Below are 65015 nucleotides of genomic sequence, written 5' to 3' on the forward strand. Positions count from 1 at the left end.
CTGAGTTCCCGGGTCTGTACACCCGCTGTGCCCATTATGATGGGTTCCCACCATCCCTGTGCTGAGTTCCTGCGTCTGTACACCCGCTGTGCCCATTATGAGGGGTTCCCACCATCCCTGTGCCGAGTTCCCGGGTCTGTACACCCGCTGTGCCCATTATGAGGGGTTCCCACCATCGCTGTGCTGAGTTCCCGGGTCTGTACACCCGCTGTGCCCATTATGATGGGTTCCCACCATCCCTGTGCTGAGTTCCCGGGTCTGTACACCCGCTGTGCCCATTATGAAGGGTTCCCACCATCCCTGTGCTGAGTTCCCGGGTCTGTACACCCGCTGTGCCCATTATGAGGGGTTCCCACCATCGCTGTGCTGAGTTCCCGGGTCTGTACACCCGCTGTGCCCATTATGAGGGGTTCCCACCATCCCTGTGCTGAGTTCCCGGGTCTGTACATCCGCTGTGCCCATTATGAGGGGTTCCCACCATCCCTGTGCTGAGTTCCCGGGTCTATACAACCGCTGTGCCCATTATGAGGGGTTCCCACCATCCCTGTGCTGAGTTCCCAGGTCTGTACACCCGCTGTGCCCATTATGAGGGGTTCCCACCATCCCTGTGCTGAGTTCCCGGGTCTGTACACCCGCTGTGCCCATTATGAGGGGTTCCCACCATCCCTGTGCTGAGTTCCCAGGTTTGTACACCCGCTGTGCCCATTATGAGGAGTTCCCACCATCCCTGTGCTGAGTTCCCGGGTCTATACAACCGCTGTGCCCATTATGAGGGGTTCCCACCATCCCTGTGCTGAGTTCCCGGGTCTGTACACCCGCTGTGCCCATTATGAGGAGTTCCCATCATCCCTGTGCTGAGTTCCCGGGTCTGTACACCTGCTGTGCCCATTATGAGGGGTTCCCACCATCCCTGTGCTGAGTTCCCGGGTCTGTATACCAGCTGTGCCCATTATGAGGGGTTCCCACCATCCCTGTGCTGAGTTCCCGGGTCTGTACACCCGCTGTGCCCATTATGAGGGGTTCCCACCATCCCTGTGCTGAGTTCCCGGGTCTGTACACCCGCTGTGCCCATTATGAGGGGTTCCCACCATCCCTGTGCTGAGTTCCCGGGTCTGTATACCAGCTGTGCCCATTATGAGGGGTTCCCACCATCCCTGTGCTGAGTTCCCGGGTCTGTACACCCGCTGTGTCCATTATGAGGGGTTCCCACCTTCCCTGTACTGAGTTCCCGGGTCTGCACACCCACTGTGCCCATTATTCTTTGTGATAGCAATATAATATATATATATATATATATATATATATATATATATATATATATATATATATATATTATATGTTTATTTTTTTTTTATTTTTTTAAAGGACAATGTAAAAAAAAAAAAATGAATAAATAAAAAATCAATTTTTTTTAACCGCTTGCCTCACAGAGATATACTGCGGCAGAATGGCACGTACAGGCAAACTAACGTACCTGTATGTTGCCCTTTAAGAAGAGGCCTGTGGGCGAGCGCGCCCGTGCAAGCCCCGCGATCGTCTCACGGGGAGGAAGAACGGGAAGATGCTAATGTAAACAATGCATCTCCCCGTTCTGCCTAGTGACAGGACACTGATCTCTGCTCCCTGTGATCGGGAGCTCTGATCAGTGACGTGTCGCACACAGCCACGCCCCCCCCACAGTTAGAAACACTCCCCAGGGCACACTTAACCCCTACACTGCCCCCTAGTGGTTAATTCCTTCACTGCCAGTGTCATTTACACAGCAATCAGTGCATTTGTATAGCACTGATTGCTGTATAAATGACAATTGTCCCAAAAAATGTGTCAAAATTGTCCGATGTGTCCGCCATAATGTCGCAGTCACGATAAAAATTGCAGATCGCCGCCATTACTAGTAAATAAAAAACTAATAATAAAAATGTCATAAAACTATCCCCTATTTTGTAGACGCTATAACTTTTGCGCAAACCAATCAATAAATGCTTATTGCAATTTTTTTTTTACCAAAAATATATAGAAGAATACATATCGGCCTAAACTGAGGAAAAAAATATTTTTTAATATATTTTTTGGGGGATATTTATTATAGCAAAATGTAAAAAATAATGTGTTTTTTTTCAAAATTGTCGCTCTTTTTTTGTTTATAGCGTAAAAAATAAAAATCGCAGAGGTGATCAAATACCACCAAAAGAAAGCTCTATTTGTGGGGAAAAAAGAATGTCAATTTTGTTTGGGAGCCACGTCGCACGTCCGCGCAATTGTCAGTTAAAATGACGCAGTGCAGAATAGCAAAAAAGTGCTGTGGTCAGGAAGGGGGTAAAATCTGAAGTGGTTAAAGCACCCCCGTTCCTCCGTGCATAAGTCGCACCCGCAAATGTAAACTGTGTTCAAATCACGTGTGTGAGGTATCGCCGCCATCGTTAGAGTGAGAGCAATAATTCTAGCACTAGACCCCCTCTGTAACTCAAACCTGGTAAAAAAAAATGTAATCGTCGCCTATGGAGATTTTTAGGTACCGTAGTTTGTCGCCATTCCAACGAGCGTGCGCAATTTCAAAGTGTGACATGTTAGGTATCTATTTACTCGTAACATCATCACATTTACATTATACAAAATATTGGGCTAACTTTAATGCTTAGTTTTTTTTATTTATATTCATGAAAGTGTATTTTTTCCCCCCCAAAAAAAAAGGTTTTGAAAGGCCGCTGCGCAAATACCGTGTGACATAAAATAAATAGCAATGATCACCATTTTATTCTCTACTAAAAAAAAAATAATAATATATATATATATATATATATATATATATATTTTTTTTTTTTGTTTTTGTTTTTTTTAAAGTACAATGTAAAAAAAAAAAAAATAACAAAAAAAATATAAAATATAAAATATAAAAAATATATATATTTATTTAAAGCACCCCCGTCCCGCGCAAAAAAAAAAAAAAAAAAAAAAAAGGTCGTACATAAGTCGCGCCCGCAAATGTAAATGGTGTTCAAACCACACATGTGAGGTATCTACGCAATAATTCTCACTCTAACCCCCTCTGTAACTCAAACCTGGAGATTTTTAGGTACCGTAGTTTGTCGCCATTCCACGAGCGTGCGCAATTTCAAAGCGTGACATGATAAGTATCTATTTATTCGGCGTAACATCATCACATTTACATTTACATTATACAAAAAAAATTGAGCTAACATTACTGCTTATTTTTTATTTTTTTTAATTCATGAAAGTGTATTATTCCCCCCCCCAAAAAAAAAGGTTTTTAAAGGCTGCTGCGCAAATACCGTGTGACATAAAATAAATAGCAATGATCACTATTTTATTCTCTACTAAAAAAAATAATAATAATATATACACTAAAAATTATATATAACACCATTTTAATATAAAATATTACAATGATCACCATTTTATTCTCTACTAAAAATAAATAAAAAAAATAAATATATATAAATATATATAAATATAAATATATATATATATATATATATATATATATATATATATATATATATATATATACACACACACCAAAAATTAATATAACACCATTTTATTCTCTGCAAAAATAAAAAAAAGAATATATATATATATATATATATATATATATATATATATATATATATATATATATATATATATATATATATATTTTTTTTTTTTTTTTGGGGTTCGAAGTAATTTTCTAACAAAAAATAGAAGAGGGTTCACATATTTAGGCTGAACTGGATGGACTTGTGTCTTTTTTCAACCTGACTAACTATGTAACATATATTTTAATACACCGGCCACATGCTGCCTCCCCCTCCCTCCTTTGGTAATGGACTGGTCCTTCTACTCCAGTGATTACGGTACCTCCCCTGGCGGGGCGCCTGCACTGGGACAATGGCATCACTCTCCGTCTCCTTGGAGTCGCACAACAATAGGGAGAAAGTTGTGAAAACAGCAGCAGCTCTGGGATTGAACCTGTGACAGGCAGAGCCGGGCCAACGGCGCTGATTTCCCCGAACCGCAATGGGCGCGCTCACCGCCGCGGCAAAAATTTGTTAAGACTTTTATTTTTTATTTTTTTTTTTTTTTAGAGAATTAAAAGAAAAACAAAAGGGGAGAGGCCTGTCCCTTTAAATGCCGGTGACCGCCATGGGAGTCTCGGAACTGGACGTGCGTTTTGCCCCGGACCTTCGCTGCGAGAACCGGACCTCCAGGGTGCCCCTCTGCCAGGCCTGCGAGACCTGCGTCCTGTCCGCCCAAGTGGCCGCCGCCAAAGAATGGTTCCCGCGGGCCGGCGACCGGTCCCGGAGGAGGTTCCTGTTCGGGGTGGTGCGGCGGATGAAGAGCGCCGACCTGCTGGCGTTCGTGGAGAAGGCGCTCCAGCCGGCGCTGGGGAAGGATTTCACCTACAGCCGGTCCCGGATCAACCCCGGCCTGGCGCGGGACCTCGCCACCGCCGGCTCGGACCGGGGGCTGGACGGGCGGCGGCTGCGGCAGTTCATGGCGGAGACCTGGGACTGGGTGAAGGACGGGTCCTACTGGACCAAAGCCAACTACGCCCTGCAGCTGCTGCGGATGTGCGACCCGCACCTGCTGCACAGCGCCGCCAACCTAATCCACGTGCTCATCGTCCAGCAGAGGCAGCGAGGAGGTAAATGAGAAGCTTGTTTTACCCGGCTGGGCTCACACCTATGCCGTTCTCAGAGCGTTCTTTCTTTTCGTTTTGCAGAAACGCACTGCAGTCCACTTAACATGGTTTCCCTATTGGTCACGATAAATGTTAGGAATATATGCTAGGGTTTGGATTAAATGTTAGGATTAAATGTTAGGAATACATGTTAGTGTTAAATGTTAGGAATACATGTTAGTGTTAAATGTTAGGAATACATGTTAGTGTTAAATGTTAGGAATACATGTTAGTGTTAGGGTTAAATGTTAGGAATACATGCTAGGGTTTGGATTAAATGTTATGGTTACATGTTAGCGCTAGAGTTAAATGTTAGGGTTAAATGTTAGGGTTGGGGTTAAATGTTAGGGTTAAATGTTAGAGTTGGGGTTAAATGTTAGGGTTAAATGTTAGGGTTGGGGTTAAATGTTAGGGTTAAATGTTAGGGTTGGGGTTAAATGTTAGGGTTAAATGTTAGGGTTAGGGTTAATGGTTAGCAATAAATTTTAGAGTTAAGGTTAAATGTTAGGGTTAAATGTTAGGGTTACATGTTAGTGCTAGGGTTAAATGTTAGGGTTAAATGTCAGGGTTAGGGTTAAATGTTAGCAATAAATGTTAGGGTTAGGGTTAAATGTTAGGGTTGAATGTTAGGGTTGAATGTTAGGAATTAATTTTAGGGTTAGGGTTAAATGTTAGGGTTACATGTTAGCAATACACTTTAGGGTTAGGGTTAAATGTTAGGATTAAATGTTAGGGTCAGGGTTACATGTTAGGAATAAATGTTAGCGTTTGGGTTAAATGTTAGTGTTAGGATTAAATGTTAGGAATACATGTTAGGGTTAGGGTTACATTTTATGGTTAGGGTTAAATGTTAGGAATAAATGTTAGGGTTAAATGTTAGGGTTACATGTTAGGAATAAATGTTAGGGTTGAATGTTAGCAATACACTTTAGGGTTAGGGTTAAATGTTAGGAATAAATGTTAAGTGTTAGGGTTACATGTTATTGTTAGGGTTAAATGCTAGGAATATATGTTAGGGTTACATGTTAGGAATAAATGTTTGGGTTAAATGTTAGGGTTAGTGGTAATTGTTAGGGTTAGAATACTAATCCCAACAATTGCCAATAACCCTAACATTTAACCCTAACCCTTATCCCTAACATGCGACTTTGGTCACATACAGGTTCCTGCACTACTTTGATGTGACTTTGATGCAGCAGTCTGCAGTTCTTGGCTGTGTTCACACGTCTGACACAGATCAGCCCCCTGCTGCATCCTTTCACCTGACTTGCTACAAAACTTACAATGTTGCAGTCTGATCACTGGGGGGGGGGGGACTGAGGAAATGCTTCCTCCTGCCTGCAGCAGACTGATGACATCATCTCAGCCTAGGCACAGTCACTGGACTGGCGTTTAAGGATGTTTTTTTTTTTTTATGAATAAACGGTGGAGGGATTTATTGCTGTAAAGCTAAACAGGTCGGCTTAAAATCCAGGCAATTCAAACCCAGCAGCGCCTATTGCTGAGGTTTGCAGCAATGAAAAGCGATCGGTCGGTGTCTGATTTCGCCATTTTTTTGTCAGGGATATTACAGGCTCGTGAATGTTTGATGAGTTTCCGGGGGGGGGGCGAGCCGCCTGACCCGCAGACCTTTCCGTCAGACCGAATTTCACTGCTACGAAGGCGAATGTTCCACTGACATGACCTTCCATGCCGCCTCATCAGTGGGAAAAATTACTTATTTGCAAAATTTTAGAACAGAAACCGAGAAAATCTTTTTATTTTTTTCAAACTTTTCGGTCTTTTTTTCGTTTGTTTAGCAAAAAAATTAAAAAAACAACTCCCCAGTGGTGAATAAATACCACCGAAAGAAATCTCTATCTGTCTCAAAAAATGATAAAAAACGTCATCTGTGTACAGTGTCACATGACCGCGTAATTGTCATTCAAAGTGTGACAACACTGAAAGCTGAAAATTGGCCTGGGCAGGAAGGGGGTAAAAGTGCCCTGTATTGAAGAGGTTAACGATCTCGGGGGGGGGGGGGGGGGTTGTCTAAGACCTTCTGTCTTTTTATACAGGGAACAAGCTGAGATTAGGAGCACTCCCTTTAAGAGAGTGCTCCTAATCTCAGCTTGTTACCTGTATAGAAGACACCTGGGAGACGGAAATCTTGCTGATTGATGGGGGATCAAATACTTATTTCACTCATTAAAAGGCAAATCAATTTATAACTTTCTTGAAATGCGTTTTTCTGGATATTTCTGTTGTTATTCTGTCTCTCGCTGTTATAATTAACCGACCATTAAAATTATAGACCGATCTTTTCTTTGTCAGTGGGGCAAACGTACAAAATCGTCAGGGGGTCAAATACTTTTTTCCTTCACTGTAAATATTTATCTGCATAGTGTCAGCTCCATCTAGTGGTCATAATGTGGTATTTTCTTGACACACGCTATTCTTCTGAATAAGGAACATCAGCTGCAAGGTTCTGGATTGGGCTTGGTGTCACTGCGGAGGGGATGGGGGTTCTGGAGGGGGTTATGGGGCTCTGCAGCAGAACTGGTGGCTCTGTGGGGGGGGGGGGGGGGTGAGGTTTCTGAAAAGGGTTGGGGAGCACTGTGGAAGGTTGGGGAGGCACTCTGCATCACTGTTGAAGGTCAGGGGCACTATGGAGGACTGGAGGCTCTACAGTATGCTGGTGGTGCTGTGGGGCTGTGGGCTTTCAGGTGGACTATGGGCACTGTAGACCACTATAAGAGACTGGTGGGCACTATGGGACCTGAGGAGCACTGTGGGAGGTTGGGGAGGGACTCTGGATCACTGTTGAAGGTCAGGGGCACTATTGAGGACTGGAGGCTCTACAGTATGCCGGTGGTGCTGTGGGTTCTCAGGTGGACTATGGGCACTGTAGGCCACTATAAGAGGTTGGGGGGCACTATGGGACCTGATGAGCACTGTGGGAGGTTGGGGAGGCACTCTGGGCCACTGTTGAAGGTCAGGGGCACTGTAGAGGACTGGAGACTCTACAGTATGCCGGTGGTGCTGTGGGGCTGTGGGCTTTCAGGTGGACTATGGGCACTGTAGGCCACTATAAGAGGTTGAGGAGGGGCATTAAGGGACCTGGGGAGCACTGTCAGAGGTTGGGAGCAACCCGGATCACTGTCGAAGGTTAGGGTTACTATGGAGGACTGAAGGCTCTACAGTATGCTGGTGGCACTGTGGGGCTGTGAGCTCTCAGGTGGACTATGGGCATAGTAGGCCACTATAAGTGGTTGGGGGGCAGTATGGGACCTGGGGAGCACTGTGGGATGTTGGGAGCACCCTGGGTCACTTTCACAGGTTAAGGGCACTATGGAGGGGTGGAGGCTCTACAGCAGGCTGGGAGGCAGGGTGGCACTGTGGGCTTCCAGGTGGACTGAGGGCACTGTACACCCCTGTGGGAGGTTGGGGCCCGGGGGAGGCACTATGGGACCCGAGGAGCACTGTGGGAGATTGGGGGCACCCCGGGTCACTATGGAGGGGTGGAGGCTCTACAGCAGGCTGGAAGGCTGGGTGGCACTTTGGGCTCTCAGGTGGACTGAGGGCATTATACACCACTGTGGGAGGTTGGGGCGGGGGGGGCACTATGGGAGCTGAGGAGCAATGTGGGAGATTGGGGGCACCCCGGGTCACTATGGAGGGGTGGAGGCTCTACAGCAGGCTGGAAGGCTGGGTGGCACTTTGGGCTCTCAGGTGGACTGAGGGCATTATACACCACTGGGGGAGGTTGGGGTGGGGGGGCACTATGAGAGCTGAGGAGCAATGTGGGAGATTGGGGGTACCCCGGGTCACTATGGAGGGGTGGGGGCTCTACAGCAGGCTGGGAGGCAGGGTGGCACTGTTGGCTCTATGGGCCTAAGAGCACTGTGAGGTTGAGGGGGGGGGGGCACTATGGGAGCTAAGGGGGGGGTTTGAAAGCTTCTTGGAGGCTTGGGAGAGGGAAGGCCACAGAGTTGGATCCAAACTCAAATATACCGGAACTGTAATTCCATTTATGGGTGGCCTCCTGTAAGGTGAATCCATTGTCTAATATTTTAGGGATATCGGAATTTCTCAATTGGGATTTTATGCCATGGAGTCTCATTCTCATTGCTGTATTTTTATAATGTAAAATGAAAATTCCAACAGTGAAAGTGAGACTCCCTCATAGTGGTTGCCAAGGGCTGGGTAGACCCTGAAAGACACGGACAAGAAGCTAGATTTTACCTGCTGATATCCACCCAAAACTGAAGCATCATTTGTGTGGTTTAGGAAGGTGGTTGGCCTTATATGAGTCGGTCAGATATACTTCACCTGAGACCCAATCACAGGTCAGATTTTTGTAATTGCCTCTCCAGACTCCCAGAAGGAAACATTCGGAGCTGATGAAATGGGCCATTCGGAAGAGACTGACTACACCGCACAAGATGACCCGTCTCTAATGGTGGTCCCCACTTCCTTCCAGTCCACATCGGGAGTCAGAAAGTACAAAGACTTCATCCGCTGCCTCCCGGTGCACCTCTCCAAGAAGATCCTGGGTATGTCCATCAATCGCCATGTCATGCTGGGCCCACTAGACAGGAGACCCGGGGCACCGGGCAAAGGCAGCGCAACATTTATGTTCAAATATAAAGTGTATTTCTATCCAGTGTAGGATGGAGTGGGGAAGTGTAGCGCACCCCCTAAGGAGCCGCTGGTGAAACAGATACTTTTTTCCTCCAGATTAGCGCATGCAAAGCCAGGCACACTGCATTTTCTTCCACTTTCACTGGCTCGAAGGAACGGTCCGGGGGTGTCTTTTTAGAGTTTTATTGGAACAAATAATTTGGATGGGGAGAGGGAGCATGGGATAAGATACCCCAAACCTGATGAGCTGAACACTTTGAGGACTATTCTGTAGCTTCCTGGAATCCATGAAAATGTCCCACAGAACCTTTAATGCTAGCAGGTGACTAGGGCTTTTCCCAAAAGACAAAATGCTGCACACAAGCACTAACTTCCAGCACGGGGGTAATTTACTCACACAGCCACAGGATCATCGGTTACCTGTCTCCGATATCCACTGGACACCTTTGCCCCAACTTCTTCCTGGTACCTTCCAGTGAGCTTCTCCAGACCCAAATAAACACCAGAACTATACTTTGCATATAGGCCCCACAACTGGAGCCTCTGCTGGGACCTGTCTTGTAAATGACGCCTCCAGTAATCCTGCCCCAGGGGTCTCCTCCAGCAGAAAGAAGAAGTGGTTGCACACTCAGGGCCAGTGCTACCACTAGGCAAACTAGGCAGCTGCCTAGGGCGCACTGCTGCCTAGGGGCGCCCGGCCGATGGCTTCCCTCTGCGTTTGCATGCTCTGCAGGCTGCAGCATGTAACTAACTTAGTCCGACTGCTAGTTTAATTAGAGGTGCAGCACAGCACTGGAGCCAATGCTAGAGGAAGCAGAGCCGATGCTTCCTGTATAGCGGCACCTTCTGTCACATTAGCAGGGCAAAGTGGGTGGAGGCAGGGGTGGGGCCAATGGGGGCGGCAAAATGAGGTTTTGCCTAGGGTGTCAAAAATCCTTGCACCAACCCTGTGCACACTTGAGCCCAATGGATGCTGCTCAATATTTCTTTACTGTCATAAGCCACACATCCTTGCAAAGATTACAGTTGACGCGTTTCACACAGAAGAATCGTGCTTGTTCACAACAGGTCTCCTCCAGCAGGACTGGACCCAGGAACTCTACTGCTCCTTGTCTAAGGCCCCAGACTATTTATAGACTTCCCCATCACCTTCTGTGCACACCTCCTGTCACGTACCTTGAGCCTGAATTGCAGAGATAGACCTCCCCTACTGCTCCCACTCGCAGTCCCCTGGAATGGGAAAAGAGGGCACAGGAGTAAGGAGTGGTATGGGTGCCTGGCAGGATCAACAGTCAGTGTCAGAAGTCCAGGAATCACTTGCAGAAGCAGGAGACTGGAACTGGAGAGCAGACTGGAACCGAAGTGCTGGAATGGAGGCAGGAACAACAGCAGGCAGATAGGCAGGAACTAGAGTGCTGGACTGGAACCCGGGAATCAGCAGCTGGCAGGATCACCCAAGAGAGGTCAGGCAGGCCGGTGCTCAGGTATCAGGCGGGCAGCAGAGGTACCAGGGATCAGGCAGGAGATTAGTCAGGCAGGCCGGTGCTCAGGTATCAGGTGGGCAGCAGAGGTACCAGGGATCAGGCAGGAGATTAGTCAGGCAGGCCGATGGTCAGATGCAGGCGGATGGCAGGAAGGGTCACAACAGATAGCCGGGTCTTTAAACAGGTAATCACAGGTCAGATCAGGTTAGGGCACACAGAACGCTGTAGAGCAGACAGCGGGGACCGTCTGTGACAGACAGGCTTAAATAGCCCGTCTGGCGCCAACAGAGGTGCGTGCGCGCACTCCCGCGCACACACGCATATGCGATGGAGCACGCGAATGTGTGCCAGAGAGCCTGGAGTGCAGATTTCTGGCAGGATCTTCATGACACCTGCCTAGGGTTTGGCTGGAGTGGCATAAATATTCAGGCTGCTTAGTCTGTTCTTACTCCCACTTTAATTCTAGATTTCTCTAGAATACAGGGGTAAGCAATCAAAGCAGCAACCTGTGAGAGCCTGAGCAGACCTGAATAATCAATCTGTGGTCCTCTGATTGCAGAGGGGGGAACTAAATTTACCATAACAATCTACACTATTCTGGGAGGGGGCTACAGAAGGATTAGAACCCCTGTGCTGCTCTGATCAGTACCTTCACTCAGGTCCACCAGCCAAACTTCTTAGTATTGGCCCCAGGGGGGAAATGCCCTTCATCCCCAAGGTCGGTTCTCCCCTGTGCCTGCTGTAAGTGAGAAAATACCTGTTGTGGTTTTCTTCTTCCCATAATCTTTAGTCTTGAATGGTTTGAAAACTGAACCTAAGTCTTAGGAACACATCAAGTTGGCCAATGGATATAAGGGACATTGGCCAATTTAGGGAATTACGTTGATGCAGGCAACTGTGGAAATGACCAGAGCTACTCATATAAGGCACAAAGGATCATTCGGTAGGAACTGCCCCCGTTTTCTAAGTTCTCCCCTAGGTTGTTATATCTCATTCTGTTGGCAGGGTACCTGAAGAAGAAGCACCTCTTCAGCTGTTTGTCCGTGTCCCGTCATTGGTGTTATGTGACAAAGGAGCTTTTCCTGGATCTAGAAGCCGAGACATTGGTGCGGAATGAAGCCATGATCCTTCAGGTAAGGGTCTTCAACATCACGGTTGGTGGATCATTTTGCTTAAATGTTTTTTTTTCTGTTAAAATTCGGTCCTGGTCGTCTGCTGTTTCTCTGGCTTGTAAACCAGGTGGAGCTACGAGCTGCAGTGCCATTGGCGTTTTTGCCAAATTGGGGCATGTTATCCCTATATAGTACCTGGGGGGTTCCCCTACTGGTCACCACAAGCAAAGAAGAAGGAAAAACGATCTGTCTGATACCAAAATGTGAATGTGCAAAGTGCATTATTATTCCATGAGAATCGAAAATTAATTTGTATCCAATTTTAGGGCGGGGTAGGGTGGTCCTCCAGTCCTTTGTGTTCCCCTTCTTGTTGGGCACCAAGCAATGGTCACATGACAGGCCTGTCCCGGGGCGTAGGTTCTTCTGGGCTATGCTAGGCACTTTGGGAAGGGTCACTGCCTTACACATGGGGTAACTTTACTTGAACAAATGATTGAACTCTAATAAACTCTCTAGATGTAGTTACACCACTACGGTTCTTTGTGGATTTAGGAGCAGGGGCGTAACTATAGGGGGTGCAGCAGTTCCGACTGCAACCGGGCCCTGTGATGCAGAGGGCCCATGCAGCCCCCTCTACATATGGCCAACAGCAGCATAGGCAGCTAGGCGTACCAGTGCACCATGCACACGGGTGGCTGGAGGTGGAGGGTGACTAGCAGAGCACTCCATGCTCGACTATCGCACTGGCTGCTCTTTAGTTGTGCATTCCCCGCATGACCTGTGTCTTCAGCCGGCTCCTCAGAGTACCCCTCTCCTGTTCCATGCATTGCCGCTCAGTCCGATGTCTGTTCTCCCCAGCCAGAGTCCCGCACCCCCCGAGTCCGGCCTGCACTGCACTGCATACTTCTCCCGGGTAAACAAACTTTAAGCACACAGTTGCAGTGCAGCCCTATGAGAGCCCCCCGGAGGACACTGCAGGCTTGTCTGCCAGCCCTCCTCCTCCCCCGTCATACACAGATGATGAAAGGTCTTTCTGGGAGATATGCTGATCACCCGTCCAGCACACTGGATGGAGCCCAGGCCAACATGGATGAGTGCGCGGCCTGCAGCTTGGTCATGGTGAGTGAGAGAACCCCATCCCCCACACACCATTACATACCCCCTCCATCTCCCCCTGGGGACAGGGACCCCTTCTCATGTGGGGACAAGGACCCCCATCTCCCCCTGGGGACAGGGACCCCTTCTCACGTGGGGACAGGGACCCTCATCTCCCCTGGGGACAGGGACCCCTTCTCACCTGGGGGCAGTAACTTCATCTGCCCTGGAGAAAAGGACCTCATCTCTTCTGGGGACAGGGACCCCATCCTGCCTAGGCACAGTCCCCCAATGGGGCACCTAAAAATAAAAATAAAATAATAAAAAAAACTACTGATACCAGTGGTGGAACTACAGGGCTCACAAAGGTCATACCTGTGACCATGCCCTGGAGTTCCACTGCCGGACTCGTAGGGAAGGGCCCTGGCTGGGGTTCAGGGGGCCCTTCATGGTTTCTTGCATCGGGGCCCTGAAGGTTCTAGTTATGCCACTGTTTAGAAGGGACACGCAGAGACAATACCCTCTCCACCTGTCCAGCGTATCATCGCTCCCTCACTCCCAGTAACCGAATGGGGTCCCATTATGTACATGACCCTGACTCCATGTGTGCATTCACCTAACTCTTCCTCTTCTGTACCTATGTACTGGTTGGGAACCTCCGCGGTGCAGATCTGCTCCCATTGCTATGAGAGAGGGATCGCCGACACCATCTCCCTCGCTGCAAGAGGCTATCCCACCCGGCCCACATATACTTCTATGACAGGCCACTAGAGAGACCTCTGTTACCATTGGTAACCACTGTAGCATCACACTGAGTTAACTCTTGTACCGCTTTATATTCACACCCCAATGTGCTTAGTGACCCATGCCGGTTGCTTGCATTTTACCCCCTTGAATACCTTCAGACCAGGCAAAGTTCCAAAATCTTTATTGAAGAATAAGTTAACACAACATATCAACATGAAATGCAGTCTTTTCTTAACATCCCTAGCCCCTAACATGTGGCTGCCCCAGCATACCTGCACAGGAAAAAGTCCATAATGACAGAGTCCACGACAGTAGTAGCCAGGATTGCCATCTTCAGGGCAGACTGCAAGTCCCAGCAGTTCCTTCAGGCAGTAGCAGGGTCCTGGCGCCATCTTCAGCAAGCCAACAGAACGGAGTCCGGCAACGGTTCCAACAAAAAAAAGAAAAACCATCTTTGTTGTAAAAGGGAATATCTTCTACTAAATTTGTAGTGGTCAATAAGATTTTTGTACCTGTTTAAATCACAGTCCAAAATTTAGAATGTTTTTTTTTTACATTCCCATATCTACCTTTTTGTACTGTAATGTTGAGATCACTTATGTCGTGGATTGAAAAGAATAGAAAAGACGTTTTCACTCATGGACTGAATTTTAAGAGGAAGAATGAAACGTTTTTCTTAAATACTTGTAATTTTTGTTTCATCCCAGGGGACTTCCTACAAAGGAGTCAGTGTCTCCTATGCTAAAGTGCAACCAGTGCCAGTGCCCAAAGTCAGAGAGGATGGCAGTGTTCTACCAAGGCTGGAGAAGTATTACAAAGACGTAAAGGTAAGTGTAGGTCACCCTTTCTCAACCAGGGTTCTGTGGACTACCCGGGTTCATCCAAAGGTTTCCTGGGGTTCCCTGAACAGTGATGGATTGATCTCCTCTCTGATAGAGCCCACATAGTGCTGGCATCAATACCACTCAGCAGAACCACTGAAATGGGACCAGTGGAGCTTTACCTCTCATTAGTCAACTAACCACAGACCAAATGATCATGTTTACTGTCTGTAAGGAGAGCATTGTCCCTCTCACCACCCATGTAAGGAGAATGTAAGGAACATTCTTCTCACTGATCACCAATGTAAGGAACATTCTTCTCACTGATCACCAATGTAAGGAACATTCTTCTCACTGATCACCAATGTAAGGAACATTCTTCTCACTGATCACCAATGTAAGGAACATTCTTCTCACTGATCACCAATGTAAGGAACATTCTTCTCACTGATCACCAATGTAAGGAACATTCTTCCCACTGATCACCAATGTAAGGAACATTCTTCTCACTGATCACCAATGTAAGGAACATTCTTCTCACTGATCACCAATGTAAGGAACATTCTTCTCACTGATCACCAATGTAAGGAACATTCTTCTCACTGATCACCAATGTAAGGAACATTCTTCCCACTGATCACCAATGTAAGGAACATTCTTCTCACTGATCACCAATGTAAGGAACATTCTTCTCACTGATCACCAATGTAAGGATCATTCTTCTCACTGATCACCAATGTAAGGAACATTCTTCCCACTGATCACCAATGTAAGGAACATTCTTCTCACTGATCACCAATGTAAGGAACATTCTTCTCACTGATCACCAATGGAAGGAGCATTCTTCCCACTGATCACCAATGTAAGGAACATTCTTCTCACTGATCACCAATGTAAGGAACATTCTTCCCACTGATCACCAATGTAAGGAACATTCTTCTCACTGATCACCAATGTAAGGAACATTCTTCTCACTGATCACCAATGGAAGGAGCATTCTTCCCACTGATCACCAATGTAAGGAACATTCTTCTCACTGATCACCAATGGAAGGAACATTCTTCTCACTGATCACCAATGGAAGGAACATTCTTCTCACTGATCACCAATGGAAGGAACATTCTTCTCACTGATCACCAATGTAAGGAACATTCTTCCCACTGATCACCAATGTAAGGAACATTCTTCTCACTGATCACCAATGTAAGGAACATTCTTCCCACTGATCACCAATGTAAGGAACATTCTTCTCACTGATCACCAATGTAAGGAGCATTCTTCCCACTGATCACCAATGTAAGGAACATTCTTCTCACTGATCACCAATGTAAGGAACATTCTTCTCACTGATCACCAATGTAAGGGACATTCTTCTCACTGATCACCAATGTAAGGAACATTCTTCTCACTGATCACCAATGTAAGGAACATTCTTCTCACTGATCACCAATGTAAGGAACATTCTTCTCACTGATCACCAATGTAAGGAACATTCTTCTCACTGATCACCAATGTAAGGGACATTCTTCTCACTGATCACCAATGTAAGGAACATTCTTCCCACTGATCACCAATGTAAGGAACATTCTTCTCACTGATCACCAATGTAAGGAACATTCTTCCCACTGATCACCAATGTAAGGAACATTCTTCTCACTGATCACCAATGTAAGGAGCATTCTTCCCACTGATCACCAATGTAAGGAACATTCTTCCTACTGATCACCAATGTAAGGAACATTCTTCTCACTGATCACCAATGTAAGGAACATTCTACCCACTGATCACCAATGTAAGGAACATTCTTCTCACTGATCACCAATGTAAGGGACATTCTTCTCACTGATCACCAATGTAAGGAACATTCTTCCCACTGATCACCAATGTAAGGAACATTCTTCTCACTGATCACCAATGTAAGGAACATTCTTCCCACTGATCACCAATGTAAGGAACATTCTTCCCACTGATCACCAATGTAAGGAACATTCTTCTCACTGATCACCAATGTAAGGAACATTCTTCTCACTGATCACCAATGTAAGGAACATTCTTCCCACTGATCACCAATGTAAGGAACATTCTTCTCACTGATCACCAATGTAAGGAACATTCTTCCCACTGATCACCAATGTAAGGAACATTCTTCCCACTGATCACCAATGTAAGGGACATTCTTCCCACTGAGCACCAATGTAAGGAACATTCTTCCCACTGATCACCAATGTAAGGAACATTCTTCCCAATTTTTCTTTATTAAAAGTCTTGCAATCATTAAGCATAAAATCACAATATATAAATATACATAAATATATACATATTTACATAAATTAAAATGAATATAGCAAAACTGCTCTCAAACCAAAAAAAAAAAAAAAAAAAAATACTTTACAGCAATAACATAAATCCTATTACGACTCACACCATTACACCAGACATCAAACTTGTGAGGTTAAGAAACAAACCTGTACCCATTATGCATGCAGCCCTTCTTCAAAAAGAAGATATTAACCAAAAAAAGCTAAGGGAGTGAAAGAACCAGAAAAAGAAAAGAGCTCCTCACCCAGAGATGGGCAGTTCACCAAAGGCAGGTCTGATATTCCTCCACGCCCTTATCCAGACTGCCCGAGGCTCCCTGCCCTTCTCAAGACCCCGAATTTTCCCAACCTCACCCAGAATATCGTGCACCACCACCTCAACATAGAGGACTTTCTTCCGCAGGGTAATCTGGCACCGTGCATTCCATGTGAAGTAACGGACAACTATACTAACTAAAAACAGTGTATCCAAATCAAAATCCCAGTGAGTCGGGAATGCCCCATACACCCACTCCGCATAACTCATGCGATAGAAAAAGGGGATGCCTAGAGCCCTCCCCACCCTTTTATACACCTCTATGTTAAAGGGACACTGGAGCAAAAAGTGGTCCATAGACTCCACTTTACCAACACACTCCGCTCTAGGACAATCCCGATCATCCACAGGGCGATGCTTCAAGTTCCCTCTCACATAGAGCCTTCCATGGAAGGCGAGCCAGGCTTGATCCCTAAACTTCAAGGGGATTCTTTCTAAATTGATTAAACGCAACCCTTCCCTCATTACAGAGCCTGGGCAATCCCTTAAGGCCAGTGACACACTGAAAGCAGAGCCCAAAATCCTCTTCTCCAGAAGCTTCCTGGGGAGGGACTTGATATCCTCCACTGTCACCTGCCACTGCCGAAGTATTTTCAGACACGGGGCAACATAAGCCGGGAGCTTGCCATGTCGGACTCTCAGACTTTTCACTGGCCCGCCATCTTCCCAGGATCGCAGAAAAGGCCTAAAACAAGATTGAAAAATACCCACCCATCCCGGCGGGTTCTCTGCTAGCATGTTACCAAGATTGTACTTTAAAAACAGCAGAGAAAAGAAAACTATTGGGTTGACCATTCCTAGGCCACCCTCCCGCCTAGACAGGTAAGTTACATTGCGTTTGATCAGGTTCAGCCTACTTCCCCATAACAGTTGGAAAAAGCAGCTGTACACCCTTGCATAGAGAGATACTGGCAAGATACAGACGAAGCTGACATATAAAAAAATTGGGACCAGGTACGTTTTGATCAAGTCAACCCTCTCCCTCAATGAAAGCTTCCATTTCTTCCAACTTGCTACTTTGGCATTGGCACACACCAACCTGCTTTCCCAATTTCGATGACCATAGTCACCAGGACCAAATTTGATGCCCAACACTTTAATTTCCTGCTGTGGCGCTATGGGAAGGCATCCGGAAGTTCGAAGCTTTCACCTTCCTCACCCATCCAGAAAACTTCACTCTTTTCATGGTTGACTTTAGAACCAGAAGCCTCCGTGTACTGCTCTATCATAGAGACCACCTCCTGCGCCTCCTCCGTTCCAGAGACAATAACAGACACATCATCGGCATAGGCCACGACCTTCAAAGGTGGCACACCAGCAATGCCCAAAGGCACCCCGCACAAAGATCCACTCTCTAGCCTTCTTATGAAGGGGTCGATTGCGAATACATATAACAGGGGGCTCAGAGGACATCCCTGGCGCACACCAGAGCCAACCTCAAAAGGCCGTCCAACCCAACCATTAACCAGTGGGAAGCTCTCAGCCCCTTTATATAATGTCTTCAGCCAATCTATAAACCTCCCCTGCAGGCCGTATCTACCAAGTAGCAAATACAGGTACTCGTGATTGACTCTATCAAAAGCCTTCGCCTGATCCAATGCCAGCAAGTACTTTCTCCATCCAGCAGCCCTGCATCGTTCCAAAGCCTCCCGGACAGCTAAAACCGCTGAAAAGGTACTTCTACCTTGGACCGAGCAGTGCTGATGACTGGACAACAAATCGCCTGCCACTGACGACAAGCGCCAAAAAAGAATCTTCGCCAAGATCTTTCTATCAACATTGAGAAGACTGATGGGGCACCAGTTCTCAATCATTGAGGGGTCTTTACCTTTTGACAGAAGAATCACAGCGGATTGCCTCATGGAGGGAGGGAGCGAACCCTCTTCTAGACAGCTGTTATAAACCTCCGCTAAAAAGGGAGCCAGAATGGACTTAAAACACTTGTAGAATTCAGCTGTCAACCCATCTGGCCCAGGCGATTTTTTGGTAGCCAGCTTCTCTATAGCATGAACTACCTCATCCACTGAAATTGGTTCTGTCAAATCCATCAAAGGCAATGTACCATTTCCCAATCCTGGAGTAGAATCCAGAAAGCTTTCCATCTTGTCCCGACAAAGGTCCTTTCTTCCCAGAAGGTCTACATAATATGATCTGAAGATCTCCAGGATCCCTGATCTGGACTTCACCAGGGAACCCGTACTATCCCTCAGGCCTATGACCGTCTTAACTGCTATGCCTTGCTTACAGTTCTGGTAAGGATCAGGTGAGTGATATTTTCCATAATCCCTCTCCAGAACCAAGGAGGCATGCCGGTCGTATTGACACTTTCTAAGAAGAAACTTGACCTCAGAGATCTCCCCTGGATCTCCTCTATACGAGACAAGACGATCAAGCTTCCTCCGCAAATGCTGGTAGGCAATGTACATACCAAGCTGCTTCTTCTTACTTATGGCCTTGAAAAGTCCAATCGCCCTTTGTTTCACAAGCTCCCACCACTCTGACTTAGTGCTGCAAAAGTCCAGAATAGAAACCTGTGCCTGGAAAAAATCCTCAAAGGATTGTCTTACCTCTACGTCTTCCAGGAGAGCCGAATTCAGTTTCCAGGTACCCCTTCCCCTGGGTGGAGTGTCCGAGGCATTCAGAGTCACAGACAGCATACAGTGGTCAGAGAACTCCACCGCCCTCAACTCAGGAGCCGAGAAAGCAGAGTTCTCCTTTAAAAAAAACCTATCTATCCTACTCTGACTATTCCCTCTCTGAAATGTGAATCCCGTGCTGCCAGGGCAGTGCTTAATATGCACATCTACCAGGCCTGCTTGTCTCACCATATCTCTAAGAAAAACGCTATCATACGCCAGCCTGTCTATGGAGCCTCTCCTGTCTTCAGGCCTAATTATGGTGTTAAAATCACCTCCAAAGACAACCTGCTGGGACGTAAAAAGGAAGGGCTTGATCTCTGTGAGGAGGCATTTCCTGCCCCATCTTGACTGCGGTCCATAGATATTAATCAGACGCAAGTCCTGCCCCCTAACAGAGACGTCCAAGACCATGCATCTCCCAATCTCTACCTCAATTACCCGCCGGCACGTTACCATATCGGTTTTAAAAAGGACCGCAACTCCGCTGCAGGGCTCAGCCGCAAGAGACCAAAAGGAGGGACCGCATCTCCACTCCCTTTTTGCTAGATGGACATCGGCCAAAGTATTGAGCCAGGTCTCTTGCAAAAATAAAATCTCGGCATCAAACTCGCTGAGCAAAAATAAGGCAATATCACGAGCTCTTGCAGATTTCATGCTGGCGACATTAATGGTCGCCACCTTTATCGGAGTGGGAACTGCCATCAGGATGATTGGGGTAGTCGTTTCTTAACCTTTGCCACACTCTCATCACCAGAAACAGCTCTCTTCAAACTATGTGACTCCCCCTCATCCATGGATGATAAAGAAAAAGATAAATCAGACATCCCATCACCTGACAAAACTGAAAAAGGGTTACCAGGAGGAACCCCTCCTGTGTCCGACTCTGAGGAAGAAATAACTACTTTATTTGTCTTCCTCTTCTTCTTTTTCTTCCTCCTAAACGTCTCCCACCCCTCATCATCTGAATCCCCCTCAACAGAGGGTGAGACATGGGATATGGACACCCTTCCATCCGCCCCACCCCCATCCAGCACCCCCACATTCCCCTGACCACGTTTGCGCTGCCGAGGGACAGGGACTGGAGGCTGAGAAGGAAGATCCGCTAAACCTGCCCCCCCAGCAGCTTCCGCTAGTCTGGAGGACCTACGTACAGCAGGAATAGGGACCACCACATGGGGGACAGACTTAGGGACCACATCACTAGAGGGGACAGAATCTGAAACAGAAGGAACTGACACAGGAGGGACAGACTCAGGGACAACATTACCAGGGGGAACAGAACCTGAAACAGATGGAACAGACACAGGAGGGACAGACTCAGGGACAACATTACCAGGGGAAACAGATGGAACTGACACAGGAGGGACAACAACAGTTACAGCGGCCTCATCCTCCTTATCCAGCCTCTGCAGCTCAGCCTCCAATCCTTGCAGGTTATGTAAAGCCTCTGGACACTTACTGTAAGGATGGCCAAGCTGTTGGCACAGATTGCACCGAATTTGGGTACAATCTTTCGCCAAGTGGTCCAGACCCTGGCATAGCGAACACTTTTTACGGGTGCAGGTAGAGGCAAAATGGCCCTTTTCACCACATTTATTGCAGACTTTGGGCTGTCCCTGGTAGAAAATAGTCAGCCGATCTCTTCCCAGAAAAGCTGAGCAGGGCAGATGTTGGACTACATTGCCCAGCACCCCCAGTTTTAGTGACACCGTCCAGGCCCCTGTCCATATCCCATGCTCATCCAGGACCTTCCGCAGTGGAGTGAGGACCTCACCATATCGGCGTAGCCATACTATCAAATCAGCCTCTGGTATGGATTCGTTACGCACCAGGATGGTCACCGATTTTATCAGAGGCTGCCTGGAAATCACCTTTGGCACCAAACCACTCCACTGCGAAAGGCCCTGGCACCTCCTATGTCGCTCCCAAAATAAATCCAACCCCTCAGGTTTTACAAAAGACAAATCAAATTCATAACTCCCCACTGGGCAAATCAAAGCAAAAATATCCACAGCTTTAAACCCCATTTCCAAAATCAACTCTGCCACCCTCCCCCTCACTGGTGGGGTCCCCTCCCCCTCCCACTTGAACTGAACCACATTCCTCCTCCTATACCCACCACCAAACCCCCCTATATTGTGACCACCAATATTTACAGTATTCCCCCCACCCTCCTTGGTGCGACTCCCCACAACAGATGCATAACTCCCCATATTCCTCCCAGCAGAAGAGATATTTGTGTGTTTTGAACTGTCTGAGACATCTTTAGCAGATATCGATTGTACAGATTTGGTCTGCACAATCGATGAGTCTTTCCTCTGAGCAGAGAGAGAAATGTCATTTTTGTTTTTCCCAGCAGTATTAACCCCTTCACCATCACCACCACCACCCACCACATTCATTGTTTTATCATGACTGTCATTGTTAATACTTGCTGGTATATTCACATGTCCTGCAGTCTTCCCAGCAGTGTCAGTTCCCATTGCTGTGCTGGTGGAATCTTCATCTGGCCTGTTCTCTTCCATCAGGACAGGACTTTCTGCAGAGGACAGTGCAGGCTGGACTGACACATCCATGGCTTCCATTGCACATGGTGCAGTATTCTGACCCCCTCCCCCACCAGCATCAATCAGCTCTGCTGGAACACAGAGAGGCTCAGGTGAAGCAATCACATTGCAGGTGTCAGACACAGTGTGTGAAACACATGCAGCAAATGTGGTAGTGGAACTACAGGTCTCAGCACATGCAGGTGCAGCAACATCCATGTTCAGGGGATTTGGTGCAGGTTCATCCTCATTCCCTGGCTGATTCTTCTGAACATCCTCCGGGACCTCTGATGGATTATCAGACATTACAAGCTTGTCTCCTCTCAGGGGGGATTCCATCCTCTGGATGAAGGTCAGGGTGCCATTCTCACTCTCAACCCCCTGGCTGGTTGCCGCCGGCGACTCCAAGGCCTTACATGGGGGGAGAGGAGCAGAGGCAGATGGACCCGGGTCATCCATATGCTGAGGCTGATCCACTGAACACGATGAGGACTGGCTGACAAACCTTCTCTCGTTTTCAAACTTTTCTTTAAATGCTCCACTTTTTTCTTTTAGTTTTCCCAACAATAAAGTTTGCTGCTTTACTTTTTCCTCTAATTCCTGTAGCTCAGGCTTCATGGCGGTGCGATTCTTACTCCAGGCCTGGAAGTATTTGGCTTTGAAGTTTTTAAGCTCCACTCTCAAAACTTTAAGTTTCTCCTCCGCTCTCCCAATCGCCCTAAAGCGATTAACAACCTTAAGGCTGAAAACGCTGGCATCCATACCAGGGCCCGGACCCACAGACAGATCCTCCACCTCCTCCTCACTGGGCCCCGTGTCATCAGGGGGATCCATCTCAGGGCCTCCCCCAGGATCAGGCATTATTCCTGGGCCGAGCTAGCAGGCAAGGCCCAGGCTTGAAAAATGGGTGGTTCTCACAGAGAGCTCTTTGGGTGTGTCCTCCTCCTCCTTCCCACTGATCACCAATGTAAGGAACATTCTTCTCACTGATCACCAATGTAAGGGACATTCTTCCCACTGATCACCAATGTAAGGAACATTCTTCTCACTGATCACCAATGTAAGGAACATTCTTCTCACTGATCACCAATGTAAGGAACATTCTTCCCACTGATCACCATATGTAAGGAACATTCTTCTCACTAATTACCAATGTAAGGGACATTCTTCTCACTGATCACCAATGTAAGGAACATTCTTCTCACTGATCACCAATGTAAGGAACATTCTTCTCGCTGATCACCAATGTAAGGAACATTCTTCTCACTGATCACCAATGTAAGGAACATTCTTCTCACTGATCACCAATGTAAGGGACATTCTTCTCACTGACCACCAATGTAAGGAACATTCTTCCCACTGATCACCAATGTAAGGAACATTCTTCCCACTGATCACCAATGTAAGGAACATTCTTCTCACTGATCACCAATGTAAGGAACATTCTTCCCACTGATCACCAATGTAAGGAACATTCTTCTCACTGATCACCAATGTAAGGAACATTCTTCCCACTGATCACCAATGTAAGGAACATTCTTCTCACTGATCACCAATGTAAGGAACATTCTTCTCACTGATCACCAATGTAAGGAACATTCTTCTCACTGATCACCAATGTAAGGAACATTCTTCTCACTGATCACCAATGTAAGGAACATTCTTCTCACTGATCACCAATGTAAGGGACATTCTTCCCACTGATCACCAATGTAAGGAACATTCTTCTCACTGATCACCAATGTAAGGAACATTCTTCTCACTGATCACCAATGTAAGGAACATTCTTCTCACTGATCACCAATGTAAGGAACATTCTTCTCACTGATCACCAATGTAAGGAACATTCTTCCCACTGATCACCAATGTAAGGAACATTCTTCTCACTAATTACCAATGTAAGGGACATTCTTCTCACTGATCACCAATGTAAGGAACATTCTTCTCACTGATCACCAATGTAAGGAACATTCTTCTCGCTGATCACCAATGTAAGGAACATTCTTCTCACTGATCACCAATGTAAGGAACATTCTTCTCACTGATCACCAATGTAAGGGACATTCTTCTCACTGACCACCAATGTAAGGAACATTCTTCCCACTGATCACCAATGTAAGGAACATTCTTCTCACTGATCACCAATGTAAGGAACATTCTTCTCACTGATCACCAATGTAAGGAACATTCTTCCCACTGATCACCAATGTAAGGAACATTCTTCCCACTGATCACCAATGTAAGGAACATTCTTCCCACTGATCACCAATGTAAGGAACATTCTTCCCACTGATCACCAATGTAAGGAACATTCTTCCCACTGATCACCAATGTAAGGAACATTCTTCCCACTGATCACCAATGTAAGGAACATTCTTCCCACTGATCACCAATGTAAGGAACATTCTTCCCACTGATCACCAATGTAAGGAACATTCTTCCCACTGATCACCAATGTAAGGAACATTCTTCTCACCGATCACCAATGTAAGGAACATTCTTCTCACCGATCACCAATGTAAGGAACATTCTTCTCACCGATCACCAATGTAAGGAACATTTTTCTCACTGATCACCAATGTAAGGAACATTCTTCCCACTGATCACCAATGTAAGGAACATTCTTCCCAATTTTTCTTTATTAAAAGTCTTGCAATCATTAAGCGTAAAATCACAATATATAAATATACATAAATATATACATATTTACATAAATTAAAATGAATATAGCAAAACTGCTCTCAAACCAAAAAAAAAAAAAAATACTTTACAGCAATAACATAAATCCTATTACGACTCACACCATTACACCAGACATCAAACTTGTGAGGTTAAGAAACAAACCTGTACCCATTATGCATGCAGCCCTTCTTCAAAAAGAAGATACTAACCAAAAAAAGCTAAGGGAGTGAAAGAACCAGAAAAAGAAAAGAGCTCCTCACCCAGAGATGGGCAGTTCACCAAAGGCAGGTCTGATATTCCTCCACGCCCTTATCCAGACTGCCCGAGGCTCCCTGCCCTTCTCAAGACCCCGAATTTTCCCAACCTCACCCAGAATATCGTGCACCACCACCTCAACAGAGAGGACTTTCTTCCGCAGGGTAATCTGGCACCGTGCATTCCATGTGAAGTAACGGACAACTATACTAACTAAAAACAGTGTATCCAAATCAAAATCCCAGTGAGTCGGGAATGCCCCATACACCCACTCCGCATAACTCATGCGATAGAAAAAGGGGATGCCTAGAGCCCTCCCCACCCTTTTATACACCTCTATGTTAAAGGGACACTGGAGCAAAAAGTGGTCCATAGACTCCACTTTACCAACACACTCCGCTCTAGGACAATCCCGATCATCCACAGGGCGATGCTTCAAGTTCCCTCTCACATAGAGCCTTCCATGGAAGGCGAGCCAGGCTTGATCCCTAAACTTCAAGGGGATTCTTTCTAAATTGATTAAACGCAACCCTTCCCTCATTACAGAGCCTGGGCAATCCCTTAAGGCCAGTGACACACTGAAAGCAGAGCCCAAAATCCTCTTCTCCAGAAGCTTCCTGGGGAGGGACTTGATATCCTCCACTGTCACCTGCCACTGCCGAAGTATTTTCAGACACGGGGCAACATAAGCCGGGAGCTTGCCATGTCGGACTCTCAGACTTTTCACTGGTCCGCCATCTTCCCAGGATCGCAGAAAAGGCCTAAAACAAGATTGAAAAATACCCACCCATCCCGGCGGGTTCTCTGCTAGCATGTTACCAAGATTGTACTTTAAAAACAGCAGAGAAAAGAAAACTATTGGGTTGACCATTCCTAGGCCACCCTCCCGCCTAGACAGGTAAGTTACATTGCGTTTGATCAGGTTCAGCCTACTTCCCCATAACAGTTGGAAAAAGCAGCTGTACACCCTTGCATAGAGAGATACTGGCAAGATACAGACGAAGCTGACATATAAAAAAATTGGGACCAGGTACGTTTTGATCAAGTCAACCCTCTCCCTCAATGAAAGCTTCCATTTCTTCCAACTTGCTACTTTGGCATTGGCACACACCAACCTGCTTTCCCAATTTCGATGACCATAGTCACCAGGACCAAATTTGATGCCCAACACTTTAATTTCCTGCTGGGGCTCTGGGAAGGCATCCGGAAGTTCGAAGCTTTCACCTTCCTCACCCATCCAGAAAACTTCACTCTTTTCATGGTTGACTTTAGAACCAGAAGCCTCCGTGTACTGCTCTATCATAGAGACCACCTCCTGCGCCTCCTCCGTTCCAGAGACAATAACAGACACATCATCGGCATAGGCCACGACCTTCAAAGGTGGCACACCAGCAATGCCCAAAGGCACCCCGCACAAAGATCCACTCTCTAGCCTTCTTATGAAGGGGTCGATTGCGAATACATATAACAGGGGGCTCAGAGGACATCCCTGGCGCACACCAGAGCCAACCTCAAAAGGCCGTCCAACCCAACCATTAACCAGTGGGAAGCTCTCAGCCCCTTTATATAATGTCTTCAGCCAATCTATAAACCTCCCCTGCAGGCCGTATCTACCAAGTAGCAAATACAGGTACTCGTGATTGACTCTATCAAAAGCCTTCGCCTGATCCAATGCCAGCAAGTACTTTCTCCATCCAGCAGCCCTGCATCGTTCCAAAGCCTCCCGGACAGCTAAAACCGCTGAAAAGGTACTTCTACCTTGGACCGAGCAGTGCTGATGACTGGACAACAAATCGCCTGCCACTGACGACAAGCGCCAAAAAAGAATCTTCGCCAAGATCTTTCTATCAACATTGAGAAGACTGATGGGGCGCCAGTTCTCAATCATTGAGGGGTCTTTACCTTTTGACAGAAGAATCACAGCGGATTGCCTCATGGAGGGAGGGAGCGAACCCTCTTCTAGACAGCTGTTATAAACCTCCGCTAAAAAGGGAGCCAGAATGGACTTAAAACACTTGTAGAATTCAGCTGTCAACCCATCTGGCCCAGGCGATTTTTTGGTAGCCAGCTTCTCTATAGCATGAACTACCTCATCCACTGAAATTGGTTCTGTCAAATCCATCAAAGGCAATGTACCATTTCCCAATCCTGGAGTAGAATCCAGAAAGCTTTCCATCTTGTCCCGACAAAGGTCCTTTCTTCCCAGAAGGTCTGCATAATATGATCTGAAGATCTCCAGGATCCCTGATCTGGACTTCACCAGGGAACCCGTACTATCCCTCAGGCCTATGACCGTCTTAACTGCTATGCCTTGCTTACAGTTCTGGTAAGGATCAGGCGAGTGATATTTTCCATAATCCCTCTCCAGAACCAAGGAGGCATGCCGGTCGTATTGACACTTTCTAAGAAGAAACTTCACCTCAGAGATCTCCCCTGGATCTCCTCTATACGAGACAAGACGATCAAGCTTCCTCCGCAAATGCTGGTAGGCAATGTACATACCAAGCTGCTTCTTCTTACTTATGGCCTTGAAAAGTCCAATCGCCCTTTGTTTCACAAGTTCCCACCACTCTGACTTAGTGCTGCAAAAGTCCAGAATAGAAACCTGTGCCTGGAAAAAATCCTCAAAGGATTGTCTTACCTCTACGTCTTCCAGGAGAGCCGAATTCAGTTTCCAGGTACCCCTTCCCCTGGGTGGAGTGTCCGAGGCATTCAGAGTCACAGACAGCATACAGTGGTCAGAGAACTCCACCGCCCTCAACTCAGGAGCCGAGAAAGCAGAGTTCTCCTTTAAAAAAAACCTATCTATCCTACTCTGACTATTCCCTCTCTGAAATGTGAATCCCGTGCTGCCAGGGCAGTGCTTAATATGCACATCTACCAGGCCTGCTTGTCTCACCATATCTCTAAGAAAAACGCTATCGTACGCCAGCCTGTCTATGGAGCCTCTCCTGTCTTCAGGCCTAATTATGGTGTTAAAATCACCTCCAAAGACAACCTGCTGGGATGTAAAAAGGAAGGGCTTGATCTCTGTGAGGAGGCATTTCCTGCCCCATCTTGACTGCGGTCCATAGATATTAATCAGGCGCAAGTCCTGCCCCCTAACAGAGACGTCCAAGACCATGCATCTCCCAATCTCTACCTCAATTACCCGCCGGCACGTTACCATATCGGTTTTAAAAAGGACCGCAACTCCGCTGCAGGGCTCTGCCGCAAGAGACCAAAAGGAGGGACCGCATCTCCACTCCCTTTTTGCTAGATGGACATCGGCCAAAGTATTGAGCCAGGTCTCTTGCAAAAATAAAATCTCGGCATCAAACTCGCTGAGCAAAAATAAGGCAATATCACGAGCTCTTGCAGATTTCATGCTGGCGACATTAATGGTCGCCACCTTTATCGGAGTGGGAACTGCCATCAGGATGATTGGGGTAGTCGTTTCTTAACCTTTGCCACACTCTCATCACCAGAAACAGCTCTCTTCAGACTATGTGACTCCCCCTCATCCATGGATGATAAAGAAAAAGATACATCAGACATCCCATCACCTGACAAAACTGAAAAAGGGTTACCAGGAGGTACCCCTCCTGGGTCCGACTCTGAGGAAGAAATAACTACTTTATTTGTCTTCCTCTTCTTCTTTTTCTTCCTCCTAAACGTCTCCCACCCCTCATCATCTGAATCCCCCTCAACAGAGGGTGAGACATGGGATATGGACACCCTTCCATCCGCCCCACCCCCATCCAGCACCCCCACATTCCCCTGACCACGTTTGCGCTGCCGAGGGACAGGGACTGGAGGCTGAGAAGGAAGATCCGCTAAACCTGCCCCCCCAGCAGCCTCCGCTAGTCTGGAGGACCTACGTACAGCAGGAATAGGGACAACCACATGGGGGACAGACTTAGGGACCACATCACTAGAGGGAACAGAATCTGAAACAGAAGGAACTGACACAGGAGGGACAGACTCAGGGACAACATTACCAGGGGGAACAGAACCTGAAACAGATGGAACAGACACAGGAGGGACAGACTCAGGGACAACATTACCAGGGGAAACAGATGGAACTGACACAGGAGGGACAACAACAGTTACAGCGGCCTGATCCTCCTTATCCAGCCTCTGCAGCTCAGCCTCCAATCCTTGCAGGTTATGTAAAGCCTCTGGACACTTACTGTAAGGATGGCCAAGCTGTTGGCACAGATTGCACCGAATTTGGGTACAATCTTTCGCCAAGTGGTCCAGACCCTGGCATAGCGAACACTTTTTACGGGTGCAGGTAGAGGCAAAATGGCCCTTTTCACCACATTTATTGCAGACTTTGGGCTGTCCCTGGTAGAAAATAGTCAGCCGATCTCTTCCCAGAAAAGCTGAGCAGGGCAGATGTTGGACTACATTGCCCAGCACCCCCAGTTTTAGTGACACCGTCCAGGCCCCTGTCCATATCCCATGCTCATCCAGGACCTTCCGCAGTGGAGTGAGGACCTCACCATATCGGCGTAGCCATACTATCAAATCAGCCTCTGGTATGGATTCGTTACGCACCAGGATGGTCACCGATTTTATCAGAGGCTGCCTGGAAATCACCTTTGGCACCAAACCACTCCACTGCGAAAGGCCCTGGCACCTCCTATGTCGCTCCCAAAATAAATCCAACCCCTCAGGTTTTACAAAAGACAAATCAAATTCATAACTCCCCACTGGGCAAATCAAAGCAAAAATATCCACAGCTTTAAACCCCATTTCCAAAATCAACTCTGCCACCCTCCCCCTCACTGGTGGGGTCCCCTCCCCCTCCCACTTGAACTGAACCACATTCCTCCTCCTATACCCACCACCAAAACCCCCTATATTGTGACCACCAATATTTACAGTATTCCCCCCACCCTCCTTGGTGCGACTCCCCACAACAGATGCATAACTCCCCATATTCCTCCCAGCAGAAGAGATATTTGTGTGTTTTGAACTGTCTGAGACATCTTTAGCAGATATCGATTGTACAGATTTGGTCTGTACAATCGATGAGTCTTTCCTCTGAGCAGAGAGAGAAATGTCATTTTTGTTTTTCCCAGCAGTATTAACCCCTTCACCATCACCACCACCACCCACCACATTCATTGTTTTATCATGACTGTCATTGTTGATACTTGCTGGTATATTCACATGTCCTGCAGTCTTCCCAGCAGTGTCAGTTCCCACTGCTGTGCTGGTGGAATCTTCAGCTGGCCTGTTCTCTTCCATCAGGACAGGACTTTCTGCAGAGGACAGTGCAGGCTGGACTGACACATCCATGGCTTCCACTGCACATGGTGCAGTATTCTGACCCCCTCCCCCACCAGCATCAATCAGCTCTGCTGGAACACAGAGAGGCTCAGGTGAAGCAATCACATTGCAGGTGTCAGACACAGTGTGTGAAACACATGCAGCAAACGTGGTAGTGGAACTACAGGTCTCAGCACATGCAGGTGCAGCAACATCCATGTTCAGGGGATTTGGTGCAGGTTCATCCTCATTCCCTGGCTGATTCTTCTGAACATCCTCCGGGACCTCTGATGGATTATCAGACATTACAAACTTGTCTCCTCTCAGGGGGGATTCCATCCTCTGGATGAAGGTCAGGGTGCCATTCTCACTCTCAACCCCCTGGCTGGTTGCCGCCGGCGACTCCAAGGCCTTACATGGGGGGAGAGGAGCAGAGGCAGATGGACCCGGGTCATCCATATGCTGAGGCTGATCCACAGAACATGCTGAGGACTGGCTGACAAACCTTCTCTCGTTTTCAAACTTTTCTTTAAATGCTCCACTTTTTTCTTTTAGTTTTCCCAACAATAAAGTTTGCTGCTTTACTTTTTCCTCTAATTCCTGTAGCTCAGGCTTCATGGCGGTGCGATTCTTACTCCAGGCCTGGAAGTATTTGGCTTTGAAGTTTTTAAGCTCCACTCTCAAAACTTTAAGTTTCTCCTCCGCTCTCCCAATCGCCCTAAAGCGATTAACAACCTTAAGGCTGAAAACGCTGGCATCCATACCAGGGCCCGGACCCACAGACAGATCCTCCACCTCCTCCTCACTGGGCCCCGTGTCATCAGGGGGATCCATCTCAGGGCCTCCCCCAGGATCAGGCATTATTCCTGGGCCAAGCTAGCAGGCAAGGCCCAGGCTTGAAAAATGGGTGGTTCTCACAGAGAGCTCTTTGGGTGTGTCCTCCTCCTCCTTCCCACTGATCACCAATGTAAGGAACATTCTTCCCACTGATCACCAATGTAAGGAACATTCTTCCCACTGATCACCAATGTAAGGAACATTCTTCCCACTGATCACCAATGTAAGGAACATTCTTCCCACTGATCACCAATGTAAGGAACATTCTTCCCACTGATCACCAATGTAAGGAACATTCTTCCCACTGATCACCAATGTAAGGAACATTCTTCCCACTGATCACCAATGTAAGGAACATTCTTCTCACCGATCACCAATGTAAGGAACATTCTTCTCACCGATCACCAATGTAAGGAACATTCTTCTCACCGATCACCAATGTAAGGAACATTTTTCTCACTGATCACCAATGTAAGGAACATTCTTCCCACTGATCACCAATGTAAGGAACATTCTTCCCACTGATCACCAATGTAAGGAACATTCTTCTCACTGATCACCAATGTAAGGAACATTCTTCCCACTGATCACCAATGTAAGGAACATTCTTCTCACTGATCACCAATGTAAGGAACATTCTTCTCACTGATCACCAATGTAAGGAACATTCTTCTCACCGATCACCAATGTAAGGAACATTCTTCCCACTGATCACCAATGTAAGGAACATTCTTCTCACTGATCACCAATGTAAGGAACATTCTTCTCACTGATCACCAATGTAAGGAACATTCTTCTCACTGATCACCAATGTAAGGAACATTCTTCTCACCGATCACCAATGTAAGGAACATTCTTCTCACTGATCACCAATGTAAGGAACATTCTTCTCACTGATCACCAATGTAAGGAACATTCTTCTCACTGATCACCAATGTAAGGAACATTCTTCCCACTGATCACCAATGTAAGGGACATTCTTCTCACTGATCACCAATGTAAGGAACATTCTTCTCACTGATCACCAATGTAAGGTCATTCTTCTCACTGACCACCAATGTAAGGAACATTCTTCTCACCGATCACCAATGTAAGGAACATTCTTCTCACTGATCACCAATGTAAGGAACATTCTTCTCACTGATCACCAATGTAAGGAACATTCTTCTCACTGATCACCAATGTAAGGAACATTCTTCTCACTGATCACCAATGTAAGGAACATTCTTCTCACTGATCACCAATGTAAGGAACATTCTTCTCACTGATCATCAATGTAAGGAACATTCTTCTCACTGATCACCAATGTAAGGAACATTCTTCTCACTGATCACCAATGTAAGGAACATTCTTCTCACTGATCACCAATGTAAGGTCATTCTTCTCACTGATCACCAATGTAAGGAACATTCTTCTCACTGATCACCAATGTAAGGAACATTCTTCTCACTGATCACCAATGTAAGGAACATTCTTCTCACTGATCACCAATGTAAGGAACATTCTTCTCACTGATCACCAATGTAAGGAACATTCTTCTCACTGATCACCAATGTAAGGAACATTCTTCTCACTGATCACCAATGTAAGGGACATTCTTCTCACTGATCACCAATGTAAGGAACATTCTTCTCACTGATCACCAATGTAAGGAACATTCTTCTCACTGATCACCAATGTAAGGGACATTCTTCCCACTGATCACCAATGTAAGGAACATTCTTCTCACTGATCACCAATGTAAGGAACATTCTTCTCACTGATCACCAATGTAAGGAACATTCTTCTCACTGATCACCAATGTAAGGAACATTCTTCTCACTGATCACCAATGTAAGGGACATTCTTCCTAGTGACCACCAGTGGAAGAAACCTTCAACCCACTGACTATCAATGTGTGGAGCATTCTTCCCATTGTTCCCCATTGTATAGGGTCCTACACTGACCAGCATTGTAACAGAACATTCTTTCCACTGACCAACACTACAAGGAAGCCCCTCTCTTATTGCCCACCAATATGGTATGGCTATTGTACCATGAACTGTAGCTATAATCATTTCCAGCAGGGATTCCCCAAGAACAAAATATTATTATTGAAAGGGTTCTTCCATGGTAAACCGGTTGAGAAAGGCTGGTGAAGGTTGTAGGGGGGGGTCTTGGTCATCTGTGGCTTCTCATGTGTTGTGTGTTCCGTAGCCCGGCGAAAGCGTGGAAGCCTCGTATGTTGATACCGAGACTGAGACGGTGTTCCTGGAGGAAAGAAACGTCTTCTGTGGATCATACAATGTTCTCATTCTTACTGGACAGTAAGTCACCTACCCGACTATTATCACACTGCTCTCTATTACTAAAGCTGGCCATACACCTATAGATTATCTGCAGATTTTCTATGGTTAGATGGAAAAAGTGCAACAGATTTCTCCATGTTCGCTAAACTGTGGATAGATTAATCTCCCACTTTTTCCATCTAACCATAGAAAATCTGCAGATAATCTATAGGTGTATGGCCAGCTTTAATCTCACTCGTCAATCGATTACTGCTGGTGGTTGCACCAGAGAAATTGAAGTTGAATACCGGGCCTCTTGAAGGTCCACCAGTCTGCTGCCTGCGTCCCGATTGGAAGAACCTTTTCTTTGTTTGGAGACACAACAACCACCCCTTAGAAAGTTGCCACCAGAACAGATGTCCCCATTGGGGGATTCCACATCTACACTTGTTGACCACCATACCTAAATATGTGACTTCTATGACTTTTCTCTGTCCAGGGGCGATCCGCACAGGGTGATCCATTTCGACGGGGGGCAGTTGGTCGCTGCCGGCTCTACAGACCGGAAAGTGAAGATTTACGATATGGTGGAGATGGCCCAGGTCCCCCCTCTCATTCAAGGGCACAGCGGAAGCATTCGTGTTGTCCACCTATGTGAAGACAGAGGCTTTGTGTTCAGCGGGGGATTTGATCTCAGTATCAGGTTTGACTTTTTTTTTTTAGCATGAAGGCTGAGCGGAACCTCTGGCAGCAATACTAAAATATACAGTTCGGAAAATAAGGACTTGATCCCCTGCAGATTGTGTAAGTTTTGCCCACTTACAAAGAAATGAAGGGTCTATAATTTTTATCAGAGGTGTATTTTATATAATAGAGACAGAATATCAACCAAAAATCCAGAAAAAAACACACGATACAAATGTTATAATTGGAGTTGCCGTTCAGTGAGTAAAATAAATATTTGATCCCCAAGCACTAGACGTGCACTGCTGAAAAATGTGTTTGTTTTAGTTTCATTCAGGGTTTTTTTTTTATTTATCGGGTCATTTGTTTTAAATGAAATTCGTAAAATTTTAAATTAAAAAATTAGTAAATTCAAAAATCCGAAATTTGGAAATTCAAAAGTCCGAAATTTGGAAATTCAAAAATCCGTAAATTTGAAAATCTGAAAATACGGAAATTCGAAAAATGTGTTTGTTTTAGTTTCATTCAGGGTTTTTTTTTATTTATCGGGTCATTTGTTTTGATTGAAATTCGTAAAATTTTAAATTCAAAAATTTGTAAATTCAAAAATCCGAAATTTGGAAATTCAAAAATCCGTAAATTTGAAAATCTGAAAATACGGAAATTCGAAAAATGTTTTAGTTTTAGTTTCATTCAGGGCTTTTTTCATTTATCGGGTCATTTGTTTTGATTGAAATTCGTAAAATTTTCAATTAAAAAATTAGTAAATTCTTAAATTCGAAAATCTGTAATTTGGAAATTCGAAAATCCGTAAATTTGAAAATCTGAAAATACGGAAATTCGAAAAATGTGTTCGTTTTAGTTTCATTCCGGGTTTTTTTTTCGTTTTTCGGGTCATTTGTTTGATCGAAATTCGTAAAATTTTAAATGAAAAAATTTGTAAATTCGAAAATCCGAAGTTTGGAAATTCGAAATCCGTAAATTTGAAAATCTGCAAATACGGAAATCAGAACATTCGGAAGTTTGAAGATTCGGAAATTTGGAAATTCGAAAAGCTGAAAATAAGAAAAATTTGTCAGTTTTCATTTCATTTGTTTTTTTTTATTTGTTTTTATCGTTTTTTGATTCATTCGTTATGATCGCAATTCAGAAATTAGAAAAAAAAAAAAACGGAAATTCTGAAAAAAAAAACGAAATTCAGGAGGTGGAAATAAATCAGAAATTTGGAAACTCGAAAATTTATCCGAAGTTACCAATTATCCGAAATAAAGAATGCCGCATCTAAACAAATGGAACGGAACAAATTAGTAATAAATAATAATAATAAAATGTTTTTATTATTGTAATTTATTGTTATTAATTAATTGCGTTCCATACATTTAGATACAATATTCGTTATTTCGGATAATTTGTAACTTTGGATAAATTTGTATACGTTACATTCAGTCACAGACAAATTTGAAAGGAAATTCTAATACCTATAATTTAACAGCTAGTAGTAGTTAAGTTGTTATTAGTTAGTTATTATTTTCAAATTTCCGATTTTTCGAATTTCTGATTTTTTTAAAAATTTCCAAATTTCAGTTTTTTTTTTTTTTGAATTTCCGAAATTTCCAATATTTTTTTTGAATTTATGAATAATTTTACGAATATTCTGGAAATTTTGTTAAACAGGTTTTCCTTAATTCGGTTATTTCTGAATTAGTGTATTTATCGAAACTCATTAAAAACTAATTTGGAACGAAACAAATTGCACATGTTTAGTAAGCAGTAGCACAGAGGGAAGACTTTTCATGTAGTTGGTGATGAGGTTTGCACACATCTCAGGAGGGATTTTGGTCCTCTCTTCTCTACAGATCTTCTCTAAATCCTTAGCCCTTGTACACACGGGTCGGACATTCCGACGGAAAATGTCCGATTGGACCGTGTTGTCGGATAATCCGACCATGTGTGGGCTCCATTGGACTGTTTCCCTCATAATGTCTGACCAACAAAGTTTGAGAGCTGGATATAAAATTTTTCCGACAACATGATCCGATTGGACTTTGTCCGACCGTTTGTAGGGAATTCCGATCGGACAAAGTGCCACGCATGCTCAGATCAAATTACGAGACCAAAGCTATTGGCTACTAGCCTGAACGTAGTCCCGTTGTTACGTACGAACGTCATCACGTTCCGAACAATCGGATTTTCGGACAACTTTGTCCAAACCGTGTGTAGGCAACACCAGTTTTGGACAAAATCCGATGGATTTTGTTGTCAGAATGTCCGACGGTGTGTACAAGGGCTAAAGGTTTCTTGGCTGTCTCTTGGCAACTTGAAGTTTTAGCTCCTTCCATATATTTTCTACAGGATTAAGGTCTGGAGACTTAGCTAGGCCACTCCATGACCTTAATGTACCTTCTTCTCAAGCTACTCTCCCTGCAGAGGTCCAACAGGCTACCCTTTTTCCGGGGGGGGGGGAGGGTTGGGCCTCTGCAGGGAGACAACTGCTTCCACAGGCCCACTGCTGAGTCACATCTAGACTCAGGCATGTACTGGCCATTGGGACTACCGGGAGTTTCCCGGTGGGCCGATGGCTCAGTGGGCCACTCTGATGTAAGGGGGTGCTGATGGGACACTCTGATGTAAGGGGGCTGGTGATGGGACACTCTATTGTAAGGGGGTGCTGATGGGACACTTTATTGTAAGGGGGTGCTGATGGGACACTCTGATGTAAGGGGGCTGGTGATGGGACACTCTGATGTAAGGGGGTGCTGATGGGACACTCTGATGTAAGGGGGCTGGTGATGGGACACTCTATTGTAAGGGGGTGCTGATGGGACACTTTATTGTAAGGGGGTGCTGATGGGACACTCTGATGTAAGGGGGTGCTGATGGGACACTCTGATGTAAGGGAGCTGGTGATGGGACACTCTGATGTAAGGGGGCTGGTGATGGGACACTCTGATGTAAGGGGGCTGGTGATGGGACACTCTGATGTAAGGGGGTGCTGATGGGACACTCTGATGTAAGGGGGCTGGTGATGGGACACTCTGATGTAAGGGGGCTGGTGATGGGACACTCTGATGTAAGGGGGCTGGTGATGGGACACTCTGATGTAAGGGGGCTGGTGATGGGACACTCTGATGTAAGGGGGTGCTGATGGGACACTCTGATGTAAGGGGGCTGGTGATGGGACACTCTATTGTAAGGGGGCTGGTGATGGGACACTCTGATGTAAGGGGGTGCTGATGGGACACTCTGATGTAAGGGGGTGCTGATGGGACACTTTATTGTAAGGGGGTGCTGATGGGACACTCTGATGTAAGGGGGTGCTGATGGGACACTATGATGTAAGGGGGCTGGTGATGGGACACTCTGATGTAAGGGGGCTGCTGATGGGACACTCTGATGTAAGGGAGCTGGTGATGGGACACTCTGATGTAAGGGGGTGCTGATGGGACACTCTGATGTAAGGGGGCTGGTGATGGGACACTCTGATGTAAGGGGGTGCTGATGGGACACTATGATGTAAGGGGGCTGGTGATGGGACACTCTGATGTAAGATGAGTGCTAATGGGACACTCAAAATGTAAGTGGGCCGATCTGGATGAAGTCCAGGGCCAAATTTCTGTCCCAGCCCAGTCCTGTCTAGACTTCTCAAATAAATCAGCAGGGAACACACAAGCTTTGCTGACTCAGCAGAGGGTGTGTTGGACTTCTGCAGAGAGATCATGGCCTCCATACAGACAATAAGGGTCCTTCTCTGCAGCATGCTGGCATGGGGAATAGGCTTTTCTACTCAGGCTGTAGCTGCTTTCTAAAGAAAACAAGCTATAAGACTACCCAGACACCTGGAATGTACTAAGCTGACACAAACAGAACGTTCTTTTGGGTTTTAAAGTGGTTATAAACCCTTACAACCAACTTTGACCTACAGGTAAGCCTAGATTAAGGCTTAACTGTAGGTCTAAGAAATATCTCCTAAACCTACACGGTTTAGGAGATATTTGCCGAAAGACAGGCACCCCGGTCAACGGCGATATGCCGCGAGTGGCGGCTCCCGTGCACATGCGCGGGAGTGACGTCATCGCGGCTTCGCCGAATGACAGCGGCGGAGCGGCGAGTCCCACCGAGAAGATGGATGCGCCGGACTACAGGGGACAGCGGTGACTTCGCTGGCTCCTGTGTCAGGTAAGTGACACATAATGGACTACTATGTGATGCGATGCGATGCGATGCGATGCGATGCACAGTAGTCCATTATGCTTTACCTTTGCAGGAAATGAAAGAGGAAGTAACACCCATCAGGGCTTACTTCTCCTTTAAGTCATAGCTCTTCTTACTGTAGACTATTTTTATATTTTCCCCTCCGTACCCATTCCTGAACACTCTTCTTCGGCATTGGTACATACAGTTTTGGGGGTGTCACCTGCTACCTGTACATTGTATATCACCATATATTCTCTTGTAGGCAGTGGAACCTCCAGACCGGGGTGTGCCTCCGAATCTTTCATGGGCATATGAAGACCATAACGTGCCTGGATCTACGGGAGGATTTCTTGGTCTCTGGAGCTAAAGATGGCCTTGTCAAAGGTTAGATGGTAGATATACAGGAGACATACCTTTAAGAGCCTTTCAAGCTTGAGTTTTTTAGTTTTTTTTTAGCCAATGGAAAGCTAGTTGCAAAGCGTGAGAACGTGCGAAGAACATACATTTCTCAGATGGTCCAATTGAAATCTACCTGGGGGGGCCAAAAAAAAGTGCAACTGCCCCAATAGAAGCTCATAGACTTCTTCAAGCAATGAGCTTGGGTCAGGTGTGAACCGGCAACACGGAATATAATTCAATCCCAGTGATGAGCATTGAAAATAGACATCTGCAGAACGCAAAACATGTGTTTAGTTTTTCGGATCGATTCGTCAAGTTACTCATTTCGTTTAGTTGCATTCCTAAGGAAATCCATCCCGTTTATTTGTTTTCCACCAAATTCTATTTTTTTCCAATGACTTTGAATGGAACCGAAAAGATTAGGGTTGTACCGATACCACTTTTATAAGACCCAATACAAGTACTTGTGCAAATTCTCGGTGTCGGCACCGATACCAATACTAGTATCGGTATCAGTACAAACCTAGAAAATATTGAATTGATACAAAATGTTTGTGGAGGATATTATTCTATTTGAAATATCGAATTTCAAAATAAGGCTGTATTCTTTCTATTTTATTCCATTCTCTTCTAAACTGTTCTATTTTTTTTTTTATTCTATTGTATTATTTTCTATTATATTATTTTATATTCAATTTTTTTCCTTCATTTTCTATTTTATTCTGTTTTACTCTCTTCGGGTTTTATTCTATTCTTTTTGAAATTCGAATTTCAGAGGACGACTTTATTCTTTTTATTTTATTCTATTTTATTTTATTTAAATTTTATTCTTTTATTTTATATTATTTTATTTTATATTCTTTTCTATACTATTGTTTTATTTTATATTCTATTTTATTCTATTCTATTCACATTTCGAAATTAGAATTTTGAAAGATGGCTATATTCTTTCTATATTATTTTATTGTAGTCTATTCTATTTAAAATAAGACTTTCGGAAGATGGCTATATTCTTTTTTTCCTATTCTTATTTCCTTCTATTCTATTCTATTTTTTATATTGTACTCTTTCTATTCAATTTTTTCTATTCTATTCTTTTCTATGCTATGCTATCATTTCCATTTGTATTCTTTTCCTTTATTTTCTACTCTATTTTTTTTTCTATTCAATTCTGTTTTACTCTATTCTGTTTTATTGTACGCTTTTCAAAATTAGAACTTCAGAAGAGGGCAATAGTCTTTGTATTTTTTCTATTGTAATCAATTCTATTTTTTTTATTCTATTCCTTTATTTTCTATTTTATTTTCTATTTTATTCTTTTAGTCTCTAATCTATTCTACTGGAATTTCAAAATTAGAATTTCGAAAGATGGCTATATTCTTTCTATATTGTTTTATTGTAGTCTATTCTATTTAAAATTAGACTTTCGGAAGACGGCTATATTCTTTTTTCCTTCTATTCTATTCTATTTTTTTTTATATTGTACTCTTTCTATTCAATTTTTTCTGTTCTATTCTTTTCTATGCTATCATTTCCATTTCTATTCTTTTCCTTTATTTTCTACTCTATTTTTTTTTTCTATTCAATTCTGTTTTACTCTATTCTGTTTTATTGTACGCTTTTCAAAATTAGAATTTCAGAAGAGGGCTATATTCTTTCTATATTATTTTATTGTAGTCTATTCTATTTAAAATTTGAATTTTATAAGACGGATATATTCTTTTTTTTTTCTTTTCTTCTATTCTATTCTATTTTTTTTCCATTGTACTTTCTATTCTATTTTTCCTATTCTATTTTTATATATGCTATCATTTTCATTTATATTCTTTTACTTTATTTTCTACTCTATTCTTTTTTCGATTAAATTCTGTTGTACTCTATTCTGTTTTATCCTATGCTTTTCAAAATTAGAATTTCAGAAGACAGCTATATTCTTCGTATTTTTTTCTATTGTAATATATATTTTTTATTCTATTCTTTTATTTTCTCTTATTTTCTTTTCTATTTTATTCTTTTATCCTCTATTGTATTCTACTCGAATTTCAAAATTAGAATTTTGAAAGATGGCTATATTCTTTCTATTTTATTTTAATCTATTCTATTCAACATTAGAATTTCAGAAGACGGCAATAGTCTTTGTATTTTTTTCTATTGTAATCTATTCTATTTTTTTTATTCTATTCTTTTATTTTCTATTTTATTTTCTATTTATTCTTTTAGTCTCTAATCTATTCTACTGGAATTTCAAAATTAGAATTTTGAAAGATGGCTATATTCTTTCTATATTATTTTATTGTAGTCTATTCTATTTAAAATTAGAATTTTGGAAGACGGATATATTCTTCTTTTTTTTTCTTTTCTTCTATTCTATTCTATTTTTTTCCATTGTACTTTCTATTCTATTTTTCCTATTCTATTTTTATATATGCTATCATTTTCATTTACATTCTTTTACTTAATTTTCTACTCTATTCTTTTTTCGATTCAATTATGTTGTACTCTATTCTGTTTTATCCTATGCTTTTCGAAATTAGAATTTCAGAAGACAGCTATATTCTTCGTATTTTTTTCTATTGTAATATATTCTATTTTTTTTTATTCTTTTCTTTTATTTTCTCTTATTTTCTATTTTATTCTTTTATCCTCTATTGTATTCTACTCGACTTTCAAAATTAGAATTTTGAAAGATGGCTATATTCTTTTTTTATTATTCTATTCTATTCAACATTACAATTTCAGGAGACGGCTATATTCTTCGTATTTTTTTCTATTGTAATATATTCTATTTTTTTTTTTAATATTATTTTACTTTCTCTTATTTTGTTTTCTATTTTATTCTTTTATTCTCTAATCTATTCTATCTGAATTTCAAAATTAGAAATTTGAAAGATGGCTATATTCTTTTTATATTATTCTATTCTATTCAACATTACAATTTCAGGAGACGGCTATATTCTTCGTATTTTTTTCTATTGTAATATATTCTATTTTTTTTTTTTATTATTTTACTTTCTCTTATTTTGTTTTCTATTGTATTCTTTTATTCTCTATTCTATTCTATCTGAATTTCAAAATTCGAATTTTGAAAGATGGCTATATTCTTTCTATTTTATTTTAATCTATTCTATTCAACAGAATTTCAGAAGACGGCTATATTTCTTTCTATTCTAACCTTAATTTTTTTGTAGTCTATTCTTTTCAATTATTTTATTTTCTATTCTATTTCTTTATATTCTATTCTTTTATTTTCTATTCTTTTTTATGTTTTATTCTATGCTATTCGAAATTTGAATTTCAGAAGACGGCTATATCCTAACACTTTGAGGGAAATCAGCAATAATCAGCAGTATGTTTATATTTCGAATTGGATTTCGAAACTAAATTTGATTAAATTTGGGATAATTCATTAATTCAGACAAAATTTAGTTTTGTTATTTTGTATTCGTTTTAAATTTGTTAATATTGTAATTCGAAAGTTGAAAAACATCCGAATCTCCGAATTACGAAAATTCAGCCAAAACTCAGAGGTTGGTGGGAGCAGATCCAAGGTAGGACAAGGAAGTCCCCAAGGGTCTTGCAAAAGCCATTCCATCACTATGCCCCCCCCCCTCCCCAACATCTTATCAATTTGTTTTCATTTCCCTCCTAACAGTGTGGAATGTCACCACCGGAAAATGTCTGAGGACCTTCAAGCACAAAGACCCCATCCTGGCGGTGAAAATGAAGGACCAGACTGTGATTAGCGGCTGTGAGAAGGGACTGGTGAAAATCTGGCACAACGAATCGGCACAATTGATCAAGGTGAGGAAGTCACTAGTGTCGTGTCATAATTCAAAGTCAGCTAAGAATCTTAGGTTCAGGGAGTCCCCCTTACATTAGGGTCCCTATCAAAGTTTCCCCTTTACTTCAGGGTCACCATAAAACCTTCCTTTCATTAGAGTCTCCCATTGGAGTCTCCACTTAGAATAATCATCAGAGTACCTCCTTACAGTTCTCATCATGGCCCCCCTTAAATCAGAGCCCCTATCAGGGACCCCTCTTACATTAGGGTCTCAATCAGAAATCCCCCCTTACATCAGTCTCCCTATCAGAGCCCTCATTATACAGGGGTTCCCATGATAGTCCGCCTTACATCAGGGTTTCAATCAGAATCCCCTCTTATATCATGGCCCCCATCAGAGCCCCCTTTTTTGCTTCAGTGTCCCTATCAGTAGCCCCCTTTTGCAAGGATTCCCATGATAGCCAGCCTTACATTTGAGGCACCAACAGAGGCCCCCTTGCAACAGGGTCTCAATCAGAACCCCCTTATATCATGGTCCCCCGCAGAGCCCCCTTTTTGCTTCAGTGTCGACTCCCCATCAGTGTCCCACTTACAAAAGGATTCCCATGATAGTCAGCCTTACATTAGAGGCCCCATCAGAAGCCCCCTTGCATCAGGGTCTCAATCAGAACCCTCCTTATATCACAGTCCCCATCAGAGTCCCTCTTTTGCTTTAGTGTCCCCATCAGTGTTCCCCTCATACAAGGGCTCCCATGAATAGCCCACCTTACATCATAACTCCCATCAGAGCCCCCCTTACATCAGGGTCTGAATTAGAATCCCCCCTTATATCAGGGTTCCCATCAGGGTCCCCTCTTACATCAGCGTGTCCATCTGAGTCCCCCTTATACAAGAGTTCCCATGATAGCCCACCTTACATTAGAGGCCCCATCAGAACCCCCTTTAAATCAGGGTCTCAATCAAAATCCCCCCTCTATCAGGGTCCCCATCAGTGCCCCCCTTATATTAGGGTCTCCATCAGAACCCCCCCTTACCACCATAATTAGGCTCACAGTGTGGCTGTAGATGTGTAACAGTAGGGTGGGAGCCGGGACGCGGAGCAGGTCCTCATGGAGGACGTTCTCCTGTGAATACTGGGGCAGGCGCACCAATGGGTGCTAGGACAATGGTAGTCATAGCAACGTTCAAAGGGATGGAGTGACTTGTTCTGGGGACTCTAGGGGAGGGCCAACTGATCTGGATCCTTGGTCCATGCTCATCATCTGTGGAACTGATAATATCTTGCCAAGGGCCAGATGTTGCCCACGGACTCTAGTTTGGTAAACCCTGTTGAAGTCAAATCCAGGGTCAAGTGGATGGTGACTAATGGCTTCCTTTTGAGAACGTGTTGTCCCCTTGGATACAACTTTATGTGCCTTCCAACTTTGAATCCGCCTCCTTGATCTGACCTTCCCAGGTTACTACCCTGACCACAGGCTGAGCCACATAGGTAACCTTCTGCAGAGGAGACAACACTTGGTACACCCAGTTCAGGAGTGTCAGAGACCATTTTTCCTAAACTGAAGGCTTTTCTTCTTCTGGCCTCTGAATATCTGGGATAATAAATCCCCAGGGGTTTCCCAGTGTTAGGACCACGATTTGAACCCATGACCTCTGCTGTGCCCAGCAGTGGCTCTTCTTGCTGAGCCTCCTGAGATAATGGACAGCACCTTGTCTGATCCTTTGGACAATCCTGCCTCGTGCTTTGTTCTCCCGACCTTTGCCTTGTTTGGCTGTTTTTTTGACTATGCTTCCGATTGATCCCAACCTGCAACCACTTGTTCCTGACCTTTGACTTGTTTACTGACTACTTTTCTGCTTGGTCCCTACCCACTATATCTTCTACTGGCCCCCCGGCTTACTCACTTCCTAGTGGGGTGATGGGGAGGACTGCAGCCTGGTACTAACATGCAGAAAAACCCATCTCCACCATCAGGAGCTCTGGTGAATACCAGTTAATGCTTAGACTCCCCACCTCGGGTGAGCTTGCGTCATCCTCCAGGGTGACCAGCTTGTATACTTATCCTGTTGGGCAGTGGGAGCTTCTCTACTGCTATAGCTACTGGTCTCTGAACCTGACCCCTGACCCTGACATCCAGCTAGTCCAGCTGGAGCTCCTCAAATTTCCAATCAAGGATCAAATATCCAAATCAACCAGAATAAAGGAAAGGGATGGCACTCAAGATGACATAAAAAAAATAGTATTCCTTTATAGAAAAAATGTACAACGCTGTTGTACACATTTTGGACGTTGGTCCTTAGTCACGTCACTCAACCAGGGCTGTACTAGACTGTGTCCCCCACCCTTGCCTATTGAAACTTAATGAGCCTTCAGTCCAATCAGCAGGTGCCCATCCTTCTTTCTTGTACAGGATTGAGAGTATGCGGTCAATCAGTCCATTAGCATTTCTTTTTCTTCATTAAAGAGGAAGTAAACCCTGATGGGTTTACTTCCTCTTTGATTCCCTGCAAAGGTAAAGCATAATGGACTACTATGCATCGCATCGCATCGCATAGTAGTCCATTATGTGTCACTTACCTGACACAGGAGCCAGCGAAGTCACCGCTGTCCCCTTGTGTACGAAGCCTCCATCTTCTTGGTGGGTCTCGCTGCTCCGGCGCTGTCATTTGATGGAGCTGCGATGACGTCACTCTCGCGCATGCGCACGGGAGCCGCCACTCGCGGCATATCGCCGTTAACAGCGGCGTGCTCAGTGCGCCTGGGCGTCGCTGTCTTTTGGCAAATATCTCCTAAACCGTGTAGGGTTAGGAGATATTTCTTGGACCTACAGGTAAGCCTTAATCTAGGCTTACCTGTAGGCCAAAGTGGTTTGTAAGGGTTTACAACCACTTTAAGAAGTAGAAACCTTAACTGCTACACCCCTTTCTCCTGTAGGGAGTGGCACCTTGCTTCCCCCAAGGAAAGCGCCTCAAAATGTCTCTACTAAGAGGTGGTACAACAGGTTAGCAGCCCCTTGACAAAATCAAGTTCCTTTTCTTATTCTAAAATCTGCCCCACCACCAAATTCCAACTCAAGGGGCGTTACACAGTACTTAGTAAGCAGGAATGATGGTCATACAGTGCTCCCGGGAAACATCTGGGTGGGACCTCCTCATAAAAGAGACCTAACACCCTGTTACACTCAGCTTCCTACCTTCGCCCTACTTCTTGCCCTGAATCCTATTGGTATGACAGGCTTCTCAAATACATTGCGTTGCTTACTGGAATTATCCCTGAGTGTACCATTGTAGAAGTATGTCAAGTCTTATACATTGTCTTTGCACTATTTTTATGTAAACCTGTTAAATGAACTATTGAACAGAATTTTCCCCAAAAATCTCTACTCTAAAATTCGTTCTAATTTTCCATGTTTCCCTTTAGACATTAACAGGCCACCAGGGAGCAATAAAGTGCCTTTCCTTTGATCAATGGCATTTGGTATCAGGTGGTGCAGACGGATACGCCATTGCCTGGAGCATGCTGGGAAGCTTTCAGAAGCGACTGATGACCTTCAGGCACCCAAAGTAAAGGGTTCATACTTATTAGTTTACATTGAAGGCAACTCGTGATATATGGTGGGCATAGCCATTCCGTGTTTGATCATTTCATTGATACTTATAGCTGACATTGTGAGGGGAACATTCCACCACGCTGAGCTTTTAAACATTAAAAACTAGTATAACTTTATCACTTTCTGAAATGGGAAAGAGGAACACCTTCATTGATGTGCACTGTGCTCCTTGTGCCTCCTGGGATATGCATGTCACAAAACCCAGGAGGCATAGTCTTTCATTCATAAAAGGAGGAGGGGGTGTGCCTAGCAGCACGTCATCGGTAGGCCCATCGGCTGAGCCTGGAGGAACTGGCAGCCTCCCAATGATGTCACACAGGAACAAGGTGGCATGGTACCCAGTGTTCTTGTGTGATGTCATCGGAAGGCCTATTAGCTGAGCCTGGAGGAACTGGCAGCCTCCCTATGATGTCACACAGGAACAAGGTGGTGTGGGACCCCGTGTTCTTGTGTGATGTCATCGGAAAGGTCCCATGGCTGAGCCTGGAGTTACTGGCAGCCTCCCGATGATGTCACACAGGAACAAGGTGACGTGGGACCCCGTGTTCTTTTGTGACGTCATCGGGAGGCCCCTTGGCTGAGCCTGGAGGAAACTGGCAGTCTCCTGATGATGTCACAGAGGAACAAGGGGGCGTGGGATCCCGTGTTCTTGTGTGACATCATCGGGAGGCCCCCTGGTTGAGCCTGGAGGAACTGTCAGCCTCCCAATGATGTCACACAGGAACAAGGTGGTGTGGGACCCTGTGTTCTTGTGTGACGTCATCAGGAGGCCCCCTGGCTGAGCCTGGAGTTACTGGCAGCCTCCCGATGATGTCACACAGGAACATGGTGACGTGGGACCCAGTGTTCTTGTGTGACATCATCGGGAGGCCCCTTGGCTGAACCTGGAGGAACTGGCAGCCTACCGATGATGTCACACAAGAACACGGAGGCGACCCCGTGTTCTTGTGTGACTTCATCGGGAGGCCCACCAGCTGAGCCCGGAGGAACTGGCAGCCCCGCGATGACATCAGACAGGAACGCAGGGGTGTGGGACCCCGTGTTCTTGTATGACATCATCGGAAGGCTGCCAGTTCTTCTGAGCTCAGTCGCACACCCCCCCCCCTCCTCCTTTTGTGGCAGAGGAGAAGAGGATCCCAGCAGGGCAATGCTGGATCTGCTGGGTGAGTGAGTATCTGAATTGTACATAACCCTCATCCTGGTAGGCATAAAACAAATGGGGCAAGGGGAGGGTGAAGAGCCGCTTTAATTAAGTACACTGCAACAGAATATTGCAACATGTAAGGAATGTATCCACGCCGACATATGAGGTTATTTTATGTATTTTTTTTTTCCAGGGAGGTGATGTGTTTGGAGTTTCTCTACCTCAGAGTCATTACAGGCTGTGCCGATGGCAAAATCCGCATATTTAACTTCCTCAATGGAGACTGCCTCCGAGTTATGAGGGCCAATAGCAGAGCAGACCCGGTCGCCAATATGTGCATTCGCGATAACAGGTGAAAGTTTCTTTCTCGCTGCAGACAATTCTAAGAAAAACAATGCAGCAATAATCAGTATACAACACTGCAACCATGTCCTAAACAGGCTTTCTTTTCTTCTGGCCTTCCTTTGTAGAATGGTCATAAATGTCTTGACCAGCATCATGATCTTCCAGTTCGAGGAGGTGTCGTGGGATTACTCACAGACATCGGAAAGAGTGGACACCCTGAAAGAACGGGAAAGGTTTCATTCCTCCCCCATCCGGGTCAGGCCTTACAGTTATGTGCGAGCCCAGAGAATGAAACGAGTTGGATCCAGCAACCGGAAGATCTACCAGATGAATGAGGAGGAAGAAGTGGAGGCAAAGACTCAACTGTCCCACCACGCTCGAAGCTTGTCTGCTAGAAGCACTAAAAGAGCTCATGGTATTGTAATGTTTTAAAATACATCATTTATTGTAACTATAAGAAATTGAGGAAAAACTGGGCGGCCTACCTAAAAATTTGCCAAGATTTCACCAAAATTTGCCAAATTCTATAGAAAAGGCTCTAAAACATATTCAACATGGTGCCTGTAAGGGGGCTTGTGGTTAGCTGTGTGATGACACCAAAGAGTACAAGTCCTTACCTTGCTTCTCCTTAGATAGAACAACAACCCACCTGCTGGTAGCCCTCTTTCTCCACCATGTTGTGCCCAACTCCATGCCAGGGGCAACATCCCCGGCCATTAGCCTTAATATTCAAAGAGAAAGAAATGTCCACACAAAAGATATAGTTTACACACTTGACTGGTGTTCTTCAGAAGATGGCATTGACACATTACATAGGCAATCACATATATGGTGGATGTACCGTAGCAGTTATCATGTGAAAGAAGCACATTACACGTCATTCAATCAAGCCATCTTTTCTTTGCATGCATGAAAGTGTTGAGACCCATCTCCCTGTATACTATAGTGGAGCGTTCTGCTCTATTTAAACCAAAAATCACAAGGTGAAGCATCTGAGATTAACAAGGCTCCTTCTATAGTATACCAATCTCTCCTTTTAAGTCCCACTCCATAGCTCTACCCAGTACACTCCCTGAAGTTACTCTCTGGGTCTGAGAGTCATTAGTACTCGCTCAGAGGGTTCTGACATGCCAATTAGGCATCCAGCTCATGACTCTCCTCTAGTTGATCCAGAGAGAGAACAGCTTCTACTAAACTCTGTACACTTCTCCTTAGACATCTGCCCTGTGCTCATTACATCTACATAGATGTAGGATAACTGGCTCCCATGCCCCATCTGCATAATGGGTTGAGTCCAGTGGCGGACTGACCATTCAGCCACTCGGACATTGCCCGAGGGCCCCGGGCCACTAGGGGGCCCCATCAGGGTTGCCAGCCTCAGTAAAACCAAGGGCAGTATGTAAAAATCTGTGTTTTTTTACATCTGTCTCTGAAATATACATTATTGACATCCTTTTGGTCTAAAAATCCTGAGATTATAGCTGCCCCACCTCTCCAGTGCCTTCTCAGCCCAATAGAAAAATGTCTGTGTATACTGTGTGTACATGTATGTGTATACTGTGTGATTGTATACTGTGTGGCCCCGTAATCACTGATTGCCTGGGGGCCCCATAATCTCCTATTGCCCGGGGCCCCATGAGTTGTCAGTCTGCCCCTGGCTGAGTCATCTTCTGGGTAAAACTTTTCGGAAATATTATTCAGAGATATTGTAAGTTGTGTATACCACAGAGTTTGATGTACAGTATGGAAGTTCCATTCTATTTGTGATTTCATGGTTCTTTTCCCGGTGCTAACTTGCTGGCACTCAGGAACATAACTATAGATACTCGAGTAGATGCAAGGGATCCACTGGCTGACACTGTGCTTCAGGACATGGTGATGTCTGACGTGACCCAACATTATTTAGGGCATGTCCGCAAACACTGTGAAACACTGAGAAAGATGGAGCATTTTGAGTACCTCCTAACTAGCTGGACTTGGACAACTGACTATGCCTGCTCAGGGTTAGAACTCTGAGCAAGTGGAGATCTAAGGTCCAGACCCCATTGACTAAGGTGCAAAGTTGGCAAATGTATCTATGTGTAAGAAAGAGAGGAGGTATGCTGAGTAGCACCTAAGACATAGGAAACTGACCACATGTGTTCAGGGTTGGACCACTAAGCAAGAGAAGGTCTAAGGTTTGGATATCGATGCCCAAGTGGCAAGATCACCATTTTAACGAATGTACAAAAGAGAGGTTGGGTGTATTGAGTAGTTCCCAACTTGTCAATCCTGGGACAACTGACCATGTGTGCACAAGGTGAGAAAACAGAGCAAGAGGAGGTCTAAGGCTTGGACACCATTGCCCAAGATGCAACATCACCATTTTAGTTGGAGTAGCTCCTAAATTGTCTGTCCTAGGACAACTGACCATGCATGCTCAGGATAAGAACACTGAACAAGAGGAGGCTTAAGGTCCAGACCCTGTTTCCCTAGGTGTGAAGTTGGCATTTTATCTATGTACAAGGGAGAGAGAGGGGGTATGTGGAGTAGTTCTGATCTTGTTGGACACAGGGCAACTGACCATGCATGCTCAGGGTGAGAACACTGAGCAAGAGGAGGTCTAAGGTGCAGACCCTATTGCCCAAGTTGTTATGTCACCTTTTCTTCTATGTACAAGAGAGACAAGGTGAATTGAGTAGCTCCTAACTTGTTGATTACAACAAAATGGTGCCCATCAGCACAGTGCCCCCGAAGGCAGGCTTTGGCCTGCACAATTAAACCCACCTGGCCCTAGCCTCTACAATTAAGCCCCTATTAGGTAAAACATGCTAGAGGGGGGTTCTCCCATGGGTATGAGACCAAGCTAAAGCAATTTTTTACTAAGAGGAGCTTACTATATGCTGAGGTAGTGTACGGATGGGCACCATTTTGTTGTAGTCCTTGATGTGTCTGATGAGCGAACTATTCAACCTGACCAGCACCTACAAGCATTGTGGTCAGTCAGCTGGGAGAACAAATTGGGATATTTGAACAGAATCAATTTTATTTGGCTTTTGGCCTCCTAACTTGTTGAACCTATAGGACCATGCATGCTCAGGGTGAGAAAACTGAGCAAGAGAAAGTCTAAGGTCCCGACCCAATTGTTACGTCACCATTTCTTCTACGTACAGGACATGATGGGGTGTATTGGGTAGCTCCTAACTTGTCTAACCTAGGACACCTGGCCATGCATGCCCATGGTGAGAATATTAAGTAAGAGGAGGTATCAGATCAGGATGCCCTTGACCAAGATCTGAGGTTGGACCAAGCTGTTGGAAAAGGCTGTTGTTGGATAGTAAAGTGTTGGATGGTCCACTGCATGGAGTGAGGAACGCAAGTGTTCATGACAAAGGGTATTGACAGTGATTGACTGTGAGTTATACTAATATCCAGTGGGGTGGTAAGGGTATGCCCTTACAATTGCCAACATAGGGAAAGCAGGACCGGATGGACTAAGTTGCTGCTGAGATCCTCAGGAACAAAACAGTTATCATCTATATTGACTAAAGTCAAGAAAAAAATCCTGTACTGGTGCGGTTGCAATGTTCCATGTGGAGAGTTTTCTAAGACATCTTTACAACATCAGAGCCTTTGCACGAGGATCCAGTACTTAGTGAGTCCTTGTTGAGGGTAAAATAATTGCAAGAGGGTAAAGCTGTGAACCAACATGGCTCCAACTCCTATTCTTACCATAATTAGGGCCGTCTTTAATATTGATTGGGCCCTGGGCAAAAATTTGCTTAGGGCCCCCCTCCCCCCATGCAATTTCACGCTCCACCTTCTCTGAGATAAATAAATAAATAAATAGCAGCTAGACTTAAAATCAGTTTACTGTATCAGATCAGGCAGCGATTGCGATTGGTTGGTAGAGGTTACAGCATATCATTACGGCTTACTGACTGGTTGCTAGAGGTTACAGCACTCCTTAAGGCTCACTGATTAGTTGCTAGAGGTTACAGCACATGATTTCTGCTTGTTGATTGGCTGCTAGAGATTACTGTACAGTAATACTGCTCACTGATTGCTAGAGGTTACAGCACATCTTCTCCTCACTGCAGGGGGCATGATATACATATGAATGCTGCCTTATTTACATATCAATGCTGTTGGCCTCCGCTATTTACATATGCATGTCACTGCTATTTACATATGAATGCTGGTTATTTACATGTAAACACAGGTCTGCAGGTGAGTCATCTGTACACAACAACAGGACTAAAACCTCAAGGGACAAGGGAATGTAAACTAGGATAGTTGGCAAGTATGAGGCAGCTGCTTTGGGCCCCACAACAATGACAGGGCCCAGGGCAGCTGCCCCTTTTGCCCTGCCTTAAAGACGGCCCTGACCATAATCCAGAGGAAGTAAAACTTGAGGAACTGTCATGTGTGCTCCCTCTGCTTTCTGTCCCAGAATCCTTTGCTCTCCCCAATATGAAGTCAAGTGCTGCTCAGCCTTTGTTCCTCTCAGGGACAGAAGTTGGGTGGACTGGGCTCTTCTAGGGTTTGAGATTCATATCGATGACATAAGGCGTTTCACATTGCGTTCAAACTTATTTTCTTTCAGATCTACATCTGAAGTCTCTAAAGCCAGCGACATGGCCTGAGCTGACAAATTACCGCAGGAGTTTTGCCTACATTGACTTACAGCCTGAGTTTTTCAAGGAGGCCCCATCAGCATACAGGCCACAAACAGCGGGGCAAAGCATTCCAGATGTCTACAGCAGAGCGAGCACCGCGCCTGCCATGAGGACTAAGGAGGATTCCGGTAGTTATATATCTTCACTATTTAAAGCTGAACTCCAGGCAGATATAAAATACACAAAGTAATGCCTCCCTGTATTCACCAATACATCATAGAGTGTAATTTATGGTTATGGTTATATGGGAAATGCAAGTATATGAGTATAACCTAGAATCAACCTTAGCAGGGCATACCAGGAGCCACAACACTAAGGACTAGGCATGTGCAATTCGTTTCGTAACGAATTGAAATTCGGCCGAATTTTGCATCTTTCGGACATTCGGATGCATAAAAAAATAACAAATTACAATGAATACGAAAGAAATATAACGAATGAATTCGAATGAATTCGACATGATTTGAAATTATTTCAACCGCATGCGAAATGATTTCAACTGCATTCGAAATGATTTCAACATGATTCGACATTATTTCAACCGCATTCGAAAATATTTTGTGACCCGAATTTAGGGCCATGTATCGCAAAGTCACTTAGAGCTAGACACTTCAAATTTGGATATGTTATAGTGATAGTATTATTGTGTTTGCATACCAAATTTGGGGTTTCTAGCTATAAGTGACCCCGAGATATGTGGCCCCAAAATCGGGTCGCAAAATGTTATTAGTTATTAGAGCAGAGAATGACATTTTGCGACCCGATTTTGGGGCCACATATCTCGGGGTCACTTATAGCTAGAAACCCCAAATTTGGTATGCAAACACAATAGTACTATCACTACAACATATCCATATTGGAGTTTCTAGCACCAAGTGACCCAGAGATACATGGCCCTAAATTCGGGTCACAAAATATTTTCGAATGCGTTTGAATTAATATTGAATCATGTTGAAATCATTTCGAATCCGGTAGAAATATTTTCGAATTTGGCTGAAATATTTTCGAATGTGGCCGATTTTTCGAATTCGGTAGAAAACTAAACGAAATCCGAAAACAAATTTAAGGAAGTTCGACTCAATACCGCCTTCGAAATGATTTCAACATGATTCGACATTATTTCAACCGCATCAATCTGGGTCACTTATAGCTAGAAACCCCAAATTTGGTATGCAAACACAATAGTAGTAGCACTACAACATATCCAAATTTGGAGTTTCTAGCACCAAGTGACCCCGAGATACGTGGCCCTAAAGTCGGGTCACAAAATATTTTCGAATGCGGTTGAAATAATATCGAATCATGTTGAAATAATTTCGAATACGGTAGAAATATTTTTGAATTTGGTTGAAATATTTTCGAATGTGGCCGATTTTTCGAATTCGGTAGAAAACTATGGTCACAGCTATATAACCTGACCAGAGGTTCTAACCAATCCCTTAGGCCAGAAAATAAGCCCCCCCCCCTCATATATATATATATATATATATATATATATATATATATATATATCAAAACAATAACTATCAGTTCTGGGGGGGCTGTGAGTTTTATACCTTTCTGGGGTGTAAAGGTGAAGAAAGTATACAGAGATCAGGAATATGTCAGGGGTTATGACCCAGTTAATACTATAATGACACCTTCCTTCCAATTCCAGATGGAGAGTCGGGTTATGGTTCCCCCGGTCGGAAATCAGCCCTTTCCACCAGCCAGAGTGCAACCCTGCGTCGCATGAAAAGACGCGGCCCTCATACGCCAATGAGTCCCAACCAAATCCTCTTAAAATTTAGCACCATACAGAATTTACAGAAGGGTGACGAAATTGGTACCAACCTGGAGCACAACTCAAGGATTCGGGACGAATGGGGAGCTCCACCGTCCAAAAACAAAGACGGAAAGGTGGTCGCCCAATACTCCAGCTCCAAAGAAAGCCAGCAAGTTGACCTTTTCGCCCTTCTCGAGTATCTGAAGTCTTCTGCTGCCCCAATAGAGATGAGGAAAATCGTGACCGCCTTCGAAATGAGAAAGCTGAGCCTTAAAATGAATGAGTCCATACACGGACCGGGCGTTCAGTCCACCATACCGACCCCGGCCATCGTGCGGCCCCAGACCAGTTTTACTTCTAGGAAGAAACAACGAAGCTTGGCTTTGCAGAGAAGGTCCACCTCCGCCGTTGAAACCACCGCAAAGCAAATTGGTTTGTATACAAGCCCTGAGACCCTCCAACCTTTACGAATGGTCATGGGCCAACGCCAAGAAAAGGCTGCCCCGGAGCGGAGAGTGACCGCGCAGGTTGCATCATTGGACCCGTACAGGGAGCGGGGTGGGTTCCAGCTCCTCACCATCAAGCAGTTGAAGGAGTTTCAAGCACAGAAGATGCTGCAGCGTAAAGAAGTGGAGGCATTGACCCACACAATGAAAACCAAGGAGAGCAAGAAGGCTTGGCTGATGAAAATCCAAGGGAAGAACATTGATGGCTTCACCAAAGAAGGAAAAATTGCAGTGCCTGAATTTGGGCCAGATGTATATCTATGACCATGGTTTGAATATCCAAAGCTCTAGACCTTTAGGCCAGTGGTCTCCAAACTGCAGCTCAGGGTCCATGCGAGGCCCTTTGCTTGCCTTTATCTGGCCCTTGGGGCATTATTCCTCCCACTGACATCATCAAAAGGGCACTTTTCCTTCTACTGATACCAAGGATAGGCAACTATTCCTCCCACTAACACCAAGGATAGGCAACTATTCCTCCCACTGATACCAATGATGAGGCAATATTCCTTCCATTAACACCAAGGATGGGCCACTGCTCCTCTCACAACAACAATGGGCTGCTATTCCTCTCACCGACCCCAACAATGGGGCACTATTCCTTCCATTATCACCAAGGATAGGGCACTATTCCTCCAACCGATACCAACAATGGGGCACTATTCCTTCCACTGACACCAACAAAAGGGCATAGTTACTCCCACTGACACCAACAATGGGGAACTCTTCCTCCCACTGACACCAACAATTGGGAACTATTCCTCCCACTGACACCAACAATGGGACACTATTCCTTCCATTGACATCAATGATGGGCCACTATTTCTCCCACTGATACCAACAATGGCACACTATTCCTCCCACTGATACCAACAATGGCACACTATTCCTCCCACTGATACCAACAATGGGACACTATTCCTCCCACTGACACCAACAATGGGACACTATTCCTCCCACTGACACCAACAATGGGACACTATTCCTCCCACTGACACCAACAATGGGACGCAATTCCTTCCATTGACACCAATGATGGGGTACAATTCCTTCCATTGATGCAAACAATGAGGCACTATTAAGCCCACTGACACCAACAATGGGGCACAATTCTTTCCATTGACACCAACGATGGGGCACTATTCCTCCCACTGACACCAAAGACTGGGTATTGTTTACTACCACTGGACACCAGGGACATTTTCTACACCCACTGGCCCTAATCCGACCCCCCCAAAGTCTGAAGGTACAGTAAACTGGCCCTTCGATTAGAAAGTTTGGAGACCCCTGACCTAGACAGTTATAGGTAAAATTTTAAATTAGGTTTGCAGTAGGAGGGCTTGCTCTGTAGACCAATGAATGGAAGGGGGAGGTACTTGTTTGGGAAGTTAGAGGATATCTCCTTGTGTAAGGTGGGATTTTCCCTTGCATGAAGTCTTCAAAGCTCTGAGCAAAATGTGGGAGGGGCACAACAGAATTTGCGTTTCATCGTGAATTTCTTTTAGCAGGTACGGCCATTTTTTTTCGCTTCGCCCCAAGCATTTCGTTGTTTGATTGGCCTTTTAAAAAGCATGCCCCCTGCTCCTGCAGTTCCTGGATATTACTTGAAATATAATTTCCATATTCCAACTGCAGTGCCGCCTGCTGGTAGAATCTGGTACTGCAGTGCGACCATAATTTATCAAAGCTGGAGCAGCTGTACTTTGAGCCTCTAATTTTCATTTTAAAAGCTTAACTGAAGAAGCTGGAGGAAGAAGCTGATTGGTTGCCATACACAGCTGCTCCTGATTCTGTTTGATAAATCCCCCCCCCCCCCCCCACCATTGATTCTGTAAGGTCCTGGTGTCCTGTTCTCAGTGTCTGCTCCTCTGGTCTGCAGCTCAGGGAGACGCACATTGAGCTGAAACGCTATTGGCGGTGTGGCAATAAAACGGTGCAGGTGGCGTAATTTTTTTTTTTTCATCTGAAAAGCCGCAACGCGTGTTTCTGCGAAATGCGTCAGTAAATTGGAAAGTCCCTTTTTGGGGAAATGACTCATTAACGTCTCAATTTGTACTCCATATCATTGAAAAGATATTTTGAGTGCCTAGAATAAGAACATTTGTGCTCCAAGTGGTGAGGGGTGTGGAACTATGGTCACATGACAGATCATTTGTTGCAATTTGTGACTTTTTTTTTACGACTGTTTCACGTAAAATTCTTTACATTGTGTCACCGATAGTTCAGCAGCTGCTTCAATGACAGCTGTCGCAGGAGGGATTTCCCTTCACTTCCTGCTGAATATTATGCTGGCCACACGCTATATGGAAAATCGGGCGAAAATTCAGTCTTTTGGCAATTCGTTTGTTTTTCGGCACAAAATCGGTAATCAGGACTTTTTGGGGAAATTTTCTGCTGAATGAAGGATAAATTGAGTGGTTAATGTGTTTCCCCTCCAAACTGTGTGCACTACGTATATGTAAAAAAACAAACACAAAATGGATTAATTTATGTCCACTGAACGATTTATCGGTCATTACATGATGGCACCATCGTTTGCCCTCATGGCTGAATGTTCATTTTTCGAAAATGGGTTCGGCCAATTTTTCGTATAGTGTATGGCCAACATAAGGAAAGAAAAATGGTGGCACCATTTACACATTCCACTGTAACACCACCAGGAAAAAGACCACCACTTACTGCAATGTTCAACACACAGATTACATTGGAAAGGATTCTCAACCCTAAAAGCTTTAGTTCTACCATTGAAATTCCTGCTTGATTGCACTGGTTCAGTATATATGTACCATATATATATATATATATATAATTTTATTCTTATGATCTCCACTGTTATGTTAATTAGGAAAAATTGTCATCCTGCTCGCTCTGACATAAAAAAAAAATATATATATATATATATATATATATATGTTATAACTTTGTATATATACTGTATATGTACATACTGTGTATATATATATATATATATATATATATATATATTAGTAAACAGGGGAAATATGGAGAGTAAATTTCTCTAAAGGGGGCACAGACAGAAAATAAATAAATAAATAAATGAGAGGGGGTCTAATCCCTCACCACTCCATCCGAAAAAAAAAAAAGTTTTGCCTTCAGTTATACTATTTATTATTCTATTCTTATGATTCCTCCCACAATGTTAATTTAAGAGACTTCGTCACCTTGCTCACTCAGGAAATGTGACAGGGTCTCTTTAAAAACTCACCCCCTGTTTACTATTATCCTTGAAAATGAAAGTCAAAGAAAATCCCAAATTTAAATAAAAATTTATTTTACAGGGGTTATAACCCTCCCCTACTCTATCCAAAATAAAAAAAAAATAAAAAAATAAGTTTGCCTATAATTTTACTTAAAAAAAAAAAAAAAAAATATATATATATATATATATATATATATATATATATATATATAGAGAGAGAGAGAGAAAAATATTTGTATATATCTATATCTATATATATCTATATATATATATATATATATATATATATATATATATATATATATTAGGCAAAAAAAAATTTTCATTTTGGATAGAGTAAGGGAGGGTTATAACCCCTGTAAAATTTATTTTTGCCCTCTTTGTGGAGTTTTGCCTTCACTTCCTGTCCCTTAGCTAAAACAGGAAGTGAGTGGAAATCCCTGCAAATTGAGGGAATCCCTTGGGGACCCCCCCTCAGGCCCCCAGAAATAGTGTCCCCATTGGAAGATTTCCCCTCTACCTCTACCCAACAAAAAAAAAGAAAAGAAATATATATATATATATATATATATTTTTTTTTTTATTATTATATAGTTATCATATTATACACATTTATTTATTTATTTTTGATGTAGAGAGCCCTAGTCCTTAGTACAATTTCTTGCTCTGGTTGGGTTTGGAAAGTAGGTTTACCTTTATTTCAAAATCTTGTAAATGAACGGCAAGTTTACTTAATGCCACCAGGAAAAATTGTTTTAATGTGAATTAAAAAAATAAATGAATAAATAAAAATGCATTTTGTGTCATTTTTCCAAGAAGGAGTCGGCTGTACATGAAATTTTGGCTGAATTTATATAGACAACAATGTTGCCATTATCACATACATGACATTTTGGGGGGAAACTGACCTTTTCCCACACTAATAGGCAACAAGAATAATCGGTGATAATAATCGGTGATAATAATCGGTGATATTCGGGAATCTTTAAATGGCCAATGCTGGGCTGGATTTTTTAGTAAAAATTGTTCCCAAGAAAACAAGAATCGGCTCAGGCTGCAATGCTCACTTTAAATCCGGAGCTTTCCCTTGCAGTGCCTTTTCTTGGCCACAAGATGTCCTCAGTCTCCTGGATTGAATGACTCTGTGAAGGCCGAGGACTAATGCAGGGTGTCATGGCCCCGCCCCTATGAGGAGGTGTCACTACAGAACCCCTCCCTAATATGGAATGTATGTGGAGGGCAGGGTGGCGCTATCACCTTAGAGAAGACGACTTGGCGCTCCACATGAGCGGATCGCAGATGTTGGTAAAAAATAAATCAGCATAAAATACAGCCGGTGTTCTGCCATATAGTGTCCGGGCATCACATAGTGTCCGCCCCGTACTGCGCATGCACAGTACGGAGCAGACGAAGCTTCAGAAAATCTCCGAAGCTGAACAGCGCCTGCGCCGTGAGTGGAGTTGGGGGCCCCACCATCCAAGTGGACATAGGGTTGTGAATATTAGAGGGCCCCTCGCGGGCGAGCTTCGCTCGCCATGCTTCGGGCTCGGCCTCGCTGTGCTCGGCTCTTTTATATTCTAACTCTATGTCCACTTGTATGGTGGGGATGGAACCTGGACTCACGGCGCAGGCTCCGTTCATCCTCGCCAATTTTCGGAATCTGTGTTGCTGTGTACTGCGCATGCGCAGTACACAGAGGACACTATCGGATGGGGGACCTTATATGATAGGACACCGGCAAGGTAATAATGTGGGGAGGGGCGCTTGTGGGGACTCTGATATAAGGGAGGACTCTGATGGGGACTGTGATAAAGGGGGAGTCTGACGGGGAGGGGCTCTGGTGGGGTGATGGGGACTTTGATATAAGGGAGGACTCTGATATAAGGGAGGACTCTGATGTAAGTGCACTCTGATGGGGACCCTGATAAAAGGGGACTCTGATGGGGAGGGGCTCTGATATTTGTGGTATATACCATGTGACCTCCATCTAAAAAATAAAAAATAAAAAAAATATAAAAAGAAATAGGATCGCTCAGAAAGGAATGAAGAGGAATGAGAAGGAATGGGGAGGAATGAAGGGGAATAGAGAGGGATGGTGAGGAATGAAGAGTATTGGAGAGACATGAAGAAGAATGAAGAGAAATGGAGAGGAATAAAGAGGAATGGAGAGAAAGGAAGAAGGAATGAAGAGGATTGGAAGGGAATGAAGGAAATGAAGATGAATGGAGGGAAATGGGGAGGAATGAGGAGGAATGAAGAGGAATGGAGTGGGAAGGAGAAGAATGAAGAGGAATGGAGGGGAATGAAGAGTGGTCCGGATGGTGAGGAATGAAGAGGAGTGGAGATGAATGGGGAGGAATGGAGAGGGATGGGGAGAAATGAAGAGTATTGGAGAAGAATGGGGAGGAATGGGGAGTATTGGAGAGACATGAAGAAGAATGAAGTGAAATGGAGAGGAATGAAGAAGAATGGAGAGAAAGGAAGAAGAATGAGGAGGAATGAAGAGGATTGGAAGGGAATGAAGGGAAATGAAGATGAATGGAGGGAAATGGGGAGGAATGAAGAGGAACTGAGAGGTATGAAGAAGAATGAAGAGGAACGGAGAAGAATAAAGAGGAATGGAGAAGAATGAAGAGGAATGGGGAAGAATGAAGAGGAATGGAGAAGAGTGAAGAGGAATGAAGAGTGGTGCGGATGGTGAGGAATGGAGGGGGACGAAGAGGAATGGAAAGGAATGAGGAGGAATGAAGAAGAATGAAGAGCGGTTTGGATGGTGAGGAATGAGGAGGAATCGAAGGGGGTGGAGAGGAATGCGGGGGGGGGGGGGAGAGGAATGGAGGAGAATGAGGAGGAATGAAGAGGAATGGAGGGGGATGGAGAAGAATGGAGGAGATAGGAGGAATGAGAGGAATGAGGAGGAATGGTGGGGGATTGAGAAGAATGGAGGAGAATGAGGAGGAATGAGGAGGAATGGAGGGGGGTGGAGAAGAATGGAGGAGAATGGGAGGAATGAAGAGGAATGAGGATGCATGGAGGGGGATGGATAGGAATGGGAGAAGAGAGGAGGAATGAAGAGGAATGAGGAGGAATTGGAGGGATGGAGAGGAATGGAGGAGAATGAGGAGGAATGAAGAGGAATGAGGAGGGATGATGGGGGATGGAGAGGAACGAGGAGGAATGGCGGGAGATGGAGTGGAATGGAGCAGAATGAGGGGGACTGAAGAGGAATGAGGAGGAATGGAGGGGGATGGAGAGGGAATGGAGGAGAATGAGGAGGAATGAAGAGGAATGAGGAGGGATGATGGGGGATGGAGAAACGAGGAGGAATGGAGGGGGATGGAGGAATGGAGGAGAAGTGAGGAGGAATGAGGAGGAATGAAGAGGATGAGGAGGGATGATGGGGGATGGGAGAGGAATGGAGGAGAATGAGGAGGAATGGAGGGGGATGGAGGAATGGAGGGTGAGGACAGAAATGTCCGGCGATATTTTCGTACCGGAGGGGGCGATCACATCTCATGACAATATGTTATTATTATTATTATTGCTCAGTTCCAACGCCATCTTCCCACATTTTCTCCTCCAACAGCCCCGCCCCCGTGCTCGGCTCTTTCACACGCCCCGCCCTCCCCCATGTTGGAGCGCTGAAGGTGGGAGGAGATATAAATTTGTAGTAAGGTGGGAGGGGGCGTTCTTCCTATAGGCCCCGCCCCTAGAGGGATGGAAGGGCGTTTCTCGCATTTGTGCTCCTCCCATCTGCGGGTGCACGAGTCGGCGGCGGCGTGCGGGGATGCCGGAAGTGAGTCGTGTCCCGGAAGTCGGAGCTGTGAGGTGATATGATGCGGCAGGTGAGTGAGGGGAGAACCGGGCCTGCCGGGGGATGATAGGACTTGTAGTTCTCTGGGGGGGTGATGGGACTCGTAGTTCTCTGGGGGGGGAGGGGGTGATGATGGGACTTGTAGTTCTCTGGGGGGGGGTGATGGGACTTGTAGTTCTCTGGGGGGGTGATGGGACTCGTAGTTCTCTGGGGGGGTGATGGGACTCGTAGTTCTCTGGGGGGGAGGGGGGATGATGGGACTTGTAGTTCTCTGGGAGGGAGGAGGGGGGGTGATGGGACTCGTAGTTCTCTGGGGGAGGGGTGGGGGGGTGATGGGACTCGTAGTTCTCTGGGAGGGAGGAGGGGGGATGGGACTTGTAGTTTCTCTGGGGGGAGGAGGGGGATGATGGGACTTGTAGTTCTCTGGGGGGAGGAGGGGGGATGATGGGACTTGAAGTACTTGTAGTTCTCTGGAGGGAGAGGGTGATGGGACTTGTAGTTCTCTGGGGGGAGGAGGGGGGATGATGGGACTTGTAGTTCTCTGGGGGGAGGAGGGGGGATGATGGGACTTGTAGTTCTCTGGGAGGGAGGAGGGGGGATGGGACTTGTAGTTCTCTGGGGGGAGGAGGGGGGATGATGGGACTTGTAGTTCTCTGGGGGGAGGAGAGGGGGGATGATGGGACTTGTAGTTCTCTGGGAGGGAGGAGGGGGGATGGGACTTGTAGTTCTCTGGGGGGAGGAGGGGGGATGATGGACTTGTAGTTCTCTGGGAGGGAGGAGGGGGATGATGGGACTCGTAGTTCTCTGGGGGAGGAGGGGGATGATGGGACTTGTAGTTCTCTGGGGGAGGGGTGGGGGGTGATGGGACTCGTAGTTCTCTGGGAGGGAGAGGGGGGATGATGGGACTTGAAGTACTTGTAGTTCTCTGGGGGGAGGGGGATGATGGGACTTGTAGTTCTCTGGGGGGAGGGGGATGATGGGACTTGTAGTTCTCTGGGGGGAGGAGGGGGGGATGATGGGACTTGTAGTTCTCTGGGATCTGTCTGTATCACATTCGGTGTAATTCTGGGTGGAGTTGTGACTCCGGCTCTTCCCTGGGATTAGACGATCCGGTCCGTTCTTCTGGCTCTGGGCGGAGCGTGTTTTGTCACATGACACAATGTGGGAGCACTGCCAGGTTTTGGGGTGTTATTAGCAATAGGAAATATCAGCACTGCAAGCCGATTTGCCATGTTTTTGCCCAGCTCTGCCAGTGTGGGTCCCCCGGGGGGGCGTCCGTCCTGAGGTGGGTCCCTCGGGGGGGGGGGGGGGGGCGTGCGTCCTGAGGTGGGTCCCCCGGGGGGGGGGCGTGCGTCCTGAGGTGGGTCCCCCGGGGGGGGGGCGTGCGTCCTGAGGTGGTCCCCCGGGGGGGGGGGCGTGCGTCCTGAGGTGGGTCCCCCGGGGGGGGGGCGTGCGTCCTGAGGTGGGTCCCCCGGGGGGGGGCGTGCGTCCTGAGGTGGGTCCCCCGGGGGGGGGGGCGTGCGTCCTGAGGTGGGTCCCCCGGGGGGGGCGGCGTCGTCCTGAGGTGGGTCCCCCGGGGGGGCGTGCGTCCTGAGGTGGGTCCCCCGGGGGGGGGCGTGCGTCCTGAGGTGGGTCCCCCGGGGGGGGGGGGGCGTGCGTCTGAGGTGGGTCCCCCGGGGGGGGGGGGCGCTGCGTCCTGAGGTGGGTCCCCCGGGGGGGGGGGCGTGCGTCCTGAGGTGGGTCCCCCGGGGGGGGGGGCGTGCGTCCTGAGGTGGGTCCCCCGGGGGGGGGGCGTGCGTCCTGAGGTGGGTCCCCCGGGGGGGGGGGCGTGCGTCCTGAGGTGGGTCCCCCGGGGGGGGGGCGTGCGTCCTGAGGTGGGTCCCGGGGGGGGGGCGTGCGTCCTGAGGTGGGTCCCCCGGGGGGGGGCGTGCGTCCTGAGGTGGGTCCCCCGGGGGGGGGGGCGTGCGTCTGAGGTGGGTCCCCCGGGGGGGGGGGCGTGCGTCCTGAGGTGGGTCCCCCGGGGGGGGGGGGCGTCCTGAGGTGGGCCCTCGGGGGGGCGTGCGTCCTGAGGTGGGTCCCCCGGGGGGGGGGGCGTGCGTCCTGAGGTGGGTCCCCCGGGGGGGGGGGCGTGCGTCCTGAGGTGGGTCCCCCGGGGGGGGGGCGTGCGTCCTGAGGTGGGTCCCCCGGGGGGGGGGGCGTGCGTCCTGAGGTGGGTCCCCGGGGGGGGGCGTGCGTCCTGAGGTGGGTCCCCCGGGGGGGGCGTGCGTCCTGAGGTGGGTCCCCCGGGGGGGGGGGCGTGCGTCCTGAGGTGGGTCCCCCGGGGGGTGGGGGCGTGCGTCCTGAGGTGGGTCCCCCGGGGGGGGGGGTGCGTCCTGAGGTGGTCCCCCGGGGGGGGGGGCGTGCGTCCTGAGGTGGGTCCCCCGGGGGGGGGGGGCGTGCGTCCTGAGGTGGGTCCCCCGGGGGGGGCGTGCGTCCTGAGGTGGGTCCCCGGGGGGGGGGCGTGCGTCCTGAGGTGGGTCCTCGGACTCTCAGGCTGGCATGTCGGGCTCCGTACAGAAGGAAGGGTATTCCCTTTCCATAGGTCAGCCTACACAAGTGTACTGTATACAGGTTCCCTCCTTCGCTCCTCTGTGATTGGTCCTCTTTATTGCCGCTGTTTTCTAGGACAGTCTAGACGAGACGGAGGACGTCTCTCTCTTCGATGCAGATGAAGAAAACACGAGGAGGCCGAAACAAAAGAAAATAAAGTAAGTGTAATGGAGTAAAGAAAAATGTAATGACCATTCCTGAGATGCGGTGGCATCCATCCCACTTCCTGTGAGCCCAGGGCGTCATGAGCCCGCCCCTGGGGGTGTGTCATCGCACTAGCCCGGCTCTCAGTGCTGCTGCGCAGTTCTCCTGCCCAACGGGCATCTAGTGAAGTTGTTGCCCATGAAACTTTTCTGTATTTCCAGGCACCCCCTGGCATCGTTTTTCCACCTCTTCTTCCGGGTGAGCGCCATCCTGGTCTATATCCTGTGTGAGCTCATCTCCAGCAGCTTCATCGCCTGCATGGTGACCATCATCCTACTTCTGTCATGTGACTTCTGGGCGGTAAAGGTGAGTGACGCTTCTCGACGTGACCGTCCTTCGCATTGTTGTGTCCTCACATACAGGAATTAACCACTGAAGCCTCGGAAGATTTACCCCCCCCCTTCATGACCAAGCTATTT

General features: G+C 45.7%; 2 protein-coding genes across 2 annotated transcripts; both read left to right on the top strand.

Annotated features, from left to right (window-relative positions):
* The first annotated feature begins 3857 nt into the window (after positions 1 to 3857).
* On the top strand, positions 3858 to 58153 carry LOC143935032 (F-box and WD repeat domain containing protein 10B-like). The gene is made up of 13 exons (XM_077458615.1): positions 3858 to 4648; positions 9040 to 9219; positions 11797 to 11924; positions 14453 to 14572; positions 33615 to 33724; positions 34185 to 34388; positions 38826 to 38947; positions 42615 to 42763; positions 46165 to 46307; positions 47692 to 47850; positions 47969 to 48258; positions 52429 to 52629; positions 54159 to 58153. The coding sequence occupies exons 1-13, from the start codon at positions 4132 to 4134 to the stop codon at positions 55034 to 55036; spliced, it is 3201 nt and encodes a 1066-aa protein (XP_077314741.1). The 5' UTR covers positions 3858 to 4131; the 3' UTR covers positions 55037 to 58153.
* A 3565-nt stretch (positions 58154 to 61718) lies between these two features.
* On the top strand, positions 61719 to 64902 carry LOC143934828 (Golgi apparatus membrane protein TVP23 homolog B-like; the record flags this gene model as incomplete). Its single annotated transcript, XM_077458443.1, is given in 3 exon segments — positions 61719 to 61834; positions 64468 to 64550; positions 64758 to 64902. Coding segments are annotated over 3 exon segments (240 nt in total), but the record flags the coding sequence as incomplete, so codon positions are not given.
* Positions 64903 to 65015: the final 113 nt, after the last annotated feature.

The sequence above is a fragment of the Lithobates pipiens genome, unplaced genomic scaffold (assembly GCF_037356315.1).
Source record: "Lithobates pipiens isolate NorthernLeopardFrog02 unplaced genomic scaffold, aLitPip1_a1.2 Scaffold_28, whole genome shotgun sequence".
Taxonomy (NCBI): domain Eukaryota; kingdom Metazoa; phylum Chordata; class Amphibia; order Anura; family Ranidae; genus Lithobates; species Lithobates pipiens.

Bases quoted from the DNA above. Each gene is read 5' to 3' on its own strand.
- LOC143935032 (XM_077458615.1), top strand. From the start codon at position 4,132: ATGCCGGTGACCGCCATGGGAGTCTCGGAACTGGACGTGCGTTTTGCC. The intron at 9,220-11,796 runs GTATGTCCATCA...TTCTGTTGGCAG, and splicing joins CCTCTCCAAGAAGATCCTGG to GGTACCTGAAGAAGAAGCAC. The intron at 34,389-38,825 runs GTTTGACTTTTT...ATTCTCTTGTAG, and splicing joins GGATTTGATCTCAGTATCAG to GCAGTGGAACCTCCAGACCG.